Below are 72089 nucleotides of genomic sequence, written 5' to 3' on the forward strand. Positions count from 1 at the left end.
TTATTGGACCTCGTCCTGCAAATAATACTAGCATATTGTGCCTAGGGCTAACCCCCGGGTCTTCTACTCATAACTACATGGGCCGGCATTGTGGCCTTAGACCCATTCACACAAAGGGAAACTCACCTGCACTGGCTGAACTTGCTGATGAACTCACTAGTTGCTGCCTGACAACTCACGGAACTCCTGCTCCCCTTGCTCCTCGAACTACCAATATCAATGCAACACTGAGTCTAACTGACCCCCGAAAGACAACCAAGTCCACCCCGGTCCAAGGTCAAAGTCAACCTTCCAGGTCACCCTACTCGCCAAGTCACCCTACTGACTCGCCAAGTTCAAAATGATTAGATTCCTTCCATTCGCGACTCGACTCGCCGAGTCAGTCCATGACTCGCCGAGTCTACCGATTCCTGAGTCCAGACCTGTCCAACTCACTGAGTCTCCACCCGACTCACTGATTCGAGTCACAACTCGAAGGGTTTGGGGTTTCGCGACATGACTCGCCGAGTCCAAGAACAGACTCGCCGAGTACAAGGCAATCTTCATACGACTCGACGAGTTGTTCATCCCACTCGTCGAGTTTCTCCACAACTTCATGCTACTCGCCGAGTCCACTCAAAGGACTCGCCGAGTCCCTTCAGTTCTCCTTACATGCAGAGGACTTTTGAGTCATGCATGGACTCCAAACTGTAAATCTACCCTTCCCAAGCCTATTCCTTACGTAAAGTTGCAATCTTTACGTGTAGAGAAGGAGATCTAGGCAAAACATGCCAAAAACTAGGGTTTAAGGCCAAGGGGCTTCAAAATCGACTTAATGGCTGATACTTTATGCTTCTCTAGACCATAACACACTTGGATTTGAAGTAGCAACTCCAGATCTAGCTTCTAACCCATAAGGGTGGCTAATCATGGCTTAAAAAGCCCAAAACTCACAACCAAAATAGATCTAAGGGAAGGAAATGACTTAATACCTTCAATACTTCAGAAAGGTTCCACAAACTCCAGATCTGAAGCAAATCCTTGAAGCTTCACTGATTCCCCTCCTTCTTCTTCCTTCAAATCGCCCAAAGATGGCTTGGAAGCTTGAATGCACAGCAATGGAGGCTTATGCTTCGTTTTCTAAACAAGGTGGGCTCTAAGGAACCCTAATGGAGAGAATAAGGAGCTTAAATAGTGCCCAAAGTCCCGAATTTAGGGTTTTCCTCGCACAGACCAGACTCGCCGAGTCCACTTGGCCGACTCGCCGAGTTGGCCACTTACACCTTGACCCGGATCCCGCTCGGACTCGCCGAGTTGACCCTTAAATTAGGGCTATTCTTTCCTTTCTTGGCCTTTGAAACTTTGGGTGTTACAACTCTCCCCCACTTAAACTAAACTTCGTCCTCGAAGTTTACTATACTCTACTGCCGACGATCTGCCTTCAATGCCCCACCATCCATTCTAACACCAGCTGCCTAACTTTGCTGGCCTTCTGTTCAATCATTCAGACCAACGCCAATCCTTACAGATAATAATCTCGGGTCCATCCTGAGCCTGAACATCCTGTAACACAAGTTACTCAACCGACAATCTTTTTGGTAATCTCCAAATACTGCACTGACCCCGTAGGGGTTCAGCCTTTCTTTCCTTACGCGCTTTCCTTGCCTCTCCCAAGGCAATGCTCCATAACCATCTATCCCTTCTGCCGCGGTGAAGACCCTTTTCCTCACCAAATCTATTACTCCCGCCACTCCCAGTACGGGTCATCGTTGCCAGTATCCACTGGGCATTCTTCCTACTATCATTCGGTGTCGAGCACCCCACGATCGACTATCTGAATTCCACCATACTCTGCATCCCCGCACCACTACTGACTAGAAATCCTGTTGTTCCTTATCTGGCTTCCGGATGAACTGAGACCATCCTGGTCCCTACCAACCTATCAATATCTGGATTACCGACTCTCACCGATTGCTGACCCAGCACAACCACTAGTCGCTCCCAGCGACATTCGAAGAAACTCCCGCCACCTATACCGCTCAATCTATTCTACCAGGCTGGCAATATCATTTCCTGGGATCCCCGATCCCCTTATCTAGACACTAAGATCCTTACCAGGTCCCACCTGTGCTGCTAAAACTCACGGGCCTCGCCCACGGGTCTCACCCAACCATACTACTGAGCAACCCTGCTCTCAGGTCTCACCTATACTGCTATCCTCATACGGGCCTCGCCCATAGGTCTCACCCGACTATATCCTAGAGCGGCCTCTTCCAAGGTCTCATCTATCAATGGCTATACAGGCAACTCCATACCATTCTCATCCATTCCCTTTACACGCACGCACTGATGGGAAGTTCTCAAACTTCTAACCCTGAACTACTCAATCCGTCAAACGCTGAGCTACCTCCTTTCCTTCTCAAAAATCATATACCCGATCTGGATTTGCGTGCCCTTACCCTTATACACTCGGAGGATTCTCCCCCACTTTGATCCTGCTTACACCTCGATGCTCGATGAAGAGAAATCCCAATCCTTGCTACCATAATCAATCCGCTGAGGAATCCCAAGCCTACCATAGCTAAGGATCTAACATGTCCATTCTAAAACTCATACGGCTCCGAACTACCAAGACATACCGAGTCCCTCCAAGGCATGCTACAGATACTGCACCCTAAGTAACCTTCTTCAATACAACACACCCCTTAACTACTAACCCAAATATCCAAGGTATGCAAAAGGCATATATCTCGATCACAATGAACCCGCTCGAAAATAAAATGCTCAATCGCTAATGATGCAGAACCATAACAATATAATCATGCACAAAATAAAAGAACTGAAAACGGAAGTCGCATACCTGCAACGTCCGGTGCTGCTCACATCTCCAAAGTAGCCATCTGAAAAGCCCTGCCTCCTACCGCAGGCGCCTCCACACGGCCCTGATGGCCGTCTGTGATCCTCAAAGTTGCAGGGGCAGGTGCCATCACCCGTCCTGCTGAAAGCAAACTGGGGCACTGGGCCTTCTTGTGGCCCCGCTGATTGCAGTGAAAACATATCAAATCTGATCCCTGAGTGATGGTAGCAGTACAATCTCTGCTAAAATGACCAATCCGACCGCACCTGAAACAACCAGACTCACCACCACTACCACTTCTGCACGCGCCCCCGTGCGTCCTGCCACACCTCCCGCATCGACTGCGGCCCTGATAATCCCTCGACCTCGAATCCGATCCCTTGGGCCTTTTGCCCGAACTCGCGGCTACCTGAACCTTACCCGGCTTCCTCTTCCGGATCTGCTCCAAATCGATTTCCCTCTCCCTGGCCCGAGAAATCATATCTTCCAGCGTCTTACAACCGGACCTGCTCACGAACTCCCTGGTGTCATCCCTCAACATCTCGTGATATCGTTCCTTCTTCATCTCCTCATCCGCGACATACTGCGGAACAAGAAGGGCTCTCTCCCTGAACTTGGCGGTGATCTCCGCCACAGTCTTAGTAGTCTATGTCAAATCCTGAAACTCCCGAGCCAACTGCTGCACCTCAATAATCGGCGAAAACTCCGCTCTGAACCTAGCTGAGAAATCACTCCAAGTCATCGCGTCCAACGTGGCATCATCACCCAAAGCGTGACCAATCTCCTCCCACCAATCCCTCGCTCTGTCCTTCAGAAGATAGGAAGCGAGTCTGACCTTGTCCTCCTCAGGACACCGGCTCGTACGGAATGCGTTGGCAACATCAGCCAACCATCTGCTGCTAGCGATGGGGTCCCTAGCCCCATGATAATTTGGTGCCCCGCAAGCCCTGAACTCCCGAAATGTCAAGGTACGCGCTCCCAACAAAGCCATCATCTCAATACGGAAGGCTCCCAGCCTCTCATCCAAAATCTCCAATATACCCTCCTTGACCGTGCCAAAGATCACAAGAGTCTGAGCTAGAATACTGCGCGTAACCTCCGCTGATATCAACTCTCTCATCTGCTCCTTGAGCTGCTCGGCCCCTAAACCCGAGCCCAATCCCTCTCCAGCGCCTGATCCGCCTGCTGGTCCCTCTTGCAATGTCACCATACTGAAACATATAAGATAACCATCATCCGAATACTCCTCACTGCTGCGAGACCAAACATACCTACTGCCAGGTTCCCGGTCTTGTCTCGGCCTTTCCCGAATCGAGTACGGATCCTCTACTTTCAGTAGTACGGGCCCATACTACCTTCCACATCTATCCGTACTTTCCTCAGGAACTGCTTTGACTCCACCAGGTCCCTTTTCTACTTCTACTGCTCCCAACACTATCTCATCCTAGGCTTACCCTAGGGAAACCTCTTACTCCACTCAAACCAGTCCTCAGCTGCTGAAGGCCTCTTTGCAATGCCAATTAGCCATCACCTGGATACCATCACATGTGACGAGGCTCAGATAATCCTTCAAGTAAAAGACTCGTTCCTACGATGGTTGGACTCAAACAAGAGCTGCACAATAGGACCAAATCCAACACTCTGAGATTATTCAACCCTGATCACATGTGACGTGACGTATCCACCTAATGGCTAACTCCCATCACTTAGAATCCCACAATGCACAAAGCAAGCAACATTCAGAAAAAGGAAAATCTAACCATAACATACTCAAGCAATCATATCCACATAGCAAGAATCTGAACTAGCATGCAACACAACTCATAAACTCAGGCATAACCTAATCAGGCTATCCTACTACTGACTATTCAGCACTATCATGCAGATCAAAAGCACATATAACAGGCACATAAGGCATCCTCCCTAGATCCTTAGTCCTAATCTAGTATGCTGTTCTATTAACTGATAATCAAAACATAGACTTGTATGGGTATTTTGGGGTACTTACATGAGCTCGGTTGATTGCATGCACCACACCTCTTTTCTCTTTTCAAAGTTTTTATCTTTCTGAATTCTTTTTGCTTTTCTAAAACTGTTTTCTTTATCAAAACTCTTCTTTTTTTAAAAAACTGTCTTTTCATTTTGAAAACTTCTTTACCAATTCCTCAGTTTGAGTTCAGACACCCCTGAGGGCATGTCCGAATCCCTCAAACCAAGGCTCTGATACCAACTTGTAACGACCCAAAATTTAAGACCAAAAATTTCTTTCAATAAATCATTACTTAAAGTAAAGTCATCATTCCAAAACATATTATGAGTATAAGTTTTCAAACATATGTTCATTATCAGAGTAAACGTTCCCAGGCTGTCTAATCTATGGTGTGTGCCATGCGATCACCCCGAGCTCTTCCCTCCACTACCGGAAGTACCTGAAACCAAAACTGAAAACTGTAAGCACGAAGCTTAGTGAGTTCCCCACCCTACCACATACCATGCATAACCACATACTGCACATACTGGGCCACGCCCACTATCTTGGGCCTCACCCCCTACCTCGGGCCTTGCCCGCGACGACGGCCCCGCCTGGCTTCGAGCCCCGCTCGGATACATATCTGTTTTACTTAGGCCCCGCCTGTGATAGGGCCTCGCCCGCCAACAAATAATAACACATAAACATTTCACAACACATAACTAACACATACAACTGGTTCTGTCCTAAGGCCTCGCCTATCCTGGGCCTCGCCCATGTCCTGCTATTGATGAGTCATGGGACCCCGTCCACGCTCCTAATGGTAGTGAGGTACGGGCCTAGCCCACTCTCACTCCTGTTCTAGTTTGGGCCTCGCCCCTATTCTGCTACTAATGAGATATGGAACCCCATCCACACTCTGCTATTGGTGAGATACGGGACCTCGCCCACACTCACCTCCCTACCAGGCACATACATGTATCACACAGACAACAAGTATAAACTGTCATATAAACAGTTCCTTGGGCACCCGCCCGCTATTATTGGACCTCGTCCTGCAAATAATACTAGCATATTGTGCCTAGGGCTAACCCTCGGGTCTTCTACTCATAACTACATGGGCCGGCATTGTGGCCTTAGACCCATTCACACAAAGGGAAACTCACCTGCACTGGCTGAACTTGCTGATGAACTCACTAGTTGCTGCCTGACAACTCACGGAACTCCTGCTCCCCTTGCTCCTCGAACTACCAATATCAATGCAACACTGAGTCTAACTGACCCCCGAAAGATAACCAAGTCCACCCCGGTCCAAGGAACTGTTTATATGATATCAATATCAATGCACCCTACTCGCCGAGTCACCCTACTGACTCGCCAAGTTCAAAATGATTAGATTCCTTCCATTCGCGACTCGACTCGCCGAGTCAGTCCATGACTCGCCGAGTCTACCGATTCCTGAGTCCAGACCTGTCCAACTCACTGAGTCTCCATGTAGTGACAAAGAACATGGTTTGGCATACGGAATTAAATCTTGCACAATTGAACATGGTGATTTGGGTGTTTAAGAGATATATTGAATGTATATGGTGTTACACAAAAAGGATCTAGATCTAGACTACATAATTAACACACACTTACACACTCACTTCTACATCTCTCAAGCACACCTCTACAAGTGGACAAACCCACTATTTATAGAGGTGTTTACATGTCTCTCTCTCACTCTCTAACAAATGGGTCTAAAGGCTAAAGCACCACATGCAAGTGGGTTTTACAAAAGTCAAATACAAATTCATGAATGAATAACTTTGCACCCCAACATTCTCCCCCTCAAAATTAGGAATGAATGACCCACTTCAAATCTTCCAAAATCAAGCACTACGTGGTTTGAGCCTCAAAGGTGACACATGTCGAAACGAACTTCAATCTTTAATTCTTCCATGACTCTTCAATTTGGGCTCTAGGATGTGAGACCATACAATCCGAGCAGCAACGAATGATTAAGAATATTCCAAACTCCAAATAATCACCCAATAGTTGCGCATAAAAACACACCCCAAAAATCTTCAATAAAACCAAACCCATTTCGAATACATCACTTCCGAACTTCCAATTGCATCATCTCGTAGGCTTCAAAACTTTAAGATCACTTCGGTCTTCAAATCCGCGTAATATGAAAAATTCAAGTTCGAATTTCCATATAAAACTTCTCCCCCTTTTTATAATCGAAATTTGATTATAAAACTCTAAAGGAAAAATAACATGCTCTATTCGGAATTTTTCGTGTCAAAACTCCCCCTTAACATGTGGCATAAACTTTGTGCTTCAATCCGGAAAACCCAAAAAATATTCAATTTTTATTGTTGTTCACGGATCGCCTTTGACAAAATTTCTCAAAAATGGGTAGAAACTGTCAATTTCAAAATTATGCAGTGACCCGTTGCGCCCAAAACAACAAAATATGCAAAACTCTCCCCCTTTTCCAAAGCTGGGTAGAAAGCGTTAATTTGCACAAACTGCAGGGACTAGAAATGCACAATCTTCAATTTTCAGCAAAAAATAATCCTTTTTCGAATTTGGGTGAAAACTGCCAAAAATTTGAAGTTTCAGGGACCATCTTCGTAAATTCTGCCCTTGTGCACCAAACATACGAAGACCATGCCCAAAAATGCGAAGTACCAAAAAAATTTCGAAGTTGGGTGAAAAGTGTCAAAAATTCGAAGGTTCAGGGGCTGATTTCGAAAAAGTGACATTTTGAGCAAAACATTCGAAGACTTGATCAAAAATTCGAAGCTTGTCCCAACATTCGAATCCTGCTTCCTTTTGTCAAACATTTGAAATTATAAGGACTAGTTTCGAAAATTCGATTTTTCTTCTTCATTCCCAATTAACCAAAGATACGAAGCATACGAAGTCAAACCAATGAACAGTAATGAACAATAAGTCTTTGTATAAATTTCCAAAATACCCCCTTCGAAAATTCAGAATATACCCTTCGAATATTCAACATTAAACTCCTTCATTTATTCAATCCTTCATCATTATTATTATTATTATTATTTTTTCATGTCTTCGTTCCAGGAACCCTTCGTTTTTCCTAATATTCACCCCAAAACAAACACCCCTTCGAATCATTCACAAACACAGATCACATCTAAATCCAAACATCCCTTCCTTCGAAATCATCTTCCCAGATCATCTCGTTCCCAATTGATACCCATAAACAAATGAACATTGACCATCACAAATCATCAAACTCAAACCCAAAACGAACGAAATTGAAATCCAGACTTCGAATATCGACTTTTACAGTTATTCGTTCCCACAGTCTTTAACCTTCGTTTAAAATCGATCCTTGTAAATAAATCCAATAACCAATCGATCCTCAATACTCAACTCCAAACATTCGATCATTTGTTCCCAATTTTGACTTTTTGGCAGTTGACACCCAAAATCGATTATCGACAAACACCAAAATCCTTTTTCTCAAATCGATTTTTGGATTAAACTCACTAATTCAAAAAATTCACCCTGTTCGTTCATCATTTCTTGAAACATCTCGACTGATAAACTCAATAACCAAAATCAATATCGATCCAAATCAACAATTTCCGAGTTCAATCAAAATCTTCAAACCAAGAATCATTAACTTGTCGATCTGATTTAACGAATAACTTGATCATTATCGATTTTTGTATTCAAACATATCGATTCACAAGTTCATCACAAAAATCGAAACTCATCAATTATAAGAACTGATAAAATGAAAACGAAAATCAAGAACAAGATTAACAGTAATGTTGATTGCGACTTCTGAGTTTCGTATATATGTTGACAAACATATATACATCAACAGATTTTGATGAATAAATGGGATCGATTATGAGAACTGTATCGGATCTATTCATTTGGGCTTAAAACAAGATTGATGAACATTGAATTTTGGGCTTAAGGCTTTCAATCGTGAATAGTAGTTGATTGTTTTTGGGCTACTTTTTTATTCAAGTAAACAATTACCACAAAAAGAGAATAATTATTTTATGAACAATGAATTTCGAATTTGAGAATGATTTTAGAAGTTTTGATCTAAGCAAAAATTAATTGGATCAAACAAAGGAATTGAAATGAATTAGATCTAATGAATCAACACGATCAACAATTTAAAAACGCAACGCACGATTCAAATATTACGAGAGATCATAGAGAGGGACTCACCAAAATTGATCAAATTGCGACAAAATTTGCCAAACCGAGAATCATTCTTCAAAAATCACCTTGATCTTGAAGACCCGCTCTGATACCAAATGTAGTGACAAAGAACATGGTTTGGCATGCGGAATTAAAGCTTGCACAATTGAACATGGTGATTTGGGTGTTTAGGAGATATATTGAATGTATATGGTGTTACACAAAAAGGATCTAGATCTAGACTACATAATTAACACACACTTACACACTCACTTCTACATCTCTCAAGCACACCTCTACAAGTGGACAAACCCACTATTTATAGAGGTGTTTACATGTCTCTCTCTCACTCTCTAACAAATGGGTCAAAAGGCTAAAGCACCACATGCAAGTGGGTTTTACAAAAGTCAAACATTTACAAAGTCATGAATGAATAACATTGCACCCCAACATTCATACGACTCGCCGAGTACAACTCACTCTCGAAGGGTTTGGGGTTTCGCGACATTTACATGTCTCTCTCTCTCTCACTGATTCGAGTCACAACTCGAAGGGTTTGGGGTTTCGCGACATGACTCGCCGAGTCCAAGAACAGACTCGCCGAGTACAAGGCAATCTTCATACGACTCGACGAGTTGTTCATCCCACTCGTCGAGTTTCTCCACAACTTCATGCTACTCGCCGAGTCCACTCAAAGGACTCGCCGAGTCCCTTCAGTTCTCCTTACATGCAGAGGACTTTTGAGTCATGCATGGACTCCAAACTGTAAATCTACCCTTCCCAAGCCTATTCCTTACGTAAAGTTGCAATCTTTACGTGTAGAGAAGGAGATCTAGGCAAAACATGCCAAAAACTAGGGTTTAAGGCCAAGGGGCTTCAAAATCGACTTAATGGCTGATACTTTATGCTTCTCTAGACCATAACACACTTGGATTTGAAGTAGCAACTCCAGATCTAGCTTCTAACCCATAAGGGTGGCTAATCATGGCTTAAAAAGCCCAAAACTCACAACCAAAATAGATCTAAGGGAAGGAAATGACTTAATACCTTCAATACTTCAGAAAGGTTCCACAAACTCCAGATCTGAAGCAAATCCTTGAAGCTTCACTGATTCCCCTCCTTCTTCTTCCTTCAAATCACCCAAAGATGGCTTGGAAGCTTGAATGCACAACAATGGAAGCTTAGGCTTCGTTTCTGAACAAGGGGGGCTCTAAGGAACCCTAATAGAGAGAATAAGGAGCTTAAATAGTGCCCAAAGTCCCGGATTTAGGGTTTTCCTCGCACAGACCAGACTCACCGAGTCCACTTGGCCGACTCGCCGAGTTGGCCACTTACACCTTGACCCGGATCCCACTCGGACTCGCCGAGTCGACCCTTAAATTAGGGCTTTTCTTTCCTTTCTTGGCCTTTGAAACTTTGGGTGTTACACTAGATGTCGGTTTGGGGCTTGATAACGTGCGAGCTTCCTATGTAATATGAAATGGTATCCAAAGGTATCTAATTAGTCTTTAAAACACTAATTAGATATGATAATACACTCCAATGAGCGAAAACACTTCAAATCAAGTGTTTGGAGTGACCAGGGTGACATCTACGGACATGTGGGACTTGGAAAAATGAGTTGGGACTTCAAGAGTAAACTCCTTCGGGAGTTTATGGCCCGAAGACCATAACCATATGAGTTCACGGCCGTGAACTCATGAATGTGAGGTTTTATGGTGCCAAATGGTCAATTAACACGTAGGAAGGCTTGCTATGATTAAATCTAAGGCATAGGAATGAGTTTTACCACCAAATGGACCATCAAAGGGAGTTTACGGCCCTAAACTAGGAGTTTACAGCCGTAAGCTCCTATACCCCTCTTATATTGATGATTTGGTGGCTTTAGATCAATCATATGTGATTCAAACTAATTTTACAAGCCTTAGAATGAAGTTAGGGCATCATTTGACTTGTGTAGAGGAGTTTATGGCCCTGGAACCCTTTCTAGGGGGTTTACGGCTGTGAACACTCCAAGAGGTTGTTTTCATCTAGTTTAAGGCCCCTAAATCGATTGTGGTTGGTTCTAGAATTTATTCCAAGGCCATTGGTGTGTTTAAGTGGCTTTTAAACACTTGGATTTGAGTTTACTCCCCATGAATATGAGTTTATAGACCAAGCATGTTCTTGGGCATTAAACTCATGTTTACTCCTCAAAAATGATGATTAGGTGTTCTAAGTCCGAATTGGTTAGCCACAAAGTCATATCTAAGTCCCAAAGTTGGTTTGGAAGGGTTTAAAGGCTCAAAAACCCCTTAAATATGTGTTTACGGCCCAAGCATGTTCCAGGGACGTAAACACATGAAAATGGTCCTAAATGATTGTTTGAACTCGGGTTTGAAGGCTAATGGTGTTATACTATGAGTTAGGGAGGTTACCCTGATGAATTTGAGCCTTAAATCAATGTTTTTGGACCTTGAATTTGGATTGAGGAGAGAGGTTGGAGAGAGAGAGTAGTGAGAGAGAGAGAGAAAAAAAGCTTCAAATGAAAGCTTAAACCTCTTTAAATAGGTTCTAAGTTTTGGACACGGTGGAATTCTACCCGATACCGGTGTTATACGATGCTTTTGGTCGCACCCGATTAAGTTACCGTAACCTGATATGGTCGATTCTAAAATGTTTCCGATTAGATTACTAATATGAAGTGTTAATGTGAGTTCTAAACATGTATAGACACTCATTAAGTCATAATAGAAATCCCACAATTATGACCTAATTAAATGACGTAACGGAAACGAAATCGAAAACGATGAATATATTAACGAAAAGGGTTACAATTGATGGAACGAATATATTAACGAAAAGGGTTACAATTGATGCTAATTGGGTCGTGAACCATCCTTAAGAGCCCAATGGGCCAAAAAATAATATTGGACCTATGGAAATTCGATCAAAGCCAAGATTTGAGCCCAAAAATCAATTTCCTTCATTTCATTTGGCCATTCTCGACCCAAGCAAAAAAGAAAAGAGAAATGAATGAATAAATAATACTTTGACACATCATTTTTATTTATGGGTTAATTTGGAAATTACCCAAAAAATAACCATGTACAATCTCATGCATCCATGCATTTCCCTCTTTCCCCCTCTCTTTTTCTTTCCTTCGGCCGAGAGACAAGAGGCACACCCACACACACTTCTTCAATCCTTCTTGCAAAAACTCTCTCAAACACTCTCAAAAGTCTTTCCTTTCCTCCTTTGGTAAGTTACCATAAGTCCTAGATACATAAACTTTATTTTAAGCTAGATCCTTCTACTTAAACATTTTATTTCATGATCCATACTCTAATATTCTTTAGAACTCGAGATCTACATTGGAAAGTTTGTAAAAGCCGAAAAATCACATCACTTTCTTCCATATCTTCTTCAAAACCGAATCCAAACCTTCAAGGTGAGTTCATACCCCTTTGTTTTCGATTTTTACTTTTTTTTTTTTTTTTTTTGGGGGGGGGGGGGGGGGGAGAATACAAGTGTTATGTGTTGATCTAGGTGTGTATGCATGTTATGTGTGATTTCTTTGGTTATTGTTGTGAAAAAATGTGATAATGCTTGATATATTTCAAAATCTCTAGTATAAATGAGAAAGACTCATAAACAAAAGCATATTAAACAACATACTTCAAGGATCTAAGTGTTTTCATGTATAAGAAAGGAAAAACAAAGCAAAAGATTGTATAAGTATCATTTTTGCAAAAATAACAAAGATATGGGTAAAATATGACCATTTTCAGTTTTATAAGGGTTATATGGTATTTAGTTATATGAAATCTGATTTTTATGGAAATAATACATTTCAAGGGGTCAAAAACATAAAATTTAGTCTATTGGGCTCACATTTGGGCCTTACGGGTTTTTGGGCCCAAAATTGTAAAAATGAGAAGTTTTGGGGTTGAAATTGTAAACTCATTTAAAGTATGAGTCAAAAACACAAACAAACTATTTCAGGGTCTGAAAATGACCTTAAACGCAAAAACTGGACTAAAATGCAAAGTTTTTAGAAGTTGGTTCAAAAATGTAAAACTTACGAAATTTGGGGCCAAAAGTGTAAAATTTTTACAAATAAGGACTGGAAACATCAAGTATTATATTTTTGGACTGAAATTGTAATATAAATTATGTTTGGGCCGAAAATGTCAAGAAAAGTAATTTAAGGACCAAAAATATTATTTTTCATCAAAAGGGACTAAAAATGTCATTTTTATTAAGAAATGACTAAAAATGTAATTTTATATGAAAAATGGGCTAAAATGGTTGAATAAATATTTTGGGGTCAAATATGTTAATATTAAAACAACTGGGCCAAAGACATTAAGTTTATAACACATGGATATATATATATATATATATATATATATATATATATATATATATATATATATATATATATATGTATATATATATATAACCAAAGTGTTGTTACAATTCAACGTCAAATGTTTTACTATTGAAAATAAATACTAAGCGTAAAACGAATTCTATATTACATACATATCGAAGAACGGAGAAATAATACAATGACTGGGCTTAATGTTACTCATTGTGTCCATTGGGCCTTCGTGGTCCAATTTCACAATTATTAGGCCCAATATAATCAAAACATGTTTATTGGGCTTCCGGTGACCCAAGTACATGCCTACGGGACCTTCTATGACTTTTACATGCTATTGGGCCTTAGTGATCTATTTGCATTGCTAGTATGGTCCAAATCAAACATATGCTTGATGGGCTAACGTGTCCATAAGCATACTCGACAGGCTATAAATAACACACATGATTAGTGGGCCACAACATCCTTTTTCGTGTTTCTTAGGATTTATCTATACTATGTAAACATGAAATGAGTTGTAATCAATGTCATTCAAATTCATGGGGTAATATTGGGGACTTAGTGAGAAACTATCGGTCGACACCAATAAGTGTTGGTCGTAGTCTGTAAGTTGTAACCAGAGTCTCCTGGAGGGAGAGCGAGAGTTTGTGTATAGATCTATACGAGGGTGACTCCCCCACACCTGAGCTGTTCGCTACAGTTAGACTTGACCAGTCTAGGGTGACAAAATCTTAATCAAAACCAGGATTTGTAAAAATGCCAAGACAGGCGAAATAGTCATTATCATGCATGTTTATAATGACTCACATAGAGATCCAATACCATTTCATCAATCATGGGAAATCAACTTCATACATGGTGCCTATTCAATGTGGTTTATGCTATAATACAAAATCATACTACTGTTTTCAATCGGAAAATATCGGATTTTCCGGGGAATTTATATCATTTATTTAACACATCAAATATCATAAAACAAGCACTTTTGGGAAAGTCATACAATTATACATGTTCTGAAATCACGTATACATTTACCTATATTGGATCATCACATCATATCGTAAACATATTTTATGTCAGAAAATATCGGATTTTTTGGGTTATACAACGATACAAATCATTTTTATATCAAACATGCTTATGAACTCACCAACATCATAGATGTTGACCCGTTTTCAAATAACTTATATTCTCAGGTAACAGATAAGCGAAAGAAAATTGTCAAGTGTATTAGGCTTTCATGTTTTGTGACTTTCAAACGAATATATGTTTTAATTATCTAATATTTGTTCAATGTACTTGATGTGAACTATGTAAGTTGTACTATATAATGTTGGTGATGTATGTGTTTGTTTCATGTATATTCATTGTAATGGTATTTAATTGTTCGTCATGCAAGCCCTCAAACGTTTCCGCCGTCCGGTTCGATAATGTGACAGTTTCAAACCTAATACTGGCCCATTAATAAAATGGTTGAGATTTTAGGTCAATTGGGCTTCATTGGGCCCATTAGGGTTTTATTGGGCCAACTAGAGTCTCATTTTTCCATGAATTCCCAAACAAGTCAACATGCAAACGAGGCACACCGCCACCCAACACGGCGGTTGGTGGCGGTAGGAGGCGGCAGCCACCACCTTACGGTGGTGGTTTTTGAGTTTCTTTCCTTTATTCTTTTTCTAATTACAATTTACAATGTTTAACCCAAAAAAATAAAAACACACACACTAAATAAAATACCCACGCACAACCACCTTGTGGTGGTAGGTGGCGGTAAAGAGTGGCAGCCACCACCTCATGGTGGTGGTGGTGACTTTTCCGGCCAAATCAACACCTCCACTAACTCATGCACACCAGAACACACACACACACACAATAACATAAGAACACACCCACACGTATTCTGCTTGAAAACCGAACCCAACCACCCACCTGGTGGCGTACGACGGCAGCGGTGACTCGGAGTGGCGGGCAGCAGCAGCGTCATCTGCGACATCCACCATGGCTGACAACCATGATGGTTTTCTTTTGGGTCTTTTTTCTAGCTAACGAACACCTACATGCATATCCCACAGTGAGTTCTTAACGGAAGCAACATCCCATCCTAGCCACCCCTGTAGTGGCGTGAGGCATTCGAACGGAGAAGAGAGAAGGGAAGAAGAAGATGCGGAGGAAGGAAAACGCATGACAGTAGCGGTACCGGACATCAGGCCCGCCGTTGGAGTCACAAGGAGTCGTCGGTGGTTAGTTGGGGACCTCCACACTAGTGGTGGCGGGACCGGAGATCGTAGAAACGGAGATGGCGGCAGCAATTTGTTGAACAACCGTATGGCAGTAGTGGCAGTGACGAGGCTCGACTAGCACCCTCGATCAATCCTCCCCGGTACAACAACGGTCTTGGTGGTTTCTTCTGGCAACCCCAACGTCCGACGATGCTTCAGATGTCGATGGGTGGAAGGAGGATGGAGAGGGTGACAGTTGACACTAGATTTAGGGTTAGGGTTGCAAGGTGACAGGAATAACACAGTTATATACCCGGGTCTCAACTCAATTCCATAATAACATAAATAGTCCCTCCTTCCCCCATTTCTTTCAAAATATATCCTTAATTTACCATTTAACCCCTCCTTCTGAAAATCCTTACAATTCATGTCCAAAATGTTACCAATTAGCCCTTCCTCTACAAAATCTTCTCATCTTAGGTCCAAAACTTACTCTTTAGTCCCTGCTTCCATAAATCCTTACATATTAAGTCCAAATAATACCAAACACCCCTTGACTTATGAAAATCTTTACAAATTAAGTCCCGAAATTACACTTTAACCCTTGGAGATTCAAATCTTGTCATTTGGCTTCCCGAAACCAACACCCCACTAATTATAATTTAATTTTGGACTATAATAGAATACAATAATAATAATTACTTCTCGGGTTTCAGTTTTATTTTTTAATTATTCTATTTTAAATGGCATGTTACAGTATAAATTACATTTGCTTTGATATTATAAATCTTGGTTTACTTGCTATGGTTTATGTGATACAATGTTAGTTACACATATGAGAATGTTTTGAATCTATTTGTCTAAACTATTATATTTTTTAAATGGTTTTTATTAATTTTTTATTTTGTATTTATTAGGGGTGTCAAACCCAACAAATGTCAGGGGTACAACAGACTCCAAATACACTGCTTTAATGCACTAAAAAGTAGTACATGGCAAGCAGGATCGAACCACATAGACACATGATAAAAGTCTATACCACTTTGCGCAAGGTACTTTGGTCACAAAGGGGAATTTGTTTGCAAAAGTAAAATAATAAAATAACAATCTACTTTAAAAGCATGCACAAAATGAAATAAAATTGTAACCAATTTGATTGAATGGTTCTAGTTCTAGTTCTCAATGTTGTTGTTCAGCTTGATTATGACTTGATGTAATTCATGATTGCTATTCTAAATTGGTACCGGAAGATATTAACACGCTGTAATACTTCTTGCTTGTCAAATCATCTAACCAAAACATGCTCTTTGACTAGACTTAGCATTACTAATTCAACCTAAACACGCTCTTAGATTGTATTGAAAAACAGCATTATGTTTTATACAAGCTTCCAACAATGTTCATTTCTTCTCATACACTCGGCAATGTGAAAACATGTGATAAATGTTTTACAATAAGAAAACTTATTGCTTGTTACAAATTATTAACTTAATAGAACGATTAGGTACCCTAAAAGTTAATTAACCGCACAAAAATTCAATTCATGAAAATGGCCAATCAAATTCAAGAATTCTCGTTTAAACAAAAACATAATCACTAGAATAGAATCACAAATCAAACATCAAATCATATGCTTCAAGTCAAGCAATCAACATGTTTTGAACAAGAACTAGAAACTAGGGTTTCTTAGCCACACATGGCTAAGAACAAATCAAATAAGAATAAAACTAGAATTGAAAAGTTTAATGCTTACAAAAATGAAATCAAAAGTGTTTGCAATGATTAGGTCTTCTCGAAAGCTCCAAGAAATCTCTTAGAATCTCCAAAATCTCCCCAAACTGCTCCAAAAACCGTTCTCTATGAAATGGCGACATCTTCACTTGTTTTATTAATGTTCACGTGCTTTCCATAAGGCCATGCCTTTTGCTCATGCGTTTTTGGCATGACCATTTGTCTTGACCATGTGTTTTTGGCATGACCCATTATTTTTGCTAAAAGTCCAATAAATCTTCACTGTTGGCTCCATTTTCAGTCTAGCTTCACCATGAGTCATGTTGCCCTAAATTTAAGATGAGAAAAGACAAACATGACCTGTGTCGGTATGACATGAACTGTGCTTTAAATGTAGTCATTTACTATGATGATAATGCACAATGACTCGGTTCTGTCTTCTCTTCATGCTCCAAAGCTCCATGCTCCATGCATTCAAGCTCCACGCTCTATAATGCCTGCAAAATAAATAAAAATAGTAAAGTACCAGACATTCTTAAAGAAATATGCAACTGCCCTAATAATTAACTAAATACAAGAATTATGAAGTATAAAGCTATGAAAGGACGGGAATAAACATACAAAATAGGTGCATAAAATGCATCTATCAATATTAAACCATAATGTTAAAATTTGTTTGAAAAATATAGGGTGTTACATTTACAAACCTTATAAATCAAGTATGTAAAAATGTAATAGACTACTATGTTGTTTCTATATTTGTTTTGAGTTTGTTGGTAACGCACGTTTGAGCCACTTTGGATTATGTTGAACAATGCGTCCGTTTGAAGTGACATCATGTCAATTATTATTGCTTTTGTATGCTCATTGCCATGAGGTAAGGAGGGTGCACCTAGTGACATATATTGGTTATTCGAAATTAATATGATCAAATGGTGACATCAAATTGTTATGTTTACGCACAATGATGTCGCTAACCTTATAAAATTTTAAAATAAAATACAATTAACGATTGTTACATGTAATTTTTGTATAATAATATACGACATTTTTTTTTTGCTTCACCCCTATTAATACGATTGATGTTTTTTCCTCGTGAGGCCATCGAGCATTTCATTTTTGCTTTATTAAACATCAAATTCATATTAAATTCATTTTATGATAAAGCTCCTTATGTTAGTCATGTATTTCGAATACAACATGATTTTTTTTTTCAAGAAGATAAACAATTGCTTTTCAATATTTAACTTTTATTAGTTGTATAATAATCTTCTAAATCTCCATTTTATTTCGTTAGATCTCCCTTTTAATAAGTTTTATATCATAATTGTTTAGCTGTCAATCCAATTAATTATCTTTTTATGTTGTACTTCTTCATTATATTATATATTGTCGACATTTGACAATTCGTTATTTGCATTTTCAATGATGTGATTAGATATAATTAAGTCCACATCATCATGCTATGTCAAATACTCTTTTATTTTAAATAAAGATTGACATTTTTTTTGTTGTTTAGAGTTTCTTTAACAACATTTACGAAACAATATTTTCTACCCAACAACAATATTTGAGGGTTTTATCATTTACTTATTCACATCCAATATACATAAATCAACATTAATGTTCATCTAAATGTATTCAGGAGAGTTTCTTCGATAAGTTTTTTAACCATAAATTATCGTCACATCAACAAACCATAAAGTTGTTTCATAAAACTTATTTATGCATCCTACCAATAGTTTTTTATTTTGTGATTAACATGATAAAATAATTAACATTTTTAAATTATAAAAAACATTTCCATGAAGGCATGAACCTTGCAAGCTTACAAGCACTTTAGAAAAGTTTTGAAATAAAAAACTTTCGCAAATCACAATATATATTTTTTTATTTTACCAACTTTATTGATTAAAAAACTTTTATTAGACGATCATTGTTTATTCACACTGACACATTGTTTTTTGAGGGGATTTAAATGTTTTATTAAAAAAATAATTGATTTGAACGGCAGTTTTTTTTCGTAAAGCAGAATTCGGGTTGGACACCAAGAATATGGCGGGGAGTAATAGCAGGAGTGGCGGCAAATCAATCGACGTGCAGATCGGTTTGTCAACGGCGTCACGACAGAAACCAGGTTAAGCATGGAAAAGCCTGCATCCGTCGTCTCTCGTCATATTCCTTGGATTTTCTCTCTTTCTCTCTCGGAATCACCACTAGGGTTTAAGATTCTCGCTTTTTTCTCATTCATATTTCGGAAATTCGCCCCAGCTTTCTTCGTATTCATTGTATTCGATTTCGATCGCCTTTCGTAGAGAAAAAGAAAGCGTTTGTGGAGAATTTTCGGAGTTGAATGGAGAAATATCTTTTTGTTGGATTCAATTCAACATTTGTTGTGCTCCGGGATCCGTTCATTGTTGCGCAGAATTAACATCAGGTTGTTTTTGAATTTTGATCGCGTGTGCTCAAAGCGAAAATCGCGTCAGAATCCTTTTCAGATCTGCAAAATATCAGGTTGTTTTCTACAGAAGCCATTCGAGGGAATCCTTTTCGTGAAAGAGGGTTGCTATTTGTGTAATTTTTGATACACGATCTAGGTTTGGTGCTGGATTCATCTGGTTATATGATCGATCAAGGGGCACGAAAGAAGAGCATTAGCAATATTGTTTATCTATTTATGGTCCCCTCGATATCTCCGTTAGTGGGACCTTGGGTTAGAGAATAAGATTATTAACTTTTGGACAGACAAATCGTTAACTCCTTCGTGATCGTTTTGAGTATTTAAGAGTTGATTACCTCTCTCTACGCACTTAAATTCGAATTAACATTTCGTACCAATAACGCTAGACAAATTAATTCCTCTCTTCAAGTCCATCAAATCGCTGTCTGTGGATTAATTATAGGGTTTATGGATTCAGCCGAAACGTCGACAAGCAGTAATTATAGTATGAGACCTGATAACATGCGTGGTGGTGCATTTCGTAATGGCAACATTGATCAGCTCGATGATGATTCACCATATGGTCAAAGCTCTCCTTCATTAATGGATCCATCTGTTTCTCCTCAAAATTCGATTCTACCTTCACGAGGCTGGGATGACATCTCTGTGTACAATGCAAAGAAGGTAACCTTCGTCACAGCTTTTTCACATGTTTCCTCTCCTGTGCACAATGAACTTGAGCAGAAGTTGTTTATGCATCTAATGTTCCTTGTTCTAATAATACAGAAGCAGCATGCTTGGTTTCAAGCCCCTGATGGGAACTGGGAACTTGCGAGGATTATATCAGTTACAGGGGATGAATCACTCATATCTTTTGCTGAAGGAAAAGTAAGCGACCTTATGGATTTTTAAATACTTTCTTTTATATACATATGGAAGATGAAGCAATAAACTTTCATGTCTTTCTTCTCAATCTAGGTATGTAAGGTGCCATCTGATGTTCTATTACCTGCAAATCCAGAAATCCTTGATGGGGTAGCTGATCTCATGCAACTAAGTTATTTGAGCGAACCATCCGTCTTGTATAATCTTCAATATAGATATGACAGAGACATGATCTATGTAAGAATCAGCAACTCTTTAATAGTTTGAACTTTGAATGTTACTTTTGGAATGAAGCTTCTGATGATGTATTTTTCAACATTCTAGTCAAAAGCGGGACCCGTTTTAGTTGCCATCAATCCCTTCAAGAATATTCCTTTGTATGGAAGAGATTATATTGATGGCTATAAGAGGAAAAAAATCGGTCACCCTCATGTATATGCCATTGCTGATACAGCAATCCGGGAAATGATCAGAGGTTGTTTCTTATATTCCTTGTAAAGTTCTTTATCCAGTCTTTCAATCGACTTTTGACCATGTTTTTCTTGACCCTTTTTTTTTTCTTTTCAATTTTACAGATGAAGTCAACCAAGCTATTGTCATAAGGTTAGTCCAACTACCCTAACTGAACTCATTGTTTTGTACCCTTTTCATTCTCTGCCTAATTTGTACCTTTTTTTTTTTCTGCTTAGTGGGGAAAGTGGAGCAGGGAAAACCGAAACAGCAAAAATAGCAATGCAGTATCTAGCAACAGTTAGAGGGGGTAGTGGAATAGAATATGAGATATTGAAAACTAATCCAATTTTGGAGGGTTTTGGTAATGCAAAAACATCAAGAAATGACAACTCAAGTCGTTTTGTAAGTGTTCACTTTTTCTGTATTTTTCTCTAGGCTTTATAATATTTCCTTAATTTCTCATATGTATATTCCAGGGGAAACTAATCGACATCCACTTCAGTGAAAACGGAAAAATATCAGGTGCAAGCATCCAAACATGTAAGATGTCAACATTTCCCTAAAATCATTTAATAAAAAAAAATAAGTTTGTATTGAAGTAGTAATACTAAATTACTAATTGCTTTCAACTTTGTGATTTTCAATTTGTTGCAGTTCTTCTTGAAAAGGTATTATTATGATCTTCAATTATTTTATATCTATCCCTTTAATTTTCAAATTAGAAGCTGCTTCTCTAATCTGTATATAATCAGTCAAGAGTTGTTCAATGCGGGGAAGGCGAAAGGTCATATCACTCATTTTATCAGCTTTGTGCAGGAGCTCCACCTTCTCTTAGAGGTAACAATTTCATAATTGTATCCTCTTTTGTTATCTATGAGTCAAGAGTTGCGATTGTTTTCAGTTAATTTGTCATTTATGTTTTGTACAGAGAAAATAAACTTGAAGAATGCTCATGAGTACAAATATTTGCAGCAAAGCAATTGCTACACGATTCCTGGTGTTAATGATGCTGAACAGTTTCGTATTGCAATGGTAGTATACCCAAAAATCTGAATAATCAACAATCTTACACTTGTTTACATTTTCATTTTCACAAATTTTCTTTACTTCAGGATGCTTTGGATGTTGTTCATGTCAGCAAAGAGAACCAAGAAAACGTTTGTGAAATGCTTGCAGCAGTTTTATGGCTGGGAAATGTAACATTTTCACCTGTTGATGATGAAAACCATGTGGAACCTGTGGTTGATGAAGGTAATGCATACTATTTGGGGATCATACTTCAGATCTTTTATCCATTAAGGCATATTTCTACTTTCATTTAATAACATATAATGTCAATGGCAGCTCTTCAAACTGTTGCTAAATTGCTTGGGTGTCGGATTGAGCAGCTACAGCTTGCTTTATCCTCTAGAGAAATGAAAGTTCGTGGTGAAAACTTTATTAAAAAGCTAACCCTAGCTCAGGTAAGAAAATTAATAGATACAAACAGTTGTATGTATAATAATAAGAATCAAAAAAATATTATGATTTTTTTTTTCAGGCAATTGACGCAAGGGATGCATTGGCAAAATCGATATATTCTTCTTTGTTTGATTGGTTAGTGGAACAAATCAACAAGTCACTTTCTACAGGGAAACGCATGACAGGAAGATCAATCAGTATTCTTGACATCTATGGATTCGAGTCATTTGATGTAGGTTTATTTTCATTTCTCCTTTTTGTATATATATAGTTAAACAATTAACCTTTCTTCTGTTGACATTTCTAGGTAAATAGTATCGAACAGTTCTGCATTAATTATGCAAATGAGAGATTACAGCAACACTTCAATCGTCATTTATTCAAGTTACAACAAGAGGTAACTAATTTAATATCAATCTATTTGCATGCTCTCACAATCTACATATCTAATTATTCTATCTATCTGGTGTCTGTTTATTAGGAATACATCCAAGATGGAATCAACTGGGCAAAGGTGGATTTTGAGGACAACCAAGCTTGTCTGAATCTTTTTGAACAGGTATCCAATCCAGACTTCTTGTTTTCTATCTTAGGGGATGTTTTTGCTTTTTGACTTAATGGGCTTAATGGGTTATTGTACTTAATCTAGACAGCTATACATGGTTGTTTCTTTTTCACTTGATTGAAATTTTCTTTTTGTGTATTTATAGAAACCATTGGGATTGCTAAGTCTGTTAGATGAAGAAACCACATTCCCAAAAGCAACAGACTTGTCACTTGCCAACAAATTAAAGCAGCACTTGAGTTCTAATCCATGTTTTAGAGGAGAACAAGGCAAAGCTTTCACAGTTCATCATTATGCTGGAGAAGTATGTTATGACTTATGAATATAATACTTAGTATTGTTTTGCTATCTAATATCTCTAATACTTCATGTTGTTTAAAAATTGGTTATTTCACAGGTTAAATATGACACAACCGGGTTTCTGGAAAAAAACCGTGATTTATTGCGAATTGATTCCATTCAACTTCTATCTTCTTGCACATGTGAACTTCCTCAGATATTTGCCTCGAATATGCTTTCTCTTCAATCTGAAAGTCCTTCGATTGGTTCAGTAAAGAAAGCAGGTGGAGTTGATTCCCAGAAGCTTAGTGTCATGTCAAAGTTTAAAGGCCAATTGTTCCAGTTAATACAATGTTTAGGGAACACAAGATCTCATTTCATACGTTGCATTAAGCCTAACAACTTACATTCTCCTGGAATCTATGATCAGCAACTTGTTCTCCAACAGCTAAAATGCTGTGGTGTTCTAGAAGTTGTTAGAATATCAAGATCTGGATTCCCAACAAGAATGACGCATCAAAAATTCGCAAGAAGGTATACTTCTAATCACATTCAATTCTTCCATTTTTTTATTATTCAAGTATAACCTTTTCCTTTTGTTTTACCTTTAATAGGTATGGTTTTCTTCTACTCGATAATGTTGCATCACAAGATCCACTAAGTGTATCAGTTGCCATTTTAAATCAATTCGGCATTCTTCCTGAAATGTTTCAAGTTGGCTACACAAAACTCTTCTTTCGAACTGGACAGGTAACAGGTTTCACTTCTTCCTTCTTTCAATTATCTATTACTTGAACTGTATCCCTATTTTTTCTTGCCAGATTGGAAAGCTTGAGGATACAAGAAATCGTACTTTGAATGGCATATTACGAGTTCAAAGCTGTTTCAGAGGTCACAAAGCTCGTCATTTGCTCAGGGAGATGAAACGAGGAATTCACACTCTTCAGTCATGTATGTATACCTTTGACTCTCATTCCGAAAACAAATTATTGAATTCAATGCACAAATTGCAATCAGGTGATTACATTTTTGTTGATGCATCGTTCTTCTACAGTTATTCGTGGTAGAGAAGATAGAAAAAGGTACGCTATCTTACTACACAGACAACGAGCAGCTGTGACTATACAAAAATGGATCAAAGGAGGAATAGTCAGAAAAGAATTCAAAGAATTTAGTGATGCAGCAGCTGTGGTACAAGGAGGTAATATAATTGTACCAATTCGTTTTAACTTTTATAAATTGACGCATGAAGAATTTAAAGAACATCAAACCTGTACTTTTCAGTGATCCGCGGATGGCTAGTTCGGAGATGCACAGCAGACATTTCGCTGGTTCAGTTTGGATCTGGAAACGACGACGATGTGGTGGTGAGCAGAATGTATCTTGCAGAGCTACAACGACGAGTTCTTAAAGCGGAGGTCGGTGTACGAGAGAAAGACGAAGAACGGGAAATCCTATTGCAACGGATCCAACAATACGAGAACCGTTGGTCGGATTACGAGCAAAAAATGACATCCATGGAGGAATTATGGCAGAAACAAATGAACTCATTACAATCAAGCCTCTCCCTCGCAAAGCAGAGCCTCAACAACGACGACGACACCGCTCCGCCACCCGTGAGAAACAACGAGATCCAAAATGGCGGCGGAGCGAGCGAGATGACGGCGGGGCTGAGTTTGATAAGTCGGTTAGCGGAAGAGTTTGAGCAGAGAAGCCAAGTGTTTGGGGACGATGCGAGGTTTTTGGTGGAGGTGAAGTCGGGTCAAGCTGAGGCCGATTTGGACCCGGAACAAGAACTGAGAAGATTGAAACAGGTGTTTGAAGGGTGGAAGAAGGATTATGCGGCGAGGTTGAGGGAGACGAAAGTGATTTTGAACAGGTTGAGCAGTGAAGAAGCTAGTGGTGGTGATAAGGTTAAAAAGAATTGGTGGGGAAGACTCAACAGCTCACGGGTTAATTAACTTTTCTCTTTATATTTTGGTTTTGATTGAATTTTGCTTGCAATGGGTTTTATGGTGTTATGTTTTGCATGGAAATTAGCAGTTTTTTTTTTTTTGAAGCCAAAAGAAGTAAAAGTCTAAAATTAAATAAAAATCTTTTCAAAATTTTGAATTCTTTAGAATATCTGTGTATATGCCTGTGACATGTCAATATGTCATTATTTATAAATTATACTCCATGTTAAAGAGAATTTGTACGTGTTTTTTTAGTCTTTATTTGATGTTTCTTTCATTTTTTGTAATGAATTTATAATCTTTTGTCTTGTCCTGAAACATTTTTTATTTTATTTTGCAGGGTAGTTTTAGTCTCTATGATTGAGGAATATGATAAGCAAGTTGGTGACCGAATCTTCTTCTACTTGTAAATTTTCTTGTTTCTTTGATTACTAGCCGACTCAAATCATTGTAAAAGGTTAAACATTTGATAGTAGTGTACCCTGGGCCTGGGCCTTTGTTTATCTAACAAATCATTCTCCCTCCCTCCCTCCCGGTAGTAGAGGCAATCATTCTCAAACTTGAGATGCTTTCCCTCTCTAGCCTCATCATGTCTACACTTACCATTATTAGGGTTAGCTTCAGTGTCATGGGTAGGAATGTAGGATTGATGTTGCTCATGAGGTCCGAGTTGTATACAAGACAAATATTGTTTCTAGGTCGTAAACATGACTAGTGTTGTAGACGAGATCAACATATGAATAGACTAAATATCTTCTTCTTCAAGGTTCTTACATGTTTGTTGCTTGTACAGTTGGCAATCCGAACATGTTAACACAATCTGAACCCAACCCAGTATTTAACATGTTGGGTTGAGATTTTTCACCTATTTAATTAAACGAGTCAGTTTGTCTAACCCGTTTAATTAAATGTGTTGAGTTAGGTTTGAAATTCTCAGTTTGTTTACAACGTGTCAACTTTGCTTAAAATTTTAAGTGTTTTTTTTTTTAATTTATATTTATTTAGTATTACACGAATAGTCCCTATGGTTTAGGGTAATTTATACGTGTTTATGATGTTTTTATTTGTTTCTATTTTTCGTTAGAGTAAATTACACGAATAGTCCCTATGGTTTAGGGTAATTTATACGTTTGATCCCTAACTTATTTTTTTAACTTGGAAGGTCCATATTGTTTCTTTTTGTTATGCGTTTGGTCCATGTCTTGCCTAAAAAGATTATTTTATCCTTGATTTTTTAATTTATTTAAATAAACACACAATCTTACCCCTTCACATTACTTTACCTACCCCACCATTTTTTCCTATTTAAATAATATTTTTTTTAGATAAGACATAGACCAAACGCATAACAAAAACAAACAGTAAGGACCAATCGTATAGCAAAAACAAACAGTAGGGGCTTCCGAATTCAAAAAAAATAAGTTAGGGACCAAACGTGCAAATTACCCCAAACCATAGAGACCATTCGTGATTTACCCTTTTTTGTTATCTTTTACAATATGTCAAAACTCAACGTGAATGAAAGGCTTTTTGTTTTCTTTTTCGAACACTTTTAGCGCTTTCTTGGAAATTGTCGCATCGTTTTCTTCATTTTTCTATTGGCGTTTCATGTTGTTAAATAAATGGAAATCTTCAATAAAATCTTAATATTTTGGGTCAATTTACGGTTTAATCTTAACAATTATTTTTTAAACAGAAAAGTCATGATTATTTAATTTTATATGATAATCTGTTATTTTCTGTTGAAAAACAAATAATGAGTATTTCGATAATTTAGGCAAAATATAGATAATCAAGATTTTTTTGTTCAAAAAATAAAAGTTAAGACTGAACCGTAAACTGACCCAAAATATTGGGACTTGAACGAAGATTTCTCTTAAACAAATCATTAAACAACATCTCTTTTTTGTTTGTTTTCCCACATTCCGAGTATATTTGATTTTTCTTTCAATATTCTCCTTAATTCATTTGTTTGTGGAAATGTTTAAGAACTCGTCTCTAAAAAATTGGACTTTTTGGTCGTTTTCCACTTTCAGATCCTCGGATATATCGACCCTTGCACATGCCAATACTTTCACTTCTTTCGGAAAAATTGGATGATGAAGGGTATTATTTATAATAGGAAAACATTTTTTAATTTAGAAAAAAACCCAGGAGAGAGAGAGAGAGAGAGAGAGAGAGAGAGAGAGAGAGAGAGAGAGAGAGAGAGAGAGAGAGCCATGTCATCTAATTGTCACGCTCGAATGAAGCCACATACCCGAGCGGGTGTACGCCATGGCTACCATGGCATATTGTGGTTTATGTCAGGACCACTCTGCTAGCTTTAACTTATTGTAAGAGAAGCAGGAAGTATTGGGTAAATGTAAACTTTACCATCACGACCCTACACCAACACAAAGGTTGGGTTTAACGATAATCAAATGTTAATCCAAATGCAAAAAAAATTGTATCAGAAAAATTAAATTAAATTCAACCAAGTTGTAGAGAGCAATGTTTTATCACTTATTGTAAGTTTTGTAAAGAACAAGCTTCGGTCCACCTTGTTGGATCGAGATCTTCAAGCCTAACTATGGTTCCATTAGAACTACAAGATTAAACTAACTGTCATTAAAAAGAACAAAAATGAGAAAAACATTGTTCCTTGTACCTTTGCGCTGAGGTTTCTTCACCTTCAAAATAAGAGTGAATGATGGTGAATTGAAATTCTCCTTATGAGCTATATGGTAATGGTGTGTTGCTTAATTTGTCAATTATTATATAATAGGTTTGTGCTTGGTCTTTTAAGAGTTTTGCACATCTTAAATTTCAGATCTTTTGCATTAAAATTTTGAATATTTAAGTTGAATACTTAAACGGTAAAATAGATTCAATAATAAATTGGGGTTTTAGACTCAAGTTCTCGAATAAGATTACTAAGTCTTAGCATTGCTAGGTTGTACCTAAAGTTCAACATATTGTAGTTCTTATAAATTCAAGATTTTTTTTTTCTAACACTTTAAATGAGTTATTATATAGTAAAGATTATATATAAGGGTACGTTTGCTAAAAAAAAGAGAATTACACTATTTGATACAATAGATAATTTACCAGAGAAATGTTCACGAGAATCATTTCTCTTTTTTGGTTGTATTAAATAAAAAAACGGAAATGACTTTTTTACTTATATTTATTTGTTTTCAAACAATATTTTTTTTATATAATAATGTGATTTTCTGTACATCTTAGTTTGTCAAATTATGTAGTTTTTATGTTTATAATTTTTAATTTAATAATTAGATTTATATTTTTATAAATGTCAAACACATCTTATCTGTTGTATTTAAAAACATAATTTTAATATATCAATTGTTGAAACAATTTAACAGAACTAATTTTGAATCACTGCTCAACACCATCACCTCATTCACACTTTAAATTATTCAATTTGACTTTGTATACTCAATTTTCACTTTTTGCTTCAATTCATAACGAACCACAACAATTTTGATTTCAAGAATCACCTAACTCATTTACAATATAAATTCCAACCACTTTGAATCAATTCATTCACCACTTGGATTTAACATCACCGACTTATCTTCCTTTTTAACAAAAGTGAAATCATATTGACAATATCAACTATATTATCGAGTTTGACTACGGCTTCACAAATTCCAAATCAATGATCTCTTTTAATTTTGGATCACAAGAACCACTTCGTTAAGCATCACTCTTCATCAAAACATCAGGCCCTGAATCCAAGCATATGAAATCATAATTTTGGCTTTTTTGCTTTGAACGAGTAATCTTGACATTGCTTCGATAACCTTTGGAATACCAATTTTAACTTTCAAATTCATTCCAATATAAATACAAAGGCTTCCAAAAATTCAATTAATCGTTTCAACAAGCACCAAACATCCATTAATTTAACAAACCAAACATAAATCAACAAAGAATCAGAAATCAGCCCTAAATATAATCGGTAATCAAAAATCAATATACATAAATAAACCAAGAATCAGAAATCGATCGACAAATAGAAATCAAGTAATACCTTAACAAATAGAAAAGATGTTTTGAAATCACAGAAGCTGTATATGAAATCCATGTGAACTTGTGAAATCGAAACTAAAGTAGTCGATATCTGTTAAAGCTGTGAAATTCAGAAGCAGGTGTGAAGATATTGATTGACTAAGAAAATCATACACAAAAAATCGGGAGCACACCCAATTTCGAACTAGTGACGTGAAAATGTAAATCCAATTCTCCGCTTTTTTTTTTTTTTTTTTTTTTTTTTTTTTTTTTTTTTTTTTTTTTTGTTTTCTCGATGGGCTCAATTTTTTTTTTCTCCCCATTTCTTCATAAAAAAAAGAGAAACGTAATGGTGGAAATGGAATTCGATTATTTCTCTTTCGCTCCTTTTTTACCACTTACCAAACATGAGAATTGGAAAGTATTCCATTTCTCTATCCTTAATTCTCTATACCAAACATGGCCTAATATTAGACTGTTGCCCTTTAATGATTTTAACCCTTATGAGACTATGATTGTATCCGACTAATTAATAATAATAAACAATTGATTTAGAGACAATAGCTTCCTATGTTTGCATGAAACATGCCAATATATATATACATTAAAATATTTATTTGATTACCAAAAGCCATGTAACATGACATAAGTTGTAAGTTGTACCCATAATACTAAATGATTGCATAAATAGAAAACATAATTTAATTTTAAAAAAGAAAAACCTTCTAAATTCTAATAAGTAGTTGGGTATAAAAGCTCAGAGTGCGTACCATTTCCATAGTCCATTGTGAAAGGAAATCCTTGGTAAGACAAAATCTCGACTTATTAAACTCCAATGGCATCCTCTGCTACAACCTGTTCATCTGTTCTTCATCTTCTTCACAATGATACCTCAACCTCATCGTTATTATCTTCAAAGGGAATGCATCTTCGTTCCTCATCACTTTCCCTTCTATCTCCACGTAGAACTTCATCTCCATCTCCCATGATCCAGTTTTCCCCAAAAGGTTTTGGTAAGATTTATAGCTCTTTCAACAACAACTTTCCACATTCAATTTCTTCATCTTTTTTATTCATTCCTACATACATAAGCATTAAACAAGCGTCTGTCATGTCATGTCATCCTTATGTAAGGTTCAGGTTCAACAAATCCACTGTTTGTTGCGACAACAGAGAAGAAGAAATCGCCATTTCAAACAGAAGCTGTTCGTCAATTAACCGGTTCTGTGACAAAAACCGAGGGTTTCCGTTTTGCTATTGTTAGTCTCTGTTTTGCTTTCTTTCTCCATTTTCCCTCTCATCTTTGTGAAATTTGTGACTTTTTCATGACATGACATAGGTCATAGCAAAGTTTAATGAAATCGTTACAAGGCCTTTGATGGAGGGTGCTTTGGACACTTTCCAGAAATATTCAGTCAGGGAAGAAGATGTTGATGTATGTATCTATATTTCTTTTCTTTTCTTACTAAATCACATTACGTTAAACATCTTTTTAATGTCATTTGATTACCCTTTTTCATGCTACTAACGTTGTTGTGTTCATATTTTTTATTAGGTGGTGTGGGTTCCTGGTTGTTTTGAGATTGGTTTAGTTGCTGAAAAGCTTGGAAAGTCAGGGAAATACAATGGAATCGTGTGTATAGGAGCTGTGGTATGCAATAATATCTTAATTCTCACATGAAATTAAAAAATAATCACATTGATATATGTAAATTACATATTTATGTGATTTCATAGGTAAGAGGTGATACCACCCACTATGAGGAAGTTGCTAATTCAACTGCATCTGGAGTCCTTTCTGCTGGATTTAATTCAGGTTGGTTTTAAGTGAATATTTAAATCCAAATACCAAAAATCAAGGGAGGTTGATATGTGAATATGTAATGACTAATGAATTATGATACTTACGTATTGTTTATTACAGGTGTTCCCTGTATATTTGGAGTCTTGACATGTGAAAACATGGATCAGGTATATTTATAATTTTGGTAACTACCATGTTTAATTTATTTTTATAGTATTAATTTAAGATTTTGAGATATTATAATATTAGCTTAACAAATGATCAGTTTCTAAAATTGTATAAACATTGTATTGTACAGGCCTTGAATCGTGCTGGTGGTAAAGTAGGGAATAAGGGTTCTGAGGCAGCTTTGACTGCTGTAAGTTTCTTTGACTGATGATTTTTTGTCAAGTAAAAAAAATGAATTTTGTTAACTTGAATTATATAAATGTATTGCAGATTGAGATGGCATCTTTGTTTGGGTATCATTTGAAGGAGTAATAGTTTAATGTAATGCAATACTATTTCATCTTGTGAGGATCACGAGAATGCAAAGACAATTATTTCACAAAAAAAAACATTGTATTGAAGCAAATCAAGTTGTTTGAATAACTGGAAGAGTTGATTTTTTTTTTTTTTTTTTTTGGTTTTCTTTTTGTGTAATTTGCTGGAAAGTTTTGTGTTAAGGTATATGACGTACAGCATGATAATGGAGATTGTGTCAAGTGGAAAAATAAGAGCTGAGAATGGACTTGATTTAATGATTTTCTAGATTTTTATGCCATTCGGTTACATTAAAAAACTTTGGTAATTAAATGACAATCATCAATGAATTACTGATAACTACAATCATAAAAATAACACAAAGACATCCGTATGTATCAACCATGGATTTAACTTGAAATAACATTCATTATATATCCATGATGTATAGTTATATACACCCTAAAATGAGGTTTACGAGAGTCCCAAATGCCAAAATGTCTACTTTCGGTTAAAATCGCATTTGAAATCGAAGTTGTCACCTGTCAGCGATCTGAAACTTTGGATATATGCAGTTGATTGGTAGATTTCGTCCTCTAAACCAGCCATGACTCTCGCCCATGTGGTTTTCAAGCCCCAAAACCCCTTCTTGATTCATCTCATTCAAATCTTTCCTCTTTCTCACACACTCCCTCATTTTCTACTTCCTCTCTACTCCATAACCCGCCAAACGAATCGTTCTCACTACTCCTCTCTTCCTTCAGATAATCTTGAAACAGTAAACAAATTGATATCCATCTTCACGCAGAAACAACCCTTATCTTTAGTATCCACAACAGAGCTAACCACCTTTGGATCGAAGCTGACGACTGATGTTGTTGAAACTACACTAAAAAGCTTCAAGAACTGGAAAACGGCGCTTAGATTCTTCAACTGGGCATCAACTCAAAATGGGTATCACCACAGCTGTTATACTTATAATGCCATGGCTTCTATCCTATCAGGTGCTCGACAAAATGCCGCAATGAAGGAACTGTCTATCAACTTGATAAAATCAAAGTGCTACATGAGCGCAGGTGCGCTAGGGTTTTTTGTTAGGTGTTTAGGAGGCCTAGGGATGGTTAACGAGGCTAATGAGCTGTTCGATCAAGTTAAGGAATTGGGTTGTGTTCCAAATAATTATAGCTATAATTCACTATTGGAAGCTATTTCCAAGTCAGGGTCTGTAGATTTAATGGCTATGAGAATGAATGAGATGAAGGATAATGGATGGAAGCCTGATAAGTATACCTTGACAACTGTGGTTCAGTGTTATTGTAAAGCAGGCAAGTTTGAACAAGCTTTTGAAGTGTTTCAGCAAATTGATGAACTTAATTGGGTAGATTCTTACATTTTCACAATCTTGATAATCTCATTGAGCAAAGGGGGTGAGGTGGATAAAGCAATCTACTTGATTAACAAGATGGATGATTTCAAGATAATCTTGAATGAGAAAACCTTTTATGTTTTGATTCATGGGTTTGTAAAAGAAGGCAAAGTAGATTATGCTCTAACCCTGTTCAAAAAGATGCAAACTTTAGGTTTTGTCCCTGAAATTTCACTCTATGCTGTACTCATTGAAGGACTTTGCAAAAGGAAAGAGCTTACAAAAGCTTTACAATTGTATTCTCAATTGAGTAAAATGGGTATTCATCCTGATGTTAATCTACTCAAAGCTTTAATATCTTCTTTATCTGATGAGAAAGAAATGATGTCCTTACTCAAAGAGGCAAAAGACTATCTCAACAAGACATCCATGACTACATTATGTAATGCTGCCCTTATTACTCTGGTTAAAAGTGGCTCAATTGATAAAGCATATGATCTCATTCGATCAATAATGAAGGATTATGATCATGTTCCCTTAGATGCCTCTTCTTTTGAAATTGTTATTGATGGTTTGATCCATAAAGGTAACTTGGATGTTGCCCTAGATCTCTTCAATGAAATGGATTGTAAACGAAGTTTGCTACTTTACAATAACATGATTGATGCTTTAAGCAATGAAAAGAAAGTGGAAAAATGTCATGAGCTTCTGAAAGAGATGAAGGATTCTGGATTCCCACCATCACAATTCACACACAACTCCATATTTGGATACTACTGTAAAGTTGCTGATGTGGCAGGTGCCATAGACATGTTACATGAGATGCATACTCATGGGCATCAACCATGGATTAAACATTACACCTTGCTTGTGAAACAACTCTCAAGAATTTCCAAAGTGGCTGAAGCATCTAACTTTTTAACAATCATGGTGGATAAAGGTTTTTTACCTGACATGATTGTGTATTCTGCTGTGATTGATGGTTGGTTAAAGATTGGAGAAGTGGATTATGCTTTGAAGATGTTCAAGGGTATTTCGGGTAATAAACATTGTCCTGATGTAGTTACGTATAACACCATCATAAACGGTCTTTGCAAGGCCAAAAAGGTATCAGAAGCTAATGATATATATCAAGAAATGATACAAAAGTGTCTTATTCCATCTGTTGTGACATACAATCTACTGATAGATGCTTACTTTAAAAATGGTGACATTGATCAGGCGATTGGGTTCTTTAAAATGATGAGTCAAAAAGGAAGGAACCCTAATGTTGTTACTTACACTTGTTTAATTGATGGATTTTGTAATGTTGGAAGATCTGATGAAGCTTTGGTGATTTGGAATGAAATGTGTAGTTGTACTTCACCAAACAAGATTGCTTATATGGCTCTTGTTAATGGACTGTGTAAATGCAGGAAGCCAGATGAAGGTTTGATTTATTTTGAGGAGATGAAGGAGAAGGATATGAATGTGGATAGTTATGTGTATGTTGCATTGATTGAAGCTTTTGTTTCTGTATCAAATGCAGCCATGGGTGTTTGTGTTTTGAAAAAGATGATTCAGGATGAAAGGGTTCCTGATTTGGTTGATAAAAACTGTGGAATTTTGAGGGAGGTTGTTGTGAAATTGTTGGATGATGAATTGGTTTGTGAAGAAATTAGAAGATTAATTGAAGATGGTATTGTTCCAATTCATTTGGTGCAAACATGAGAGGTGTAGTTTTAGGGTACTATAGCATATGCATATATACACTGGTTGGTTGTAACATTCCAATTTTAAAGATTTTTGTAAAAGGGGAATTATCAAGTGGAATCATATATCTTTATGTGAAATATAATTTGGGAGTTTAACATTATATGAAAATTATGTGTTTAGATGAAAATAGAGATTCATAGTTGAAATTTGCTGTCAAGAAGCAAAGTTTTGGAGCTCGCTAAATACGCCAACTTTTGTGATGAAGCACATCGTTTAAACATAAAATCGATTAGGATCAAGTAATATGAAGTTTTTAGATTATTGTATTTCTATTAATTTGTTTTATAATATAAAAAATAGTTAATTTTTTCATAAAACTCAAACGATTTTTAATATATAAATATATACCTATAATAATAAATTAATAAACTAAGTTATATATATATATATATATATATATATATATATATATATATATATATATATAAGTTCAAATGTTTCTCACATTTATTGTATGCTAGAATGCACTAATAGGAATTTAGTATTAATTATATGTATATTAAATGTTCTTCATACTTATAACTTATTTTTATGAAAACTAATTAAATTCGTCATTAATGTCAATAATGATATTCTTTCAGAATATATCATATCTAGAAGAATGAGAGTATATTCCAACAAAACGAAAGTGTATTCTAGTAGAATACACACTCGTTCTTCATATTTCATGCAACTCCATCACTACCATCACCTCTGATACTAGCCAACTCCATCACTGTCATCTACGTCATTTATATCACCATCACATTTGTCACACCACCTCTTTTGCCACTAGACACCAACTGTCATAATGATATATAATTACTCAATCTGTAAACAGACATATATGTATAATCATTTATGATCAGACATATACATATAAACATATATGATATATATATATATATATATATATATATATATATATATATATATATATATACACACATGCGCACACACACACATACACTAGATGTGTGTCTGCGCAAAACGGCGACGATAAATAGCTCTTTTGACGAATACGTTTTTACGGTGAAATAATTATTAGATTTTATTATTATTTGTAACTCTAATAAAAAATGACCACTTTTATATAAAATATTTATATTTATACCTTATATTTATATTGACTATTTATACCTTATATTGGTGTCTAATTTAAAAAATGTAAATTAATTTATATATATGAATTTAATATTTTAAAATTTTCATTTGGTTCTAAATTGAAATTTTTAATTACTTTCCTTAATTCAAATCTTCAAACTTTTGGCAAATATTAATGAATTATTTATGCATAATTCATTTGTACAAAAAAGTTTTATAACTTATACCTCTTAAAATTCAAGATGTAATTAATACATTTTATAATATAGTATAAAATTTAAGATATGACTAATACGCTTTATTTACATTATATCTTAATGAGTATGAATGTTTATGGTGGTGGTTATGAGAAAATGATTGATGCATGGAGCTTAGAGACGTGGCTTTAGAAAAGGCGTAATAAGAAAGAAGTAAGAACAAAAATAAATAATACAAGTACTATCCATGTTTGCTAAAATGTTATAGATATATTATAATAACTAGGCGAATACCTACGCGTTGCGCAGAATACAATAATATATTTGAAATCTTTATAGATATATGTGTTTTAAATATATCAATAACATTGTTTTTAGCTCTTATATAATAAAAAATTATAATAAGTTAGTATAAATATTGTTTGTTTTAAATTTTATAATAATGCAGACATCTTTTTAAAATTCTATAATCTCAATTGTCTCCATGACATCTACATGCGGATTACTCATGAATAAAATTAAATATAATATATGGTTTAATGATATTTATAGTTTTTGTTTTGATCAATAATTTTAAAAAATTTATTTGCTTAAGATTTTAATTATTATCATTGTAATTATTTAAAACATCAAACATTGTTTTTGTTTTTAAAGGTAACAATATACATTTTGTGTATAATATTACTTTTAACTATTGTTGTTGGAAGTTATTTAAAATAACTTATTTGGAAACTCTTAACTATTTTAATTCAGTTTCAGAAATTTATTTTTTCTAAAATTAATTTGATTAATATTGTTAGTTTCTTTGATTGTAATTATTTATAACAACAAACACTGTTTTATTTTTAAAGATAACATTATAATTTTTTATATAATATTACTTTTAACTATTCTTATTATAAGTTATTTTTAAGCTATTTATCTAAAAATTCTTAATGATTATAAAAAATAGTTTCACGGTTTTTTTTATTTTATTTTATTTAGGATTATAGTTTAGGTTAAATACTATAGTTTATAACTTTTAACTATTTATAATATATGCTCTCAATTTTATTTCAAGTTTAACTAAAATTTTGATTTAAGTTAACATTACATTATATTGAAATTAATAATTTAATATTCTGCATAAAATCATAAATTATACAAAATTTGTAACATTAAAATGAGAATCGCTCACATACGACAACATATCTAAACTAATAAGTTAACTATAATATGTTAAAACATTAAAATCATAATTTTATAAACAGAAGTAAATTATGATATTTTAATATTTTAGTTTAGTTAATTTATTATTAAAATTTAGTTTTTGCATTAATTTAACATTATTAACCAATTTATAATAATTATGAGAAAGAAATTAAAAAGTCATGGGAGTTTCAAATGAATGTGGTGAAAAGAAAAATACTTCTTTTATAAGTATACTAGGCGAATGTCAGCGCGTTGTGCATAAACACATATATAGTTGAAGTCGTTACAAATATATGTTTTTTTAATATATCAATAACATTGTCATTAAATTTTATATAATAATTCGTATACTAAATTAATATAATTTATTGTTTATTTTGAATTATATGGTAATATATACATCTATTATAACTACATAATCTCAATCGTTTGAATGACTTCTACCCGTGAGTTATACATAAATAAAATTAAATATAATATATGGTTTAATGTTATTTAGAGTTGTTATTGTTAATTAACTTTTTTTAAGTTATTTGACTAATGTTTTAATTTTTATCATCATAATTATTTAAAACATCAAACATTGTTTTTTGATTTTAAAGGTAACAATATAATCATTTATATAGAGTTAAATCGAGATGACAATTTAGTTTTTGCATTTATCACTAAAACTTATCACTTTTAACTATTTACAAAATATTCTTTGGTTTTTTAAGTGTAACTGCAATTTATATTTAAGTTGACACTGTAATGTTATATTTAAAATAACAATTTAAGTATTTTGTACAAATTGTGCAAAAGTTTTAACTTTAAACCGATAATGGTATATATACAACAACATATTAAATCTAATAAATTAAGTATAATATGTTAAAAGTTAAAGACATAACTTGATAAGTAGAAGTAAATATATTATTTTAAAATTAAAATTTAGTATATTTATGATTACACTTTAGGTTTGATATTTATTTAACCTTATTAACCAACTTATAATCATTATTAGAAAAACACTATAATTAATCACTTTTAAGTATTTATAAAATATTTGTTGGGTTGTTTAAGTTAAAGTAAAATTTATATTTAAGTTGACTATGTAATGTTATATTCAAATTAATAATTTAAGTATTTTATACAACTTGTTCAAAAATTGTATCTTTAAAATGATAATGGTTTACATCCAACAATATATTAAAACTAATAAATTAAGTATAATATGTTAAAATTAAAAAAAAAAAAAACTTAATAAGTAGAAGTAAATATATATTATTTTAATATTGGAATTTAGTTTATATGTGAGTACATTTTAAGTTTGATATTTATTTAACCTTATTAACCAATTAATAATTATTATTAGAAAGAAATTGAAAATACATGAAAGTTTCAAATGAATATGATGAAAGAAAAAATGATTCATTTATAATATAGTATGATATAGATAATAACAACAATAATGATAACGCTATGTCAAAAAAAAAATGTTTTAGGGTTTCTTCTTATTACTCTAGTATTGTAGCCTGTCTTACCACTCATGACCAGCTAGAGATCCATTCTGACGTATGCACTCCACGCGACCACGAGACTCCGTTGCATTCAAGGTTTGTAATTGTAACTCAATAAACTCGATATGAGATTTTCTTTTGCAACTCAATTGATAACATTTGTGATTCTGAATTTCTGATATTTGAATTAATCTGTATTCTGGATATTAAATATATATATATATATATATATATATATATATATATATATATATATATATATATTTTGTTATGAAGACATTTTACTTTAAAATATATATGCAATTATAAAAATAAATAAATAGTTATCTTATTTTTAAATAATGAATATGTGAGTTATTTTTATTATTTCATTTTCTGAATTATTAATCTAACTCCTTTTACGGGAAAATATTTGGGTGAAAAAAAATTAAGACGGCGAACCATAGAGAGAAAGTGTGAAATCCTTGGCAAGTCAAAATCTCGACCCAAATTCCAGGTAGCAGACGAAAATGGCGGCCACTGCCACAGCTTCTTCAACATTTCTCCATCTTCTTCACGATGATACCTCATCGTTATTATCTTCAAGGGGAACACGTCTTCGCTCTTCATCGCTTGCCCTTCTCCCCACACGTAGAACTTCCCCTACATCTCACCTGATCCAGTTTTCCCCAAAATGTAAGATTTATACTTGTTCAACATTCCACGCTCAATTTGTTCATTTGGCATTCATACATATACGTCTGTGATACTGTAAGGTTTGGCAAACCCGCTATTTGTAACGGCAACCGCGGCAGAGAAGAAGAAATCACCCTTTCAAACAGAAGCTGTTCGTCAAGTGACCGGTTTTCTGACCAAGGCTGAGGGTTTTCGCTTTGCTATCGTTAGTACACTCACTATCTTTTCTCTGTTTTTCTTTGTTTCTCCAATTTCTTCCCTCCGATTATTAGTATGGGAATTTTCAGAGTCCTGGATTCATGATGTCGATTGTCTAGTTAACGCAAACCATATTAACCGACACTTTCAAGTTTAATATCATAGAATTCAATCTTTTTAAATTAACTCATTCAACTTTCTTGAAATTTTATCAATTCTGAAATCAAATTTGAACAGTTGAACATATTTATATACACATTGCCAAGTGTCTTTTCTTTGGTAATCAACATTCATGATTCAAATGTATCATGTATAACAGAGAGGGCTTGATCTGTTTTACATTTTCAGTATGCCAACTCTTAGGTAATAGTAATTTTGGGATTCTGTAGACTATTCACCATTTACTACATGTTAAATACACAAAAATTCCTTTATAATTCAGATATTGTTCAACCTTTTGCTATATGTCTACTGCTTTTCATGACATAGGTAGTTGCAAGGTTTAATGAAATTGTCACAAGGCCTTTAATGGATGGTGCTTTGGACACATTCAAGAAGTATTCAGTGAGGGAAGAAGATATTGATGTATGTAATTAACTAATGATGTATTATCTCCATTTCTTTATTGGGCCATTTATGCTAATGTGACTAACATTATTGTGTTCATATTATTAGGTCATTTGGGTTCCTGGTAGTTTTGAGATTGGTTTGGTTGCTGAAAAGCTTGGAAAATCAGGAAAATATCATGCAATCTTGTGTATAGGAGCTGTGGTGATATATATTTATTCCCAACTTTTTATATCATGTTCAATAACTCTAGCAAACAATATATAATATCTTACATGAAAAAGGTGATTTGTGATTTTGTAGGTTAGAGGTGATACTACCCACTATGATGCTGTTGCTAATTCAGCTGCATCTGGAGTCCTTTCTGCTGGACTTAATTCAGGTTGTTTTTAACTTTATATAATAAAGCCATGATATGAATTATTATACTTACATATTGTTTGTTACAGGTGTTCCTTGCATATTTGGAGTCTTGACATGTGAAGACATGGATCAGGTATATTTTAATAATTAATAGTATAAGATTTTGAGAATTGAGATATTGTGATATTTTACCTTTATATCAAATGATCATTATTTTTGTATTGTTACAGGCCTTGAATCGTGCAGGTGGTAAAGCAGGGAATAAGGGATCTGAGGCAGCTTTGACTGCTGTAAGTTGCTTTGACTGATGACTAAAATTGCAAAATTTTGTTGACTGAAATCTTAAAAATGTATTGCAGATTGAGATGGCATCTCTTTTTGAGCATCATCTCAAGGATTAATGGTGTTTCTTCTGTTGAGGTTACATTGCTAGGAGCATATCATGAGAATGCAAAGGCTATAATATAGGCAATCATTGAAGCCAAAATATTGTCTTAAGGAGATCATGTTGTTTGAATAACTAGAAGAGTCTGAATCTTTTTTTTTTTTTTTTGGTTTTCTTTTTGTGTAATTTGCAGGAAAGATTGGTGTTTTTTTTTGAGCACATGATAATGGTGAGCGTACCAAGTTGAAAAAATAAGCTAAAATTGGAACTTGATTTAGGTTGTGTTGACACGCAAGCTATATTATTTTTTGAGTTAATTACTATGTAATATTTGGTGATACCACTAAAGTAATTAAAAAGCCAGCTATATTAGCAAATGTAATAGATCGTAAAAGCTTTCAAAAGCTCGTTGAAAATGCACCCTAATGTAATACAAAGGGATTCAATACTTATACAGAGATGTAAATGATAATATTCCAAAACAATATTTTAAAATTAAAAAAGATCAATGCTATAATCTAAAATGAGTATTTGACATATACAAAAACAACTTTTTAAAACTTATTTTACCACTAATAAGTTGTTTTTAGAAGTCATTTCAACCCGACTTCTTGAGAATTACTTACAGCTTTTTGAGATTAAATCACAATAGCGTTCCTTGTTTTTAACCTGAAAAACAATATCCTTATATATATATATATATATATATATATATATATATATATATATATATATATATATATATATATATATATATATATATATATATATATATATATATATATCGCTTTCTGGTTTCTTCCTTTGTGCTATATTGCTCTCCGTTCAGTATCACCATCGCCTTTGGTTGCCCTTCGTTCGTCACTGCCACTATTTTTTGTCTCTCTCTGTTCAACACCACACCGTGGCTATGGTTTTCTATCAAAAACCATATTCTTAAATTCACCATTATAGTGTTTTCACATCTTTGAAGCATCAATAATACATGATAACCATTCTCTAATCTAATTGTATTAATGTGGTTATTGTTGTTGTGTTGTTTGATCATCTCAATTTTGTGTATGTAACGACCCAATTTTTACGTTCAAAAATTTCATTTTTAAAACATTACTTTAGAAAACGTTAATAATTAAAAACATTGTTTGATCCAAACCACATCACATCGTAAACCATGTCTAAAAGCCAAATCATACAACCAATCAGAATATCAGAGTATAAATCCCAGAGAAATCCAATAGATGCGGAAACCAGCGTGTGTGCATGATGTGCCGCTACCGCGCCAACTCCTTCCCTTTCGAAGAAGAGGTACCTGAAACCAAAACTGTAAACTGTAAGCACAAAGCTTAGTGAGTTCCCCCATTGTACCACATACCATACAATCACATAACATACATAAATTATCAGGCATATCTGGGTGCCCGACCTACCCCTTCGATCCTTTCGACCGGATACTGCCTAGCATATCTGGGTGCTGGCCTCCCCTTCAGTCCTCTCGACCGGATACTGCCTAACAAATCTGGGTGCTGGCCTCCCCTTCGGTCCTCTCGACCGGATATTGGGGACTATTTCACCCCCTACTACTACCACATAACACATATATCACCTAGTCTATCTAGCATGGCTGGGCATGACCGCCCCTTCGGCCCTATCGATCGGTGTTCTGGGGGACTATCTCCCCCTACTGTCACTAACACATAAACATAACACAGGTAGTAGCAACCCTAGATGAATATCACAAAGATAATCATCTAATCACACATCTCCTACCGGTGGGCCGGCATTGTGGCCTTAGACCCACCGCTACTGGAAGGTAACTCACCTCGTAGCTGCTGATATGTGTGGGAATAGTCTGTCTGATGCTGCTGCTCCTGAAATCCTTCGGTTGTAATTCCCACCAAACACTTAGTCAAAAACTGCTAACTGTCCTTTGGGTAAAATGACCATTTTACCCCTGATCACGCCTTAAGTCAAAATCAGAGTCAACTTTCAGTTAACCCGACTCGCCGAGTTGGCTCGCCAACTCGCCGAGTCCCTGTCCAAACGACTGACCTGGATTCTGCTTCTACTCGTCGAGTTGGGCGTTGACTCGACGAGTTCTCCTTCCAAACTGATGTTCAAGTCCTTCATCCTACTCACCGAGTTGTATGAACAACTCACCGAGTTCATCTTTATCCGATGAACAATTTATACTGTGACTCGCCGGGTTGTATGAATAACTCGCCGAGTCTGTTCTTGATCTAAGGAGATTGCCTTGAACTCGCCAAGTTCCATTATGGGTGAGTTTTGGCTTCCAACTCACCGAGTCCACCCTGGACTCACTACACAACTCGACACAGCTAAAAAGGGGACAATCTCGGAGACTCGCGACTAGACTCGCCGAGTCAGATGAGCAACTCGCCGAGTCTTCTTCATGCAAGAGCCATAAACGCAATTTTGCTTGAATCCAGTCCATGTCATTCATATATTTAGGCTCCTAGAGCATGAATAACACGTAAAGTTTCCAACTTTACGTGTAAATATCCATCCATGAGGGTTTTAGGGTTCAAAATGCACCAAAAGAGTAGATCTAAGGTTTTCATGCAACATGGGTCCATAAAGGCAGTAGATTTGAGCTCCTGGAGCTCAACCACGCCTAGATCTAGAGGTTACTCAGCTTATTACGAACCCCTAAACATACACAAGCTTGGAAATGGTTCAAGAAAGACTTTAATGGAGCTATAAGGGACTATAAGCATGAAGACAAGGGGAAAATTGAGTCATACCTTAGGGAACACACTGAGAAAGCTCAAAGATGCTTGATCTCCTCTTCTTCTTCTTGATCTACTCTTTTCCCACTCCAAAACTTCAAGAGAGCACACCAAATGCTTCAAACTCACAAAGAAACAACTCTTGAACAAGGTATAGAGCTCTGAGGGTGAATGGGGCGAGATTGGGGCGGAATGAGAGTTTAAATAGGGTGCAAACCCTTGAAACTTAGGGTTTCATCCAACAGCGGTGACTCGCCGAGTCCAAGATATGGACTTGCCGAGTCGCCAACTTAAAACGTGTCCCGGGTCCCGGCTCTACTCGGCGAGTCGGACCTATGACTCGTCGAGTCCAAGGCTAAAAATAGAAAACACTTAAATAAGATTTACATACCAGGAACCAGGTGCTACAGTGTAACATCCCAACTTACAGACAAATTTTTTCATTTTTAAAACATTATAAACACCCATTTTTAATAAAAATTGCATTCAGATCAAACCATATGTTCATAAACTGTTATTCAAAAATTAGAGTTATAAAGAAGACAATGTTGAATCTTGAATCATAAAATTGTTGATGTGTATGTACAGTCTCGTCTTCGCAATCCGATAAGTACCTGCATAATATTTAATCCACAATTGTAAACACAAAGCTTAATGAGTTCCCTAAAATATCACATACAACACATCATAATAATCAGCTAAGGGTTATCAGCAACTCTAGGACTATCAACAGTCCTGAATATCACATACAACACACACACACACACTATACACAACTATTGGACTATCGTTAACTCTGGGGACTATCAGCGGTCCCAGTAGTCTAACAAATGCCCTGTGGATTAACAACACACCTCACTGGTTATCATCAACCCTACGGACTATCAGCAATCTGGGAGTTCTCAACAACTTAGTTCACATGTAACATCAATCTATAATTAACACCCACCTGGTCAACATATGTATACTACCACACAAACAAGTATATTGAGAAGACTCGCATGAACGAAACAATAGAAGTTCAACTACATTCCAAGCAATATAACAGCTAACCTGAGCTACGCAAATCAAAACCAAGACTATCCGCTTAGCTAAATACTCACTTCTATCCAAGTTTGACCAAAAGTCAAACTGGTCAAAAAGTCAACAGTCAAACTCTACGCTCGACATAGCACATACCTACTCTCAGCGTAGGCCTACTATCACGTACCAAGTTTCTGGAAAATTCCACGATCGTCTAGAGAACTCCGAAACGATCCAGTATACTCGATAAGTCTCCGGAGAGATCAAGAACGCTCTACGGGACCCTGGAAGAAGCTAGAATATTGTAGATATCCATGGAACAAAGAAGAACGATCCGGAATAATCAAGAAAGCACTAGACGAAGCTAGAACGAGCCGAAAGACTTTGGAACGATCTAGAGCATGCATGTAACGCCGTAAAAATTTAAACAATTTTTTTCACATTTTCAAAACACGTTTCCGTTCATAATTATTATAAAAATCTCAATGTATCACATCTCAATTCATAAAACACATCCCAAGATCAAAACATAAAACTCCGCATGTGTGTACGAATCATGTCGGCGCCTTCCCGCGATCGTCACTAGTACCTGAAACACATAACAAATAACACTGTAAGCATGATTGCTTAGTGAGTTCCCCAAAATACCACATATAACACATATTAGCCACTCGAGGCTATAACTCTGTGGGCCCTCTGGCCCTAACTCTGTGGACCCTATGGTCCTAACTCTGTGGACCTTCCGGTCCTAACTCTGGAATACACACAGCATAAATCACATAGAAATAATGCAGTGCAACACATCACATAAATAACATACAAGATACTCTGTCACATAACTTTGTTTACCACTCAAGGTAAAGTATAGTGAGAAGACTCACCTCGGATGTCTCGGTAATCTCTCGCTCGTGTAAACACTGATCTAGCCTCTGCCTAAACACATAAACAATCATCTCAATCAATAACGGATCTCTATGCTAGACTAGATCCTCACATGTCCTCTAAGAAGGATAAAAGAGTCAACAAAAGTCAACGGTCACACCTTGACCAGACTCGTCGAGTGCATAAATGTGAGTCGGCGAGTCCATGCATGTCCTTCACACTCCTGGTCCTCACTTGACTCACTGAGTCAACCCTCCACTCTTCAAATCATCACTGATCGTGAATCGCGGGACAACCCGTCCCAACTCGTCGATTTCAACTCTTGACTCAGCGAGTTCAGTCATGAACTTAATTCCTCTAAATCCCCTCTGACTCACCGAGTCATTTCCCCAACTCAACGAGTCACTAACTGAGTGATTCTCGGGGAACCTAATCCTACTCGTCGAGTTTGTTCTTGGACTCGGCGAATTCATGCCATGCCCAAACTCAAATGACCTCCTGAGGTCAGATCTGTTCCTCTAATCCATAGATCTGAACTTCCCAAGCACGATAATTATGTAAAGTTCAGATCTTGATACTCATGCAAAGGACCAAAGGCTCTATTTGAAGAAATAACCTCAAATGTGACATCCTAAGCTCATGACTCATAATATCAATCATAAAGATCAATGGGTTAAGCTCTTTGGACCTCTTTGGATCCAAATCCAAAGCCTCAATACGAGGAGGGACCAAATGCTCATCCAATCAAGCCTCTAAAGGGTCTAGAAAACCCTAACTCCAAAGGTTAACAACAAAACTGAAGAAGGATCGAATCTATACCTCAAATATGAAGTCCATGGGCTCTGAAATCTACAGGATAACACCCTCTTCAGCTTCCTCTTTCCTTGGTCACCTTCTTCTTGCAAGAACATCAACACAAGGATTAAAAATGGCCTCTCCTTCCTCACAAACGTTCTAGCTCTCTTAAGGTTTCTCTCTGGGGTCTGGTAGCCGCAACTGAAGGCTATAAGAGCCTTTAAATAGATCCCAAACCCGAAAAATTAGGGTTTCACTTAACAGCGTGGACTCGCCGAGTCCACGAGTCGACTCATCGAGTCCGGTCTCCAATCCGAATAAGAACCCGCGGTCCTACTCGGCGAGTCTAAGCATCAATTCGCCGAGTTCCTCCCCAAACTCAAAATAAATGAATAAAATAATATACCTGGAAATCCGGATGTTACAATTCTCCCCCACTAGAATCAGAATTCGTCCTCGAAGTCTCTCTCCGAAAAAACTATGGATGCTACTCACGCATCTCTCTATCCGACTGCTAAGTCAGCTCGGACCCTCTCCGATGTTGCCACCGGACCTGCACCAGGGGCACTTCCTTGTTCCTCAAAACCTTGATCTTCCGATCCATAATTGTAATCGGTCTCTCAATGTAGTTCAGGCTCGCATCCACCTGGATATCCTCTAATGGTACCACTGCCGACTCATCGACCATACACTTCCTCAACTACGATACGTGAAAGGTGTCATGAATCTGACCTAACTCCGCAGGTAGATCTAACCTGTATTCTACCCTGCCTACTCTTGCGATCACCCTGAATGGACCAATATATATCGGGGCCCTAACTTGCCCCTATTCCTGAATTGGATCACTCCTTTCCAAGGAGATACCTTCAGGAGTACGAAGTCACCAACTTGAAACTCGAGCTCCGAGAGATACCTATCTGCGTAGCTCTTCTGACGACTCTGAGCTGTCAGCAATCGCTGCCTGACCTGCTGAATCTGCTTAGTCGTATGAAGCACTATCTATGTGCTGCCCATCACATGCTGCCCGACCTCTCCCTAACAAATAGGGGTCCGACACCTCCTCCCATATAATAACTCGAAGGGAGGCATACTCTGCGATAGGTTAGGCACCTCTCTACAAACCATGCGATATCCCTCTTCATACAGGGCCACCAATATTCTCTCTTCAGGTCCAAGTACATCTTAGTGACCCCGGGATGGATCGAGAACCACGACCTATGCACCTCTTCCATCAGAATGGTGCGTACCCCACCCTCAAACGGCACCCAAATCCGACCCTGAAAGGTCAAAAGCCCTCAATTGTCGGCGAAAAAGTTGGTCACCTACCCGACTACCCGCTCTCTCTTGCGGTTCTTTGGGCTCCCGGCCTTAACCTGGGCCTCTCGAATGGTGTCCAACACTGGAGTCATCACTGTTAATCTCATACAAATGTCTCATATTTGAGCACTCTCCGCCCTACGACTCAGGACATCGGCTACAACATTAGCCTTGCCCGGGTGGTACAGGATCTAGCATGTCGTAATCCTTTACCACATACAACCATCTTCTCTTGTGCATATTCAGATTGGGCTGATCCATCAAGTACTTCTAACTCTTGTGGTCCGTGTATATAGTACACCAGAACCCATATAAATAGCGACGCCAAATCTTGAGGGCGAACACCACGACCCCCAACTCTAGATCGTAGGTGGGATATCTTGTCTCATGAGGCTTCAGCTGCCTCAATGCGTATGTGATCACATGCCCTCTCTGCATCAGCATCGCTCCCAATCCCGATATCGACGCGTCACAATACACCACAAAATCCTCCATCCCTTCCGGAAGGGCTAACACCGGGGCTTCACATAATCTCTGGCGAAGAGTCTCAAACGAGGTCTGCTGCTCCGGACCCCACGTAAAAGCAACACCCTTCCGGGTCAACCTGGTGAGAGGCACGACAATCTTGGAGAAATCCTTAATGAACCTCCTATAGTAGCCGGCCAACCCTAGGAAACTCCTGATCTCAGTGGAGGATCTCGACACCTCCCAACTCATCACTGCCTCAATTTTAGCCGGATCAACCAAAATCCCATTCTGGTTTACGAGGTGTCCTAGAAACTGAACCTCTCATAACCAGAAATCCCACTTGGAGAATTTGGCGTAAAGCCTCTCCAATCTCAGAACTCCGAGGATCTACCTCAAATGTTGTTCATGCTGCTCTCTGGATCTCGAGTATACCAATATATCGTCAATGAACACGATCACCGAACGATCCAACATCAGCCTGCACACTCTATTCATGAGGTCCATGAACGTTGTTGGTGCATTGGTGAGCTTGAAAGGCATCACCATGAACTCGTAATGCCCATAACAAGTCCTGAATATCGTTTTCTGAATATCGTCATCTCATACTATCACATGATGATATCCAGACCTCAGCACGATCTTGGAGAACCAAGACGCTCCCTGTAACTGATCGAACAGATCGTCGATCCTCGGCAAGGGGTAACGGTTCTTGACCGTCAACTTGTTCAAATCCCGGTAGTCAATGCACATCCGGTGTGAACCATCCTTTTTCTTGACAAAAAAGATCGAAGCTCCCCACGGCGAGCTGCTTGGCTGAATAAACCCCTTCCCCAGCAGTTCCTGAAGCTACGAGGATAAATCCTGCATCTCTGGAGGCGCAAGGCGATAAGGTGCCTTGGCGGTAGGTGCTGCCCTCGGAATCAAATTAATGCGAAACTATACCTACCTCTCGGGAGGCACACCCGAAAAATCATCGGGGAAAACATCCAGGAACTCGCGCACTATTGGTACTTCATCGACTAACCTCGGTCTCTCTAAATCAACTCTCCTATCCATCACGTAAGCCAATAACCCACTACAGCCCTGCTGTAGACTCTGCCTCGCTCTAGCAGCCGAACAAAACGCTCAACCAGGTAGGGTACCCTCACCATACACCGTAAGAATTCCCCCACTAGGATCTCGTATGGTCACCAGCTGTCGCTCGTAGTCAATAACCGCTCCGAACCTGCTCAACCAGTCCATGCCCACGATAACATAGACGTCCCCCAAGTACCTCTCCAATGGAAAAAATGGATTGACCAACCCACCTCTTAAATATCCTGCATCTAGAAAGGTCTTATTTGATACAGAAAGACTTTCAGGCAGAACTTGGGCTAGACTTTGGTTGGGCAATGGTAAGCTGATTCGTTTCTGGGATGATGTTTGGCCATGCCACTCTACTCAGAGATGCATGCCATAATTTATATCAATTCACAAGGTTCTCATGATCTCAAAGTGATAGACTACATTCAATATGAAGGAGAAAAAAGGATTTATCCCTCTATTCAACTACCCATCCAAGAGCATTTGGCTTCACAATCGGGACCAAATCAATAGGAAACACAATGTCGAAGATCTTGAGTACACATCCTCGAATCACCTCAGTGGCATACATTGCCCTCTCGTTAGCTATGGAAACTCTCATAGGTCGACTCAATGCCTCTTGACTAATATTGATGTGATGACTAAAAGCTAAAGATACAAAAGACCGACTCGCACCCTAGTCAAATAACACCAAGGCAGATACATAATTCACAAGAAAAGTACCTACGCATATCATAATATAAACACAATATCTCAACATAAAAATAAATACATGAAAGTATACATACCAGCCACAACGTCGGGTGTTGTGCGGACCTCCTCCGCGGTCAGTTGGAAGGATCTCCCTCGTGCCTTCGGTGCCTCAGCCTTCACCGGACGGCTCTATGTAGCTCTGACAGTAGCAGGGGTAGATCCATGAGATGCTCCCTGCACTGACCCCCGCAGTTGCGGACACTCTACCTTCCGGTGTCCGGTCTGGTTGCAATGAAAACATACTACGAACCCCTTAGGGAAATCTCTGGATATATGCCCCTCCTTGCCACACTTGTAGCAAGACCCTGCTCTGTAAACCCCATCGTAACCCTTGCAGCACTTGCCACAAGTGCAGCCCTTCTGTCTCCTTGATCTAGAATCGGAGGGCTTGGCCTGCTTGGCTGCCGACTGGGACTGTGCCGGTCGCCGATCCCTCCCTTGAGATTCCGCCTCCTCCCTGGCCTGAGTCTCCAGCTCTATCTCCCTCTTCCGAGCATTTTCCTGAAGCTCGGCAAATGTCCGGTACGAGGAGTTCGCCACGAACTCCCGTATATCCCTCCTCAAAATACTCAGATACTGACTCATACGTGCCTACTTGGAAGACACGTGCTCCGAGCAGAACATTGCCCTCTCGTGGAACATCCTGGTGATCACTGTAACAGACTCAGTACCCTACTTGAGGGTTAGAAACTCCTGTTCCAAATGCTCCTTCTCCACCGGGGGAACTTACTCATCACGGAAGCGGTGAACCTATCCCAGATCATCGCAGTAAGCTCAGCAGACGAAAAGTGCGCAATCACAAACTTTCACCAGTCCTTCGCTCCCACGCGAAGCTGGTTCTACGTGAACCCGAACCTCAAATGCTCTGGACATGCACATGTGTAGAAACACCCCTCGATGTCCGAAATACACCTCATCGCTGTAATAGGATCCTACATCCCATCGAACTCTGGTGGCTTCGTGTTGCTGAACTCCCGGTACAGCAACGAGTCACCCCTTTGCGGCCTGGCAGCAGCGACGGCTGCGGTGGCCACAACAACATCAACATCAGAAAGAGCAGCGTATCACTCATCAAAAGTCTCAATCAGAGTGGTCTTGATAGACCCAAACATCTCTGGTATCTCTGCCCTGATGGTCGCAGCCACTTCCTCATGAATGATCCTACGGATCTCCTCATCACTAGCATCGTTGCTCTCTGATGTAAGGCGTATCCTGATCATGATGTCTCTGAAATACAACATAAGAAAATATCAGGGACTCGCTGGAGTATACTCACACTCGATAACTCAACCCTACTTGACCTCTGGAAGCCCCAAGATTCTTACTTGGACTGCGCACTGATCTGGTGTCTCTAGTAGTACGGGCCCAATACTACTGTCCACACCGCATCAGCATTCACCCCAAGTCCTCCTCCCAGAGTCCCAAATCCCAAGTACTCTACTCTCAATAACCATAGTCCATTCTCTAGCAGATCTCTCATAAACTCCTCGCTGCTATCTAATCACTCTCAAGCTTCCTTAGCAGCAAAACTCCTAGACTAAGGCATCACAAATCAGGCCACTCTAATCCTAATAAGAATACCTAGTCTACTCTAGCATGCATAATGATGATATATGGTCCACTAGCATGCCCTAGACTGCTCTAGCATGTCAGCCTGGCCTGGTGCGCTCCTGCCATCCCTGCCTGGCGTTCCCTTGCGAGCCTTGCTGGGGACTCCCTTGCCAGCCTTGCTGGGGACTCTCCTTCTGGCTCGGCTAGGCGCTCCCTCGCCTGGCACTCCCTTGCCATCCCTTCCTGGTGTGCGCCTGCCAGTCCTGCCTGGGGTGCGTCCGCCAGCCCCGCCCGACGCCTCCAGGCGGCCTCGCCCAACTCCTTGCTAGCTCGGCCTGAATTGGGTTGGCCCAAGGCCTGACCTAATTGTCCCTTATATAATGAATAGTATCTCCTCCATGTAGGGGGACCCTTCCCTAGATCTTTCCCCATGGCTCAGCCGCCACCCGCCGCCGTCTGCCACCATACACCACCACTAGCACAAAGATGGTCCTCTCCAACTAAGGAGAACCATCTCAGATCTTCTAGCTGATCTAACTTGACCGTCGGAACCCGATTCTGGGGCACAGTCCCTGGGACGGCTCTAACGGGTTTGCATTGTGACTAGCAGATCTCCGCCGCAGCAGAAGACCAGAAGACTTACCGGAGGTCGATGTCGCATCATTTGGCACCATCCCAGATTCGATCAGGTAGCAAAAGCCTCAGTTGGCCTCCAGCTCGATTTTACCCATATTTGTTCAGATCTGATGTGTTTTCATCTAATATGTTCATTTTTACCCCATTTGGTTCAGATCCATTTGGTCTCTACCAAGATCTGTTCAGATCGATTTGGTTTCGCCAAGATCTTTCAGATTTGTTTAGTTTTTTGCTTAGATCTTTAGATCTGTTGAGTTTTTTTGTCTCAGATCTACCTTGTTCTTGCTCAGATAACTAAATATGCCTTGTTTTAGTTTGTTTGAGCAATTCTCAAATTAAAAGATTTTATCAGATCCATCTTTGTTGGACTATTCAGAAAGTTGGGGAGAAAAGAGATTTCTATGAGTTTTTCCCCATCTTTGTTCATATTTTCGAATTTTATTCACCAAGTTCAAGAACAAACAATATTTTACAAGTTTTTACTTCTTTTGCTTGCTCATTTTCGAGAAAATCGGTTTTGGTTCCTGATTTCTCATGTACAACTTCATTCAAGTTGTTTATTTGGTGCTTCCACTAGAAGCTTAGAGATGGAGCAAAAGATTTTCAGACTTGTTAAGCAAGCTGAAGAGTAGGGAAGGTTTTATGATAAGAAAACCTCATCAGATCCATTTGGCCTTTGCCAAGATCTGTTCAAGATCCATTTGGTTCTTGCTAAGATCTTTTCAGATCTGTCTTCGCATCATTTTCTCTTTCAAGCATTCTCCAAGTTTGCAAATACCTTATTAGATGTGTTTTCATCTAAGCTTGGTGGTTTGATCAGCAAAGGAGAAAGAAAATAATTTTTATGAGCTTTTTTTATTTCATTTCAACACACACATTACCAGAAAATCGTTCTTTAGATTGAACCTGTTTCATCATCTGAAAAGTTGTTTTAAACAAAGCTTTAATGCTTGTACATTTTACAAAACCTTTTAAAAAAAGAGAGAAGGAGAAGGGAGGAGAAGTTTGATGGGTCTTAACCCACTTTCACTCCATGTATTTTCCATCTCAGTATGAGTTTTTACCATTCATTTCACTTCATATTAAAATTCATCTCGGTAATAATTTGTGGGAACAAGTGTGTTTAAGTTGTAAACACAACTGTGTGGTATTTTACCTCAGGAATTGTATTTACCATCAATGTAGTTACAGTCAACCCATCAGTTAAAAAAAAGAAAAAAAGAAGAAGGGGTGGACAGTCAAAAAAAAAAAAGAAGGGGTGGAGAGGAGTTCTATAAGAAGAACTCGTATTTGTAAAAGAAATAAAATAAAACATGTGTATATATACACAAAATCTCTACAGCAAATATTTACAACACATTACACAAAAAGATATCAAAAATCGTATTTACTCCACTCTCAAGAAAAAAAGGGACGAAAAGATGGTGTATACAGTGAACACCACAAACAGACAACAACATTTTCAGTGGGACCCACCTGGTCCATTTCTTTGCGTACATGTCAAAAAAAAAAAAAAAAAAGGGTAAAGGTGCACAATGCACCATACAAATGATAGAGTTGTCAGCGAAAATCAGAAACAAAACAGGCCCCAATTGATTCTCTTTCCAAAGGAAGGCAGTTGGCTATACGCATTGTACACGCAACAACAGCGCTAAGGGGATCCCACGTGGTTTGAATTCATTCACATGGCAGAAAAGACAAAATAGTCGGGTCCCACCTTGGTCCATTTTGGGAGCTCGGTTTCATCTTTCCGATTAAACCAACTGGCAGTAGCCATAGAAATTAGAAACCACCAAGGTTCTAAAAAGCTGGCACCCCATGATTTCAAGGCTTGTATGTGCTGCCAAGCTTTGTCAAAACGCCGCCTTGACCCATATATGTATATAAAAATAAATAATAGTAGAAAATACATGTAAAAATATGAATTATATACAAAATTTCCGGCTTAAGTCACGTCTTACAAATGACGTGACTCGCCAAGGTTCGGAAAAACTTGAGGCTTAACATTGCCGCCAACTCAGGCTTTACGTTATTTAGAACCTTGAACCTCACCTTACCGGCTTTTGATGTCCGATCATCTCGGACAAATATCTCTGGTAAACCGACACAAGAGCTCCAACGAAGCAGCTATTGCCGGAGAAAACCATAAACCTCCATCTCTCTGTTTCTCGTTCGTCACCGACCTGATCCAGGGCATCGCCAAGTCATCACCAACAAACTAGCTCCACCAGATAGATCGTTACTCCATTCTCACCTGGTGGTGACGAATCCCGATAAAGAACAACCAAAATCATCACCACCGTTCCCTGTCTCTTGATTCATCGTTGGGGAATCAGAGCCATGACACCACCAGTTGGCGACCTCTAGCTCCCGAGAAAATATAATCGCCGAAAATCGGAACCCATTACCAATCACTTTCATCACCGGCGACCAGATACGCAGCAGCGCCAGTCATCGTCGGCAAACCACCCGCCATCGCCAGCTTCTCCAACAGTAATCCCAGACCACCGGAACTCAAGAAAAGTCGATCGTCGGTGTCGAACTTTATCCCTGTACTGGAGACCCTCATCCGACGAGGCGCTTGCAACTCAATCGCCCTCGTAGGGCGACACCACAGCTCCGGCGAAGCAATTTCCGCCAACCCATTATCTTCTTGACTCGCCGCCGCCGGATACTCTCCCCCACACGTATTGATACTCTCCCCCACACGTACAACACACACAAAAAAGAGTGAGGCAGCGGCGGAGCTCCTTCAGCATTGCCGGCAAAGATCATTGCTCCGATTTTTCTTCTACAGCCGGCATCGTCGACGAGAGCAACCCAGTTAATGAGACCAACATTTCAATTTATGGAGATGCGAAGGTGAGAACGAGATGCATTGGAGGACTTTTTCTCAAAGGTCAAAAGTGAAAAGAGGGATGGGCCCCAGGTTACTTAGTCTCATATGTTACAAATGGGCTGAACTAATCGATTAATAGCTTAATGCGCTTACATTTGGGACTCATATATCCATTTTTGGGCTTCCACACACGTTCAACAATGAAAATATACATATATAAAAAAGAAATTGGGTTTTTCATACGCGATTTGGGTTTCATTCCTAAAATTAGGCTTCGTATAAGTTAATCTTGGACTTATAACATAAGTGGTCTGCAACATTTTAATTTGGGTTTTCTTCCAAATTAATTTCATGATTATGTTACAATTTTGTGGAACCAAAATCAGCCATCCGCACGACACAAGCCCCGCTCAGCAAATACATTTTAGAATACGCTTGGTATTTTCAAAAAAAAAGAAAGAAAAAAAAAAATGAGGGGGAGAAGAGTAGTACATTACTATTACTACTCGTGAAGCGTTTCGAAATAACCATCAATAACTGCATTGCGCGGTCATCAACAGCCGTGTTGACCAATCCCGGGAAGTCTCGATAATCAACTCTCACATTAATGTTGACCGAACCCCGCTCGTCTTACTGCCCAGCTCTTAGTAGTCGCACAACTCGACCTTCATCAGCGACACGACCTAGCTCAGCAGCTGCAAAGCCAACTATCAACAGCTACTTTGTCTAACTCCCAGGTCCCAGCACTCGTGCTGCTTAGCTCTCGCCAACCATGCTACCCAGTTTATTAGTATTTGGGTCGCCTAGCTCTTCCCAGCCGCTATGTATCTCAGCTTTCAGCAGCTATACATCCATCTTTCCCTTTCTTCGCCTCCTCCAAGAAAAAAAAGGGGGGGGGGGGGTATGACACTATGCAGAAGTAATTTTTACTCCGAATGGGCAGAGTTAGTGTACAGGAAGAGCTGATGTTGTGCATGACAGTGCACCCCTAGGCTGACACCAATATTCTAGATCGAAAGAGCAGCCTTGTGGTTCAATCCTCGGAAGACTTGTTTGCTAACTCTTAGTGGTCATGTTGCTCATGTATCGCTAGCAGCTCGATGCTCAGCTCTCAGCGGCCTTGTTGACCAGCTCTCGATGGCAGCCTCGTTGTGCACCACTCGACAGCAACTACATTATACAACTCTAAGTAGCATCATTGCATGGCCCTAAACAGATAGCCAAGACAGCGAGGCACCAGTCACCAAAATAGTGATGTAGCAAAGCATCAGGCGACATTACACTTCAACACGAGCTGATCACCTGGGCCATACACATAGATTGTTGGCCGCTAAACCCCGCATACAAGGTTTAGTACCCTCTCCGTGAGTCGCTTGGCTTCTCAGCCCGACTCCATTATAGCGGCAAGCTCCGCATGCGAGGTTCAGTACCCTCGCCTCGAGTCGCTTGGCTTCTCAGCCCGACTCCATTATAGCGACAAGCTCTGCATGTGAGGTTCAGTACCCTTGCCTTGAGTCGCCTGGCTTCTCAGCCCGACTCCATTATAGCGGCAAGCTCCGCATACGAGGTTCAGTACCCTCGCCTCGAGTCGCTTGGTATTAGCCCGACTCCATTATAGCGGCAAGCTCCGCATGCGAGGTTTAGTACCCTCGCCTCGAGTCGCCTGATCTTAGCCCGACTCCATTATAGCGGCAAGCTCCGCATGTGAGATTTAGTACCCTCACCTCGAGTCACTTGGCTTCTTATACCGACTCCATTATAGCGGCAAGCTGCGCATGTGAGGTTTAGTACCTTTGCCTCGAGTCGCCTGGCTTCTCAGTCCGACTCCAGTATAGCAACATGCCCCGACCATTCCTCGCGATGCTCTCTCACGTGATCTATCTACGATCGCTGGCAACCAAGCCCGATCCATTCCACGCGATGCTCTTCCGTGTGAGATATCCACGATCGTTAGCAGCCAAACCCGATCTGTTACACACGATGTTTTCCTGCATGACATCTCCATGATCATTGGCTGCTAAGCCCAAGCTACTCTCCTAAGTCGCGCACCATAAGTCGCGCATCACAAACTTATTCCACACCATGATCTTGGCGCCTCCTCTCTCACAGTCATGACGGTTCTCTTGTGCTCGAACGATCGATCAAGTGTCATCTACATTACACCATGCTGGAGTGAGGATACTCTCCAGCAAGAAGGTCATCCCGACAGCGGCCCTGCTACCTACGACCCCACAACACCTCTGTTTCTTGGCTCTCGGAAACAGTCCTGCTGTGTAACCCTACCTGTAGCCTCATCGCATACCCCACAACACCTCTGTTTCCTGGCTCTTGGAAATGGTCTCGTTGTGTAACCCTACCTATAGCCTCGTCGTGTAGCCTACGATATCTCTTTTTCCTGGCTCTCGGAAATGGTCTTGCTGTGTAACCCTACCTGTAGCCTCGTCGCATACCCCATAGCACCTCTGTTTCCTGGCTCTCGGAAATGGTCTCGTTGTGCAACCCTACTTGTAGCCTTTTCGCGTACCCCACAACACCCTTGTTTCCTGGCTCTCGGAAATGGTCTCACTGTGTAACCCAACCTGTAGCCTCGTCGCGTATCCCACAACATCTTTGTTTCCTGGATCTCGAAAATGGTCTTGCTATGCAACCCCAACCTATAGCCTCACTGCCTATCCCTCAACAATTCTATTGTTTGGCTATCCACAATAGTCTCACTGCGTGACCCTCACTATCAACCTAGTTGCCCAGCTCTCGGAATTTGTTCTTCACCTCCTTTAAGAAAGGGGGGGAGTAGGGCTGGTACGCCGCAATCCAGCTAGGTGTAGCCCGAGCAAGAAAGATCCTCAAGATGGTTATTAATGCAGACTATGATAGATGGTTATTGGTGACATCTCGTCTCGCATGGCTACCACAACAATCATGTCGGATAACAGTCTCAGGGACTGAATGGCAAGCTTACAGTTTTTAGCTACCCCGACCTGACATTCCATCGACATCAGTGTCACGTAACACTCTTTAGCAGCCTCGGTCCGCATCGCACTGATCGGCTCGCACTACTCTCAATGAAGGAGTATCAAGTCAGCTCAAGCTACATAAACAACGTTTGGCTCGTCGCACAACTCCACGACTCTTGGGGGTGAGCTTCGGTCAAACTCTCTATTATTTAAATGATTTGGTGCTTTATCTAGTCCGATCCGATTGTCAGCAACCCAATCGCGTCAGACTAGGGGGACTTGACGACGCATAGCTTATATGACTAGTTCCAGTATGATGTCATTGGCCGCATACCTATAACACCATACTGGGGGACTTGATGATATATGGTCCATTAGTATGGCCCAGACTACTCTAGTGCGCCAGCCTAGCCTAGCGTGCTCCTGCCAACCTTACCGGGGACTCCCTTGTCAGCCTCGCTGGGGACTCTCCTGTTGGTTTATATGACTAGTTCTAGTCCGATGTCATTGGCCGCGTACCAATAACACTAGACTGGGGGGACTTGATGATATATGGTCCACTAGCATGCCCTAGACTGCTCTTGCGCGCCAGTCTGGCCTGGTGTGCTCCTGCCAGCCCTACCTGGCGTTCCCTTACGAGCCTTGTTGGGGACTCCCTTGCTAGCCCTACTGGGGACTCTCCTGCCGGCTCGGCCAGGCGCTCTCTTGCCATCCCTTCTTGGTGCGCACCCGCCAGTCCTGCTTCGGGCGCGCCCGCCAGCCCCGCCCGGCGCCTCCGGGCGGCCTCGCCCAACTCCTTGCTAACTGGGCCTGAATTGGGCTGGCCCAAGGCCTGACCTAGTTGTCCCCTATATAATGAATAGTATCTCCTCCATGGAGGGGGGGCCCTTCCCTAGATCTTCCCCCATGGCTCAGCCGCCACTATACTCCAGCCGGGTGGCTCAGCCGCCACCCGCCGCCGTTTGCCACCATACACCACCACTAGCACCAAGATGGTCCTCTCCAGCTAAGGAGAACCATCTCAGATCTTCTAGCTGGTCTAACTTGACCGTTGGAGCCCGCTCTCAAGGCACAGTCCTTGGGACGACTCTAACGGGTTTGCACTGTGACTAGCAGATCTCCGCCGCAGCAGAAGACCAGAAGACTCGCCGGTGTTCGATGTCGTATCACATAACATAACTCATCATATAACATAGCATAACATATCTCATAACACTTATTGTAAGGGTATTTTTGGGAAATCACCGTTCAGGCGCTAGCTGATCGTACACCCAGCTCTGTTCTGTTTATCTCAAAACTCTCTTACTCTTGAAAATTATTTTACTATCGAAAATTTTCCTCAAATCCTCAGTTTGAGTTCAGATACGCCCGAAGGTGCATCCGAATCCCTTAAACCAAGGTTATGATACCAACTTCTAACGCCGTAAAAATTTTAACAATTTTTTCACATTTTCAAAACATGTTTCCGTTCATAATTATTATAAAAATCTCAATGTGTCACATCTCAATTCATAAAACACATCCCAAGATCAAAACATATAAAACTCCGCGTGTGTGTACGAATCATGTCGGCGCCTTCCCGCTATCGTCACTAGTACCTGAAACACATAACACATAACACTGTAAGCATGATTGCTTAGTGAGTTCCCCAAAATACCACATATAACACATAGTAGCCACTCGAGGTTATAACTCTGTGGGCCTTCTGCCCTAACTCTGTGGATCCTCTGGTCCTAACTCTGTGGACCTTCCAGTCCTAACTCTAGAATACACACAACATAAATCACATAGAAATAATGTAGTGTAACACATCACATAAATAACATACAAGATACTATGTCACATAACTCTGGTTACCACTCAAGGTAAAGTATAGTGAGAAGACTCACCTCGGATATCTCGGTAATCTCTCGCTCGTGTAAACACTGATCTAGCCTCTGCCTAAACACATAAACAATCATCTCAATCAATAACGGCTCTCCAAGCTAGACTAGATCCTCACATGTCCTCTAAGAAGGCTAAAAGACCATTTTACCCTTCAAACGGTCCACAAGTCCAATTGTTGACCAATCCCTAAGAGTCAACAAAAGTCAACGGTCAAACCTTGACCAGACTCGTCGAGTGCACAAATGTGACTCTGCAAGTCCATGCATGTCCTTCACACTCCTGGTCTTCACTTGACTCACTGAGTCAACCCTCCACTCTACAAATCATCACTGATCGTGAATCGCGGGACAACCCGTCCCAACTCGTCGAGTCCGGCTCTTAACTCGGCGAGTTCAATCATGAACTCAAGTCCTCTAAATCCCCTCTGACTCACCGAGTCATTTCCCCAACTCAGCGAGTCACCAACTGAGTGATTCTCGGGGAACCTAATCCTACTCGTCGAGTCTGTTCTTGGACTCAGCGAGTTCATGCCACGCCCAAACTCAAATGACCTCCTGAGGTCAGATCTGTTCCTCTAATCCATAGATCTGACCTTCCCAAGCACGATAATTACGTAAAGTTCAGATCTTGATGCTCATGCAAAGGCCCAAAGGCTCTATTTGAAGAAATAACCTCAAATGTGACATCCTAAGCTCATGACTCCTAATATCAATCATAAAGATCAACGGGTTAAGGTCTTTGGACCTCTTTGGATCTAGATCCAAAGCCTCAATACGAGGAGGGACCATGTGATAACTGTCAATTCAGGTCATTCTCGGACTCATGCATCTTTATAAAAACCATTCATGCACAACATGCCATGGCCTAGTAGTATAAATTAGGTCAAAATCTTGCATAAACTAGGATCCAACTAAAATCTATGACTAATATACTTGACTCTTACGATTCCAATAAGTTGTTTAACTACAATAGGAAATGCCAATACCATAACTAGAATAAAACTCCAAACATTTGTTACAATTGAAAAAGGGTATAAAACCCTAAAAATAAATTAAAATTTTCTAATTTCATTCCAATTTGATGGTGAATATCAAACAATATTCCAAAAACCCTAAAGAGCCAAAATCCAAATTTATAAACCTTAAAGCTTAAAAACTTTATAAAATTTGCTATAAACTTCCTAATAAACACTTTTAAATTATCATACATTAATAATAATTTATTAGTTAAAAACAAGATTTTTAAATAAATCAAGAATTGCCTTAATAAACACTTTTATAAAAAATAAGGTTTTATAAAAATTAAGGAGGGAGTTTTATAAAGTTTGAATTTAGGAGAGAGGAGGCTTTAATGCTCACAAAATCCGGTCATCCCCTCTCCCCATGCTCTCTCTCTTCCGAAAACTCAATCATTAAGACTTATTCCCAACTCTTCCACTTCTCTCTTCACCCTCTCTCACACTCCACCCTTTCAACTCTTAAACTCTCTTCCTCTCTCTCTAAACTCACGAAAATCAGCAGCCAAGAACACCTATCCACACTCAAATCTTCATCTTCCAAGGCTAATCTTCAAGGTATACACGAAAATCCTTAATCATTCCTTACTTTTCCTTCTTGTTTTTAAAGGGTTTTCTTGTATTTCTCTTCCTTCTACACCATTCTTTATGAACATTCATGAACATGTTCATGAATGTCGAGTTTGATGATGATGGTGGTAGGGTTTCACCCAAGAACAACATGCATGTTGTTTAATGGTGAAATCCAATGACCAAAACCTATGTCAAACACTAAAGTTTGGATTTTTACAAGTTTTAAAGGTTCATAAACCTTATGCATTCAAGTATTTCCTTTAAAAGCATCACTATGACAAACATATTTCCATGCATGGTCTTCAAACCGTGATGCATGTGATGAACACCAAGCTAAAGAGCTTGATGATCAAAGTACATTGTTAATAGTGCATGTAAATGATTTTGTCTATAAAAATATCTAAAAGTTCTTTTCTGTTCAAATCGAATTTTTTCCAGATTCCCATTAAGGTAATATGAACATCTGGAAAATCCCAAGAGTTTTTATCATTTCCTTGATTTATTAAAATTTTTGCAAGAAAACAAGGGCATAAATCACATAAAATACTTCCAGATGTCTATAAATCCGGAATAAATTTGTGGATGACCCCTATGGTGAATAATGACCTCTCATTAAGTTTCATCGATTTATGTTTCTGTTTAGTATGACTTTTGATTTTCTTTTTTGTTTGGGTCCAATAAATCATAAAACCACTTTAGAGAGTGTAAAAATTGTATCTAACAATTTTCGAAGCTCTTACCTGTGGTGGGAGACTCAGAAAAATAATTTTAGAATTTTTCATTATGCCTTTCTATTTTTCCCAATTTTTGGTAATTATAATGGTCTAAAATTAGGAAAAATAGTTCTTATTATCCAAAATTCATGAAAATTTACAAGAACATCATGTTGTACATTAGGAGGTTACATAATTTTTCTCCTATTTTCTAAGGTTAAATACACTTAAATACCCAAAACCAGATTATATAATATGAAAACCAACTTTTGGTATTTTTACCAGATTACTTACACTGTAAATGATGTTACAAAATTTTTTGGTAATTTATTTTAACTGTTTATTATTTATTCTTCAATTAATGATTATTTAAGGGGATAAAACAAGGAAAAATAGAAATACCCACTGAAAAATATATTGAGTAAATTACACGAATGGTCCCTATGGTTTAGGGTAATTTGCGTGTTTGGTCCCTAACTTATTTTTTTAACTCGGAAGGTCCCTACTGTTTGTTTTTGTTACACGCTTGGTCCTTGTCTTACCTAAAAAACTATTTTTTTCCGTTGATTTTTTATAATATTTAAATAAGCACGCCCCAAACCCAACCCCCTTACCTATCCCACAATTTTTTATATTTAAATAATAGTTTTTTTAGGTAAGATAGGGACCAATCGCGTAACAAAAACAAACAGTAGGGACCAAACGCGTAACAAAAGCAAACAGTAGGGACTTTTCGAGTTAAAAAAATAAGTTAGGGACCAATCACGCAAATTACACCAAACCATAGGGACCATTCGTGTAATTTACTCAAATATCTTTTATATTTTTCTCAGCCTAGTTATGTATAATATTAGTTAAATAAAAAGTTTGGGTAATTTTGAAAACTTTTTTCTATTTATTTCAATTTTTATTGGAATAAATGCTCAAAATCATAAAATATAATTAAACAGCTTGGAAATCTATTTTTATATTTTTCTCGGCTTAGTAATGTGTAGTAACAGTAAAATAAAAAGTTTGAGAATTTTTATCCTTTGAATGCTATTTTTCGTGAATTTATGTTGTTATGAAGGCTAAAAAAATTTGGAAAATAGTTAACCATATCAAAAATTCAAGGAAAATTTTCTGGAAAACCTCTACTGTATTTAGAATGAAAATACAGTATTAATATTTTACAATTTTTGAATGCTATTTTTCGTGAATTTATGTTGTTATGAATGCTATTTTTCGTGAATTTATGTTGTTTGATAATTTTTGGAAATTGTTTGATAATATTTTACATTTTTAGGAATTTAAAATTTAAATGTGTTGAAATACCCTCAAATTTATATTACTAAATCTGGAAAATTAATATCCCAAATAGTATTAATCACATGAATTATAGAATTTCATTATTTCAGAAAAATTGTAACCAATTAATATAAAACCGATATTAGAACATAAATTTGGCATTTCTCTATATGTAGAGTTTAGTATATTAGCATTAGATTTCGACATGCAAACTCACTATTATGTGTTTGATGTCGTAGGATCCCGGTATTTAGATGTCGGTGTATTCCGAGGCACCACTTGTATCTACCTGAAATATTGTGAGTATTCACGCACTCCCCTATTTTCAGTTTTTATGTTTTGGTGTGGAAAAGTATGTCTAGAAAAACTATTATTTGCGTGTTGTATTTAAATTGATTTGTATCAAACATGATTGCTATTGTATTGCTATGTCTCTCTATGTATGTCTATGTAACACGGAACATGAGAACTTATCGTACTAAGGCCATTCCCTTATCTCTAACCATTAACTCTTTGAGCCAATGATCATTATGGATCGCTATTAGGAATTGACAACTCCTCACTCGCCCTATTGCTGGAGTGCATGATATCATATTCATCTATGGAACGATAAACATAGATCTTGATAGGGCTTCAGTCATAGGTTTGGTTGAGACTCATTGTTTGTTCATACACATACAAACTCGTTTCTCGTTATAGCAATAAACTTGTTATCAATAATAGCAATCAACTTTGTTTCTCATTCAAGCTATGTACTTGTATTTATGAAAAGCCATATTCCAAATCTTGATTTTATAAACTTGTGAACTCACCAACTATTTTCATAGTTGACGCTCGTTTTACATGCTTTTTCAGGAAATAATTAGTAAGTGGATATAAAGATTCATCATCATAGAGCATGTTGCATCGTGTTGAAGTTATTTATGAAGTTATATTTTGAACAATGTTATTTTGGAAAAACTTGTACTTTGTTTCGTTTAAGCTATGGGTTGTAAACTTTTAAATATCGCTATGGTGATATATCTTTATCTTTTGCAATGAAACTGTTATCGCTGTCATATCTTGCGTTTCCGCTTTAGCGGGGTGTGACAAACCAAATGCTCATCCAATCAAGCCTCTAAAGGGTCTAGAAAACCCTAACTCCAAAGGTTAACACCAAAACTGTAGAAGGATCGAATCTATACCTCAAATATGAAGTCCCTGGGCTCTGAAATCTACAGGATAGCACCCTCTTCAGATCCCTCTTGCCTTGGTCACCTTCTTCTTGCAAGAACACCAACACAAGGATTAAAAATGGCCTCTCCTTCCTCACAAACATTCTAGCTCTCTTAGGGTTTCTCTCTGGGGTCTAGTAGCCGCAACTGAAGGCTATAAGAGCCTTTAAATAGATCCCAAACCCGAGAAATTAGGGTTTCACTTAACAGCGTGGACTCGCTGAGTCCACGAGTCGACTCGTCGAGTCCGGTCTCCAATCCGGATAAGAACACGCGGTCCTACTCGGCGAGTCTAAGCATCAACTCGCTGAGTTCCTCCCCAAAATCAAAATAAATGAATAAAATAATATACCTGGAAATCCGAATGTTACAACGCCAGATCATACAAGATCAATTTGGATAATGTCGGGACGACTAGAGATTTCTAGAGCATTGTAGACAAGTATACCATATTCTAAAGTCTTGTAAAATCCATGTATATAATAGAAAGAGTCTAGATTAGTCAAGAATGATCGGAACCTAGAAACTTCCATTTGAGGAGGTGTAAGGTACCTATAAATAGGAAGGATGTCTCATTTGTCGGACTCGTCGAGAAGTTCTCGTGTAAGAAGTTGAGTTATATAATAGAAGCTTTCTTTCTTACTTCATTACATTCCTTATCGCATCTTTTGCCATCCTAGTCGTTAGTACATCGTAAGGAAGTGCTCCAAAAGCCTGAATTAGTCGAAGAAAAGCTAAGCGGCACACGGTGAAGGAGTCATCCCATGACACGTGGTATCAGAGCCAGAGTTCATACAAGCCAGAGATCATAGCTATGGAAGGAGGAAGTAGTGAAGTAGCAAACGTGCCCCCCGTCATCGAGAAGAAACGAAGAAAGTGAAAGAAGAGGGACCAATCGATAGATGCCTTGGCAATCTTAGATAACAAGCTTACAAGGACAGAGATTAACATCGATGAGATCCTTGAATGGAAGGATACTGTCGATCAGTTCGTTGTAGAGATAAGTGACACTAGCGATGGATTGAAGGAGACCAATGGTGTCATCAAGGAAGAAGTCATTGGAATTTTCAACACCTTGTGAAATGAGTTATGTGAGAAGGTAGCTACGCTAGAAGCCGGTGTAAACTTGTGCAAGGCAGCAAATCGCCGGAGGAGCTGTTGCGAATAAGTTGCCACACACGGAAGCACCGAAACCATTAAAGTATGGAGGAAAACGCGACCCTAAAGAACTTGACAAATTCTTTTGGTTGATGGAACGTTACTTCAATGCTAGTCAAGTAAAGTAAGACAAGACGAAGGTCGATACAACAGTCCTTTACCTATGTACAAGTGCATCCCTATGGTGGAGAAGGAAGCATGAAGACATTGAAAAAGGCTTATACACCATAGACACTTGGGAAGAGTTTAAGAGGCAACCTAAGAGACAATTCTGTCCAGATAATGTTGCATACATAGCGATGAAGAAACTTTGTGGGCTAAAGCATACTGGATCCATCCAAGACTATATAGCCGAATTCACGAGCTTGATGCTCGAGTTACCTGACATGCAGGAGAATGACAAACTTTTCTATTTCATGGATAGACTACAATCTTGGGCCTACAACGAGCTCAAGAGGAGAAAATGTCAGAGACATCGACGAAGCTATTATCGTGGCAGAAGATCTAATGGAATTTCGAAAAGAAAGCATGGTTAAGAAGAATAGTGGGGGATAACAAACTATGTCAGAACCGAAACCAATACAAAACACATCCCGAACTTTGAATATAAAAGGAAAAGCAATTGAATGAAGAAACTGAATAGAAGAACAGAAGGAGATCAAATGCTACTTGTGTGATGGGCCTCACCTGATCCGAGATTGCCCGAAGAAAAAGACCTTCTATGCGATGGTGTTGCAAGAAGAAGAAGACGAAGCACAAATAAGCTCAATGCGTTTTCTAAACTCAATATCGAAGGATGAGATAAAATCATCTAAAAGGGAAGAAAATAAAGGAGGGAGTCTCATGTTCGTCAAAGCCAAAGTGAATGCAAGGCAAGACTAAGGTTCTCCGATCCCCACTTGGTGCAACGTCACCCGGTTTCCTGACTATGTTCGTTATCACCGGCAACAAGAGCCGCTGGTGGACGTTCGGTGGTGCTAGGTGGTCAGAGTTGATAGCGGCGGCTGTAGGTAGGGGAAATAAGGTGGCAACTGCATGAAGTTTTTAGGGTTAGGGTTTGAATGAAGGGAAGTGACAGGCATATGCCCGTCTATATACAAACTTAACTCACAATTACACTTCCAGTCCCTCCCTCTCAATTCTTTTCAGCTTAAATCCATAATTTACCAAACAACCCTCAACCTCCAAAATTCCTTTCAAAACCAATATGGAAATTACACTTTTAACCCCTAAAATCCAAATTATGACATGTAACTCCCCGAAACCAACACCCTGTTAATTTATTAAGGATTTAGGGTTACAAAATAATATGATTTACATCACGGGGTTAAATGTTTATTATTTATTTACTTATTTAATTAATTTCAAACAGAATGTTACATTTAATCTCATATTATCATCTAACTTTTATGATTGAGATGACGAGGATCACAAATAAGATCTGAATAACCATGCAAACCCGCTTGACAACCGTGATGTCATTTATTATCTCACATTGATGTGCCGGTAAACCACACACGCTCCATAAACAATGATAATTTTCAAGATGTCCATCATATCTCTTTATAGTTTCTATTAGTGTCTCGGTTAACCACACCCACTCCAGTAACGACATATAAAGCATAATGTGTGTTTTCATGGATTAACATGCTTTTTCACATTTTCCTAAAGCAACTAGAGTGGGATTTTATAAATGAGTTTTAGTACTTTAATAGCATTATACTTTTAATGAAGTTAATGTCCTATGAGATCTGTTATGCTAACGACCCTCCACCAAACAAGTAAGCGGTGGGTGAGAGTGGACACCCATTCGACTACCATTTTATAGGTAGTTTCTTTATACCCCTTTAGAGTATGACTTCATTAATGAGGCATACTAATGATCTGACTGACCTGTCTTATACATATATTATATTAATATTTTAATGATATATAGTATAAAGTGTATTTTAAAAGTTTTCTAAAATACTAGGTTTAAGTTTAAAATTTCAAAATTAATATAAAATTAATTTAATTTAAAATAAACCAATTTTGATTTAATCTTTATCTTTTAATTAAACAATTAATTAATTTAATTAAATCAATATGGATCAAATAATTATTTACAATTAAACAATTAATAATTCGAATTTAATCATAATCCAAAACCCCCTAATTTTCAAAAATAGGGTTTGGGTTTATCAGGTTTTCATTATTCTATTTTAATGCTTTTAAAACAACAATTAAGGAAACTAGATAAACCCTAAAAGGGTTCCTAATTTTCGAAAATAGGATAAGGAGGCTAGGGTTTCTAAAACCCTGGCAAATTTGGAAAATTCCAAGGGTGGAGACTATGGTTTCAAGAACCCTAGCAATTTTCGAAAAATGCCTCCATTATGGTTTAGTTTCTATAAACCCTAATTGTGATCTTATTCAACTTTGTGCAAGATTAATGAGAACAATGTCTATGATACCACTGATGGGTTTTATATGTTACAAAATTTATTTCGCAGCGGAAAAACATAAACCCTAAGTCCACATGCACCCTAAAGGGTCTGTGTTCTCACTATGATTTGCAAACAACTATTGAATATCAAGAACCCTAGAATTAGATTGTTATTTTCAAAAATCACTAAAGGTATATTAGAAAATACATACCTTAGTTTATTATTACAAATAAACTAGTAATCCTTCCTTTATTGGTCTTCGGGAAAGCAAGAACCATAAGCCTCGTGCCTCTAATGGCTCACACCCAAACCCTAGAAAGTTAGAGGCGAAAGGGGAGGGAGGAAAAGGAATGATAATTTCGGTTCTCACTCTTGTAGAAGGGTTGGACAAAATTATGAACCCTTAGGAGGGTTTAGGGTGACTAAAGGAACTAGGATAAGGCAGGTTTCCTTAGATAAGTCTTATCCTCTTTCCTTGCTCCATAAGGACTCCTAGGATTCCTATTGCCCTAGAAAACCCCTAAAAACCATCTAGAATCCGTCCCCCCTCCTGGGGAGGTTCTAGAACTGATCAATGTTCAACTCTTGAACATTGTCACCTTTAGTCATTCCACTTTTAGTTAATCCAATTTATCCTAAAATTAATTCCAGTTAATTTATGACTAATTACTAATTATATAATACTATTTCTAATTAATATATTATTCTCACAATATATTAATAAATCATTTATTTTGATTTCTAATTAATTTACTAACTATATAATAAATAAATAAACTATTATCTCTTTCTAAAAAACATTCCAGTCAATTACTATGTTTGAGGGCAACCCAAAAGGACTTTGTTAATAATTCAAAATTATACTAATTTAGTTATTGGTTTAGACACCTAATATAACACCAACGACATAGCCAAGGGTCATCCACATCGTGGTGGGGGTTGACCGTTGACATTTATAGACTATTGACTTTTGACCATTTTGACTTTGAATCAAACTTAAAGGAATTGGCTTACTGATTGAGGTTCCACCTTTGTTTGGTGCTAGTTAGTTTGCAGGAGTAATCAGTGCAGGGAGTGAGCATGTTGTTGTGTTTCTTTGGATCTTTGTTTCAAGTGAGTTTCCGTACTATACTATGTGTTACAATGTATACCCTTATCTGTCACGATATAAAAGTATTGGTATTGATGTGTGTGAAACAAACTAGTTTTAATCCTACTAACTTAAACACAAAGACAAACACACGAAAGGCAGTGTACCTATCGATTAGTAGTTTAGTTCAGGTAAGTAGGGTATCGAACACAGGGAACGGTAAACAATTAAAATAGATGCTAATATTATCTAAATAAAGCAAGTAATAGAAAGGGGTTTTCTCTAGTTTTGCAAGACTAGAAACTTAAACAATTAACTAAAACTTAAACTAAGAAACTAAGAGCTAAGCAAATAAAAATCAACTAAATTCAATAATAAAGAGGACTTCTGTTTAGGTTCGACTCGTTTGTTCCCATGGATGATTTTAATGTATTGGATTAATTTTTCATTGGCTACCGATTAAGATAATTAGGTTCATGTTCGCTATTCCTAATTCTTAGAAAACAAATTAACTCAAGCAATGACCAGTTGTCTAAATTAATGGGTTTCCTAGATTATTGATTCGGGTTAAGTAAGACTTGTAGTGGTTAACTAAATTGGCCCTTTAATTAACCTCTTGTCGATGTTCATCCAACAAGCTTACACATTAACTTACCTATCTTCTAGTTAATTCTAGTTTCATGTTCGTTATTCCTAGACATACAACTATGTGGTCACAATAAATCATATGAAATTAATAACTAAGAGATGTTCATACAACTTAATTATTGATTTATTAATAGAAGAATAGTTATTGTCAACACATAAGGTTCTTTAACAAGCTTAATAAAACATAATCACCAATTAAAATTAATCCTAATCAAATAATCAATCCATGTTCACAAATTCATCTACCTAAACAGAAGATATGAGTTTTTAGCTCATGATTACAGCAGAAACAAGCACAAAAACGAAATCAATTGGTAAAAACATAGTTCAAACAAGAGATTAGGTAAGAGTAAACTTGATTTTGACTTGATTCTTCTTAAAATTGAATGTAGGGTTGATTCCCTTGCTTCCCACGCTCCAGTAGCACCTTTAGTCGACAATTGGCCTCCAAGGGTTCATCTATATGCTAGGGTATCGATCTGAAAGTCCCTTTATATAGATTTTCACAAAACAGGGGCTACTCGGCGAGTCCAGTGACCTACTCGGCGAGTCCATCACTTAAAACCCGTGTACGGCAAGTCAGCGCGTCCAAAATCGCGAAACTTCTGACCAACTCGGCGAGTAATCGACCCTACTCGCCGAGTACGTTTCGAATCAGCATTTTCTCAAAACACGAAAGTCGTCTGAAATTGTGTCTTCTTTTCAGAACATTTTGAATCTCGTGAATCGGAGTTATGGTTCATAAGATATGGCCAAAACACTGACGAGGGGTCAAGCTGTCCAGCAACGTCCTTCTTTCTTCAAAATCCAAGATCCAAGCGTCCAATCGCCAATTCCGATTCCTTTTCCACCCGAGCATGTCATTGTTGCTGAAAAATGAAATTATAAACTAATTAAGCACCTTTTGTTCATTAAATGAGATAAAATCAACATAAAGTATTAAGATAATGCATGAATTTTATAACTAAATATGCCTATATCAAAATACCCCACACTTGACTTTTGCTTGCCCCCAAGCAGAACTGAATTTTAACACATTAGAATCACATAAGACAACTCCAATCGAACCCATCCATTATGCCAATACCGCAACGCATGCATTTGTGTCTAAAATTTTCCTAATAACCCCCCATACTCCAAATACTCACAATCCTCATAAACATTCGCCAACTTTTTCCGAACAATGCTCATTTTATGCATCCCTCCGAATCCATCCTCAGAAAACCTCTTAACCTCAAGGTATTTTTGGTTGAGCAACCCAAGCATACATAATCTAGACAATTACAATTTATGATACCACATTGGAGCTCTTTGGAATTCTTCACTTCTTTGACATTTGATCTTTAATTTCTTTGAATTCACCACCTTGTTGTTTGATTTTTGGTATCTTCAACTTTTTGAAGTTCTTCGGAATTTTCGATCTTCTAATTTCATACTTAACTTTGATGCTCCAAAAATTCTTCAAACTTTTTCTTATAATTCTCTCCTCTCTCTCTCTCTCTCTTTTTTAACATGTAACTCACTTTTTTTCACTCAAAACCCTACATGCTTAAGCAGGGGCGCTCAACTTCAACCTTTATTGGTTAATGATAATAATTTTCCTGGATACATTTCTGGTACACAATGCTAAACATATTGCATCCTTCAAACTAAGCGAGGTCGTGTTTTTGTCCCATGATTTCACTGGAATAAGGAAGCCACAAATGCACTAGAACGTATATAGGCTCAACTAAACATTTGGGTTTTCATGCAATCATCAAATATAATACTAGCATGATCCTTAATTGTTTTAGCAAAATTTTCTAAATTATCCCTAGCAATTTTAATGCAAAAATTTCAAATTTTATCAAAAATTAACTAAAATTTTAACTAAAATAACCAACCCCCTACCCCACACTTAATTTATGCAATGTCCCCATTGCATGTCATGCATAAAATATGAAATATGAAATATAGAGAGAATTGGAACAAACTCCCCTGGGGTAGCAGTCGCGAGGCTGATCTTTTTCTTTTGAGCTCCATCTTCAGATGACTTTGGCATGGGAACAACTCATCCATGCCTTGGGTGTTAAAATCTCATGTGGTACAGCTCCAATTATAAGGGACAAACTCTTGGAAATG

The 72089-nt window shown here is 37.9% G+C and overlaps 4 protein-coding genes and 1 long non-coding RNA gene across 6 annotated transcripts; 4 read left to right on the forward strand and 1 right to left on the reverse strand.

The window, feature by feature from the left end:
* The first annotated feature begins 19255 nt into the window (after positions 1–19255).
* Positions 19256–26245, forward strand: LOC145009026 (myosin-1-like). The gene is made up of 22 exons (XM_078967676.1): positions 19256–20436; positions 20539–20640; positions 20731–20874; positions 20962–21112; positions 21213–21240; positions 21327–21492; positions 21567–21630; positions 21745–21758; positions 21843–21927; positions 22019–22122; positions 22203–22341; positions 22435–22553; positions 22631–22783; positions 22859–22948; positions 23033–23110; positions 23262–23420; positions 23514–23929; positions 24010–24145; positions 24217–24346; positions 24450–24596; positions 24680–25347; positions 25691–26245. The coding sequence occupies exons 1-22, from the start codon at positions 20221–20223 to the stop codon at positions 25712–25714; spliced, it is 3333 nt and encodes a 1110-aa protein (XP_078823802.1). The 5' UTR covers positions 19256–20220; the 3' UTR covers positions 25715–26245.
* Positions 22864–24780, reverse strand: LOC145009028 (uncharacterized). Its single transcript, XR_013663722.1, has 2 exons — positions 24667–24780; positions 22864–24515 (listed from the first exon to the last, which is right to left on the reverse strand). It is a non-coding gene; the product is annotated as an uncharacterized LOC145009028 (long non-coding RNA).
* A 3893-nt stretch (positions 26246–30138) lies between the features above and the next one.
* LOC145009027 (6,7-dimethyl-8-ribityllumazine synthase, chloroplastic-like) lies at positions 30139–31908 on the forward strand. 2 transcript variants are annotated; one of them, XM_078967677.1, is made up of 8 exons: positions 30139–30377; positions 30499–30623; positions 30704–30799; positions 30920–31015; positions 31102–31180; positions 31289–31335; positions 31467–31526; positions 31607–31908. In XM_078967677.1, exons 1-8 carry the CDS (start codon positions 30200–30202, stop codon positions 31646–31648), a joined length of 723 nt encoding a protein of 240 aa, XP_078823803.1. In that variant the 5' UTR covers positions 30139–30199; the 3' UTR covers positions 31649–31908. The 2 variants fall into 2 exon arrangements, with proteins under 2 accessions (XP_078823803.1, XP_078823804.1); XM_078967678.1 differs by having other exon boundaries at positions 30505–30623.
* A 167-nt stretch (positions 31909–32075) lies between these two features.
* Positions 32076–34860, forward strand: LOC145013029 (Tetratricopeptide repeat (TPR)-like superfamily protein). The gene has a single exon (XM_078971833.1). It carries the CDS (start codon positions 32238–32240, stop codon positions 34704–34706), a length of 2469 nt encoding a protein of 822 aa, XP_078827959.1. The 5' UTR covers positions 32076–32237; the 3' UTR covers positions 34707–34860.
* Positions 34861–39138: 4278 nt separating this feature from the next.
* LOC145012469 (6,7-dimethyl-8-ribityllumazine synthase, chloroplastic-like) lies at positions 39139–41136 on the forward strand. Its single transcript, XM_078971273.1, has 8 exons — positions 39139–39396; positions 39477–39601; positions 40084–40179; positions 40270–40365; positions 40465–40543; positions 40611–40657; positions 40755–40814; positions 40884–41136. The coding sequence occupies exons 1-8, from the start codon at positions 39231–39233 to the stop codon at positions 40923–40925; spliced, it is 711 nt and encodes a 236-aa protein (XP_078827399.1). The 5' UTR covers positions 39139–39230; the 3' UTR covers positions 40926–41136.
* Positions 41137–72089: the final 30953 nt, after the last annotated feature.

This window comes from Lactuca saligna, chromosome 8 (assembly GCF_052625555.1).
Source record: "Lactuca saligna cultivar CGN05327 chromosome 8, ASM5262555v1, whole genome shotgun sequence".
In the NCBI taxonomy this organism is placed as follows: Eukaryota; Viridiplantae; Streptophyta; class Magnoliopsida; order Asterales; family Asteraceae; genus Lactuca; species Lactuca saligna.

What these genes read in the sequence shown, in the direction of transcription:
- LOC145009026 (XM_078967676.1), top strand. Translation starts at nt 20,221, where the DNA reads ATGGATTCAGCCGAAACGTCGACAAGCAGTAATTATAGTATGAGACCT. An exon ending in AACAGTTTCGTATTGCAATG is followed by an intron (nt 22,123 to 22,202) that starts GTAGTATACCCA and finishes TCTTTACTTCAG; the next exon opens with GATGCTTTGGATGTTGTTCA. An exon ending in ATGGATTCGAGTCATTTGAT is followed by an intron (nt 22,784 to 22,858) that starts GTAGGTTTATTT and finishes TGACATTTCTAG; the next exon opens with GTAAATAGTATCGAACAGTT.
- LOC145009027 (XM_078967677.1), top strand. Translation starts at nt 30,200, where the DNA reads ATGGCATCCTCTGCTACAACCTGTTCATCTGTTCTTCATCTTCTTCAC. An exon ending in GTTTTCCCCAAAAGGTTTTG is followed by an intron (nt 30,378 to 30,498) that starts GTAAGATTTATA and finishes TCCTTATGTAAG; the next exon opens with GTTCAGGTTCAACAAATCCA. An exon ending in TCGTGTGTATAGGAGCTGTG is followed by an intron (nt 31,016 to 31,101) that starts GTATGCAATAAT and finishes GTGATTTCATAG; the next exon opens with GTAAGAGGTGATACCACCCA.
- LOC145013029 (XM_078971833.1), top strand. Translation starts at nt 32,238, where the DNA reads ATGACTCTCGCCCATGTGGTTTTCAAGCCCCAAAACCCCTTCTTGATT.
- LOC145012469 (XM_078971273.1), top strand. Translation starts at nt 39,231, where the DNA reads ATGGCGGCCACTGCCACAGCTTCTTCAACATTTCTCCATCTTCTTCAC. An exon ending in TGAGGGAAGAAGATATTGAT is followed by an intron (nt 40,180 to 40,269) that starts GTATGTAATTAA and finishes TCATATTATTAG; the next exon opens with GTCATTTGGGTTCCTGGTAG. An exon ending in TTCTGCTGGACTTAATTCAG is followed by an intron (nt 40,544 to 40,610) that starts GTTGTTTTTAAC and finishes TGTTTGTTACAG; the next exon opens with GTGTTCCTTGCATATTTGGA.